Source organism: Pelodiscus sinensis, chromosome 18 (assembly GCF_052426305.1).
Source record: "Pelodiscus sinensis isolate ZL-2025 chromosome 18, ASM5242630v1, whole genome shotgun sequence".
NCBI lineage: Eukaryota > Metazoa > Chordata > Testudines > Trionychidae > Pelodiscus > Pelodiscus sinensis.
In genome coordinates, this window is record NC_143069.1 from 25,449,634 (window position 1) to 25,520,176 (window position 70,543).

Genomic DNA, 70,543 nt, shown 5'->3' on the forward strand with positions numbered 1-70,543 from the left:
TTTGCGGAAGAGATGTGCTTTTGCACAAGAGCATCCATGGCAGTAAGGACGCTCTCTTGCACAAGAAAGCTCTGATGGCCATTTTAGCCGTAGGGGTTTTTTGCGCAAGAAATTCATGTTGCCTGTCTACACTGCCGCCTTCTGGAAGAGCTCTTGTGCAAGAGGGCTTATTCCTCGTGGGGAGAGGAATAACTCTTCCGGAAGAAGTCCTGTTTGCTGATGCTGTACTGTAATACTTGTGCAAAAACACGCACGCAGTGTAGACACTCTGCAAGTTTTTGCGCAAGAACAGCTGTTCTTGTGCAAAAAGCCTGCAGTGTAGACATAGCCTTAAAGGGGCAACCCCAATAGTCAGTACTAACAAGGAGTCCTGTGGCACCTTGAAGATTTATTTGGGCATCAGCTGTTGCGGAGGAAAAGCAGGTGCAAGTGTTTTTTACCCTTGGAAGCGGATGCCCAAATACACGTGTTAGTCTTTAAGGTGCCCCAGGGTGCCTCTGTTTAAACAAGTGGAAGAGAAGGGCCTGTGTGCACCTCATAGGATGCCAGGCTAGACTGAAGATCACAATGGCCCTCTCTGGCCTGGAAGTTAATGAATGGTTGCATCTGGCCAGGCTGCCTCTCTTTATGCTTGCATTAACTAACTGGGCTATTTGCAGGTGTTGTACTCAGTCCAGCTGTGTCGGAGCGCCTGCTGCTGGAGGAGAACGCAAAAGTTCTGTTACCTGGTTTGTAAGTCTGGAGCCTTCTCTACTGCATGAGGTACAAGCCACCTGGCTCTTCGCTAAAGTTGCAGAGCCGAGTCACTATCGCTGGATGTGGTCTCCGTGCCCAGAGTCCCCAGAGACCACAAACCAGATAAGATTCGAAATCGCCCAAGCAGATTTTTTGCGTAACAACATGCAATAATAGTTGCCAGCGAACAGACTCAGCGCTGCGCCGCTACACTTTATGGAAGCCGTGGCAATGTCCTAACACCCACTGAGCACCATCCAGTGCCCCCACACAGTCAGCTGGTGAACACCATTTGAGGTGAACTTTTATACATTCCTGATGTATCAGGTTGCTACCCCCTGTTACCTGGTTACCGTCCCTTACCTTGCAGAAGGGGGCTTACTTCCTAGTCTTCATACTGTCAACTTACTATCTGTTATGCTGTCAACTTTGACCTGGTCCTGAACATAGGTCGGTATGTACTTTATTTGTGGGAGGTAAATGGTACCAAGATGTTCCTTAGGACAATCCACAGAACTACAGACCGGTCAGCCTCACCTCACTCCCCGGAAAAATCATGGAGGGGATCCTCAAGGAATCCATTTTGAAGCACTTAGAATAAGGAAAGGGATCAGGAGCAGTCAGCATGGATTCACCAAGGGCAAGTCATGCTTGACGAACCTGATTGCTTTCTATGACGAAGTAACTGGCTCTGTGGACATGGGGAATTCAGTGGATGTGATATACCTGGACTTATTCTTGCCAGCAAGTTAAGGAAGTATGGATTGGATTAATGGACTGTAAGATGGATAGAAATTGGGCTAGACTGTTGGGCTCAATGGGTAGTGATCAACAGCTCGATGTCGGACTGGCGGTCAGTTTCAAGCAGAGTACCTCAAAGACCGGTTCTACGGTCGGTTTTGTTCAACATCTTTATTAATGACTGGATGAGGGGATGGATTGCACCCTCAGCAAGTTTGCCTATGTCACTAAGCTAGGGGGAAAGGTAGATACATTGGACGGTAGGGTATATGGTGCAGAGTGTCCAAGACATATTGGAGGATTGGGCCAAAAGAAATCTGATGAGGTTCAACAAGGACAAGTGCAGAGTCCTGCACTTGAATGGAAGAATCCCAAGAATTGTTATAGGCTGGGACCGACTGGCTAAGTAGCAGTTCTGCAGAAAAGGACCTGGGGGTTACAGTGGATGAGAAGCTGGATATGAGTCAACAGTGTGCCCTTGTAGCCAAGAAGGCTAATGGCATATTAGGGTGCATTAGGAGGAACATTGCCAGCAGATCTAGGGAAGTGATTATTCCCCTTTATTGGGATGTGGTGAGGCCACGTCTGGAGTATTGTGTCCAGTTCTGGGCCCCCCACTACAGGAAGGATGTGGACGCATTGGAGAGGGTCCAGTGGAGGGCAACAAAAATTATTAGGAGGCTGGAGCACATGACTTAGGAGAGGCTGAGGGAGTTGGGCTTGTTTAGTCTGCAGAAGAATGACGGGGGATTTGATAGCAGCCTTTAACTATCTGAAGGGAGGTTCCAAAGAGGATGGAGAGAGGCTGTTCACAGTGGTGACGATGGCAGAACGAGGAGTGATGGTCTCAAGGTGCAGTGGGGGAGGTGTAGGTTGGATATTAGGAAAAACTCTTTCCCTAAGAGAATGGGGAAGCACTGGAATGGGCTAACTAGGGAGATGGTGGAATCTCCATCCCTAGAGGTTTTTAAGTCCTGGTTTGACACAGACCTGGTTGGGATGATTGAGTTGGGATTGGTCCTGCTTTTGGGCAGGGGGCTGCACTCGATGACTCCTGAGGTCTCTTCCAGCCCTGGGATTCTATGATTCTAAGGCAAGGGACTTCTTTTATTTGAGAGCCCCAATTCCTTCAACAGCAGTATAGGTCTAATCCATGGAGCTCCTGAAGAGCAGCTCTGCATCCCTTTCTACGGCAGCCCAACTGTCCTTGGAACTGGTCAGACCAGTGTGACATCCCCCTGTGTAGGCATAATGAGCTAACGTGTCCTTCACTCCCATGCACCAACTTTGCCACTTATCAACTATGTTTTTAATTTGTTCGAAGGGAAAGCTGAATGAAGCCAAAATTAATGAGTGTTTTAACTTGTAACAAAATACAGGACTGTGTAGCACTTTAAAGACTAACAAGATGATTTATTAGATGATGAGCTTTCGTGGGCCAGACCCACTTCCTCAGATCCACTATTTGATCTGAGGAAGTGGGTCTGGCCCACGAAAGCTCATCATCTAATAAACCATCTTGTTAGTCTTTAAAGTGCTACATAGTCCTGGATTTCGTTTCAGCTACACCAGACTAACACGGCTACATTTCTATCACTGTTCTAACTTGTGTTTCTGTTCCCAGGAAATGTTGAAACGGTAGATTCCTAGGGACTGTCAAGTAGAAAGTTTGACCCAAATTAGTTACTTGTTTACTTTCTTTGGCTCCACTGGAATCTTACAACAGGGATTAACTAGCTCCATTCATATCTATAATTAACACAAACAAAATCTAAGTTTAGTGACAGGTAAGGTTTCCTGAGCACATGTCTAACAATCCAGACATTTAAAATCAGAAGTTAGTGGAAGGAGGCTGAAAAAGGTGAGGCTTTCGAGAGAAAAATTGCCCGAGAAAGGGTTATTTTGAACTCCAATTTACTCTGTATCAACCCATTTTTCCATTAAACCTGTAGGCAGCAGCCCTTGCCTGGGGGCTGGGTCTGAGCTTCTGGACCTGGTGCAAACTGGAACTGAGCGAGGCTGCCTGCCTGCCTGGCTCCTAACACACTGTAAATGCAGAGCCGCAGAGGGGGTAGGTCCCGCACCCAGCGCGAGCCAGGACTGAGACAGCTGGCCCCTGGGGACTATTGAAAAGTCAAGTAACCGATAAGAAATCATGAGGTTAATTGACTACTCAGTGAATATCTAACGTCCCTAATCCCTTTTCATAGTTCCCCTCTGGACTCTCTCTCCTAAAGCATGGCCCTGAGATCTGGACACAGTGCTCCAGCTGAGGCCTCCTCCGTGCCAAATAGCTAGGAGAGTGACCTCCCATGTCTGCCGTACGTCTCCTACCACGCCCCAGGGCTATGCCCTCTTACTGAAGGGCTTTGTGTCTGAGATCGCTTCTCTCCTAGGCTACGTCTACACAACGAGTTTTTTTGGCAACAAATATGCTAACGAGGGACTCTATGACACGCAATGTCATTTGCATATTTTCTGCCGATCCGTTTTTGTGCTCGGGGTTTGTGCGCAAAACCAAGCCGTGTGGATGTTTACTTTTTGTGCAAAAAACCCCCTTTTCCCACAAGATCCCTATTTCTGCAAAAAGGCCGACCGATCTTGTGCAAAAAGGGGCTTTTGCCTAAAAGGAAAACATCCACATGGCTTGTTTTTGCGTGTTCTTGCGAAAAAACTTGTGGCGCGTCTACACTCTACGTGTGTTCTTGCAGAAGTAAATTTGCAGTAAAGCATCAGAGAACAGGGCTCCTTGCACAGGAGTTATTCCTCTCCCGACGATGACTAAGCCCCCTTTGTGCAAGAGCTGTTGTGCAAGAAGGCAGCGTGGACGGGCACCAGGGGCTTCTTGAGCAAGACACTTTTATGGCTAAAATGACCATCAGAGCTTTCTTGCACAAGAGAGCGTTCACACTGCCATGGACACTCTTGTGCAAAAGCCTATGGCAGGGTGGAGGCACTCTTGCACGAGACCTTTTGCGCAAGAACTCCGGCGTGAAACAGCTCTCGTGCAAGAAGCCTGCAGTGTAGGGCAGGGAGCAGCCTATGAGGGAGGGGGAGGGACCCCTAGTAATGGCTCAAACTTCCCAGGGGGGTGGCCAGAGGCAGGACATTTGCCTGGCAGGGTGAGGGGGGGGCGGTGACCTCACAGGGGCTTTGGGCAGCCCTCAGCATATAAGGCAAAGGGCAGGTGGGGAGGTGATGACCTCACAGAGGGACCCACATCTCAGGCTGATAAAAGCGGGGGGCGGGCCCAGGGGACTTTGGAGACCCCCGGTTGCTTTAGCTCTGGTGCGTCTCCTCCTCACGGTTCGTTCGCGTTCTGTGAGTTCCACATCCCGACACCTTTGTGACGAAGGTAAGAGCCCCCAGGGGTTGGATCCCGCCCGGGGCCGGCTGGGTTCCAGGCAGGCCCAGCCCTCGGTCAAGGGCCAGAAGGTGATTCCTCACCTGGGCTGCGTCCTTAGCGCCACTGGGGCTTTCTCCTGGTTGGTTTCCCTTTTCCTCCATCCCCCCACATTTCTGCTCTGTTCTTGCCTCCTCTGTGACCTTCCCTTGCTGCCTCCCCCAGCTTGGGACCCAACAGACTAGCTGAAGGACGGGGGGTGGTTTGCAGAAGCCGTGGGGTGGGGGATGCAGCCCCCATTGTGGGGACTGGGGAGGTGGGGCTGGAACAAGTCTATGCCGGTGTCTTTGGGGAGAACGCTCCACCCCCCACACCTTAGATTCTCCCCTGATTGGCCAAGAAGGGGCTGTTGATGGGCAGGAGACTCGTGGAATGAGGAGTAACGTTAGATTGAACTAGGAAGCCTAGTTCGAACTACCTAGTTCGTGCCCCGTGTAGCCGCGCTGCACGGGGTTCGAACGAGCGGGGTTTTAAAAATGGCGGCTCCCCGCTTATGCAAATGAAGCCCGGGAAATTCAAATCCCGGGCTTCATTTGCAAGTGCGGTATGCCTACATTACCCTCCTAGTTCGAACTAGCGGGGTAGTGTAGACATACCCTCAGGTCCTTGCAGTGCCTGTGCAAGACCGAACCGATAAGCAAGGGGCCATTTGGGGGCTGGGGGCAGTCGCTCTGGGGAGCTGGAACCCCTGGATTTCGTTCATCAGGCTGCGCCCCAAGCTCCCCTTTGCTCCCCTCATTTCCAGCATGGCCAAACGTTTTCGGCTGTGGTTCAAGAAAGCCCTGAAGATGGCCCCAGGGCCGGTGGGGAGCAGCTTCTCCGTCCCCGCGGGCGGGGAAGCTGGATCCCACCAGCTCGGGGCGACTCGCCCACCGGCCAGGCCCCCCCGGACCTGGCTCCAGAGGCGGCTGGGCAGGCGGGACCCAGCCCAGCGGGGGAGCCGGGTAGGGTGGCTCCGGGGCCTCCTCTGTGGAGAGAAACACCTGCCCCGGGAGCCCAGCCCCCATTACCACCAGGGGGCATCGCCCTGCCCGGCCCCCGGGGACCTGCCAGTCTCCGGGAGCCCCCAGCCGGTCGCTCCCCGCACCAGCCCCTGCAGCTGTGGGTCCAGGTCCGTCAGCAGCAGCGCCTGGGCCTCCAGCTGCAGCCGGGCCACCTCCTGCAGCCGCTCAGACCCAGGTGAGGGGCCGTGAACACGCTGGGCCCAGGGGCTCACCCAGTACCCGGGGGGGGGGGCAGCCCCAGTGTCTGCCCCGCAGCCAGGGCAATGGATGGGGGGGGGCTGCTTGGCTCTCTTGTTCCTGGTGGGGGCTCTGCTGAGGGCGTTGGCAGATGTGAGGGTGGAAGGGGGATGGGTCCCTGCGAGGGGCGTGTGGGGCCCAACCTGCCCTGGGTCCCTGACATGGGGGCGCGTGACCCCTGCTGGCCGCTGGAGTCACCCTGGTCCCTTCCCTCCCGCACAGAGCCCCCCTGCGCCTCGGCGGAGCTCTGCCAGGAGCGGATGGACTCCCGGGTGGAGGAAGGGGCCATCTACGACATCGAAGAGCAGCTCCACACCCGGGACACGGTAGGAACCTTCTCCACACGGGGGGGACCCGAGATTGTCCGGCCCCTTCCCAGCACGTCCCCCCCTCCGGGAGGGGCTTGTCCCTGGGGATCCCCCTGGGGCCCCTTCTCCTGCATGACCTGGGCCCCCCAAGCTGGGGGCTCTTGTCATGCACCAGCTGGGACCCCACAAGCCTGGGGCAGCAGTTGGGGGGGGAGTGTGGGTGCTTGGACAACCGGCAGCTCCCACCTCCACTCCTGGGAGGCCTGAGCCCTGCAGCTGTCCGTGGGGGGCAGGCAGGCCCCAGGCTCACAGACTCTCTCTGGGGTGCAGAGCCCAGCCGCCCTGCAGCGGTTCCTCTTGGCCATCCCCCTCGCCTGCCTCGCCGCCCTCCAAAGGGGCGAGGACACCCTGGCGCCGCGCTGCTGCAAGGACACCATGATGGCCAGGATCGTTGTAAGCGAGTCGCGGCAGCCGGGAGGAGGGGAGGGGATACGTGGGGTGGACAGGGGTCTGCCTGGGCCATGGCGGCGGGTGGGGGTGCTGGAAACGGGATGGGTGGAGCCAGGAGGGCTGGAGGTGGACATGGGGAGGGTGGGTGGGGATGCTGGAGGAGGGAGGGACACAGAAATGGGGCAGGTCTGGGGTGCCGGACAGGAAGGGGGATTCGGGACAGGGAGGGGTCTCCCCGGGCCATGGGGGGCTGGAAGGGAGCCGAGCGGGCTGCTGGGGATGCGCCTGGGGAGCAGGGATGAGGAGGTTCAGAGGCTGGTCACCAGGGCAGTGAGGGGCAGGAGACGGCCTGGGGACAAGGATTGAGCTGGTCCCGGTTTGGGAGGGGGGTGCTGGGAGGGGCCCTGTGTCGGGCAGGGGGGCTACAGGGCAGCGGGAGGCAGTGGGGTTGGATCCTGCTGGGTGGGGGCGCTGGCCGCGTGAGCGTCTCTTGGGGGCCCAGCCTCACACGCCCCTTTGTCTCCTTGGGTCTCCCAGGAGATCATGGAGGACTCGCCCCCCCCGCTGGTCTTGGCCGACTGCCTCAACGCCGCCTGCAGCCTCAGGTACCGACCACCCCCCCCCGCCGACTCCCCCCAGAGCAGATCCCCTGGCCAGGGAGTGGGAAAGTCTCTGTCTCCTGCTGCTGAATTAACAGTCTCTGCCCCTCTCTCCTGCCAGCACCTTGCAGCCTCCCCTGCGGGCCCAGCTCCTGAGCCCCCTGCTGACAGCGGCCGTGGGACAGACAGTGTCTGGGGACTGGCAGCAGGAGCCCATCCATACACAGGTACGTCCCTCCGGGCCCTGCTCCCGGGTTGGGCTGGAGCTCCAGAGAGGAGTGGGGGGGGGGGGGGCAGAGGGAGGGAAGAAGCTGCAGGTTTGGATCCTTCCCTCCAGGGTTCCCGTTGCTCTCCCGGGGGGCCCGTCCCTTCCACGCCCAGCCTGGGCTCCTCCCTGCTCTGCGAGGCGGCTCAGACCCTGCTCTAGGCTGGACCCCGGAGCCAGCGGGTGGCCTGGATCCCCCAAACCCCCTCTGACCCAGGGCTCCCCCTTGTCTTGCAGCAGTTCATCCGGGCCCTTCCCTACGACCTCCAGGCCCTACTGGCGAGCCTCCTCGCCGAGTCCCCAGACACCGCCCGGCTGCAGCTCATAATGGAGGTGAGCCCCATGGGGGGGACGGGGCCATTGTCCCTGCTTCCTCGGGGGGGGGCCGAGAGAGGAGCAGTGTCAGTGGCTGGGGGGGGGCACAGTCCGAGAGGAGCCCCAGGCTCTGCCCAGAACCGGCACCTCCCTACGGGTCCTGACCTGCCTCTTTCCCCCCCAGCACCTGAGCCCGTGGCTGGAGTCCCGCCTGCCCCAGGAGCGAGCCAGGGCCCTTGGCAGCACCACGGCCCTGCTGGGAGTCGCCACCACCCTCCCGGGGTTTGACGTAAGTGACCTCGGAGCCGGGGGGTCTGGGGCTGCAGGGCGCGGGGCTGGGAGCGTCCCCGGGAGGCAGAGGCAGGGCCGGGAATGGGCCGGGAATGGGCCGCGTTCTCCTTTCCCCGGGGAGGGGCGACCCTGGGCCCTTCAGGGGGGCTCTTGAGGGACTGGGCCTGGGGACTGGGGAGTGGCCGTCAGTGGATCCCCTTGTTCCACCCCCGGAGTGACCCTTCAGTCGGGGCCATTGCTCTGGGTTGTCTCCTCGCAAGGCCGGCCCCGCCCCGCCCCGCCCCGGGAGGTGTCTCTGTCCGTCCCCCGAGCTCAGACCCGCCTCGGCGGCCGTTTGCATGGGACGTGCAGCCCCAGGATGCTGAGGGACCCCCCCTCTTCTCTCCCCTCAGAACTCCGCCGACTGGCCGAGGATGGGTCACCACGTGGCCCAGCTGGGCCTTTTTATTTCGGACCCATCCGAAGACGTCAGCCGGCTGGCCCGGGAGGGGGTGCACAGCCTGTATCAACTCCTCCTGCACCACAGGGGTAAGGAACCCAGCCGGGACCTGGGCCCCAGGGACACCCTGAGGGTGCCGGCGGCGGGGGGAGGGGACCCAGCCCTTTTCCCCCAGACTGGCCCAAGGGGGGATGCGTCCCTCTGTGTTCCCCTTCTGCCCCCTGTGCCCCTCCATTTGCCCAGGGATGCCTGCAGGGACCCGTGGGAGGGGAAGGGCTCAGACCCGCCAGCAGAATGACCCTGTTGTGTCTCTTGCAGGCCTCAACATCCACCAGGCAGAGGACCTGTGGTGCAGACACTACTACAAAGAAAGATGGGTCCTGGCTCACAGCAACAGCGTGAGGGTGGGAGAGGTAAGGACGCGCTGCCAGGGCAGGGCAGGGCAGGGCTCGGGGGTGGGGCTGGCTGGGGCCCTCGTGGGGGTAGGAGGGTCTTGGGGGCAGGAGGAAGCTGTGACCTGGGGCAGGGGTTGGGGTGCCGGGTGAGGAGAGCGTCTGGGTGCAGGGTCTGGAAGGGAGTTTGGGGAGGAGGAAGCTGTTTTAGCCCCAGGAGTTGGGGCCGGGCTCTGGGCCGTCAGCTGAAACCTCCTGTGCTCTTGATTTCAGGTCTTTGGGCAGCTCTTTACACCAGAGCAGGAGAATTGCTTTTTGGACAAGGCTCTGCTCGCTGCCCGCTCCCCACTGCGGCGCCCCAGCCAGGCCGGGCTGGTCCTGGCCCACGCCCTGCATGGGCAGGCCCATCAGCTCCTGGAATACATGGTGAGCAGCCGGAGCAGATCAGGAGAGTGGGGCAGGGCCAGGGTCTCCTTCCCATCCCCTCAGGGAGTCCCCCGCCCCTTTCCTCAGGCTGCCCCCACCCCACGTCCCTGCTGGCAGAATCCCTCCTGCCCCTGCGAGCGTCCCTGGGGGTGGGGAGGCTCTGAACACAGAAACTGTCCTAGGAGGCGGGAGGGGGCCGAGGTGTCAGGAGCTCTGGTGGGGGGGGGGGGGTCAGGAGCTCACCCTGCGGGCCTGACGGGGGGTGACCAGAGAGCAGGGGGGAGGAGGGTGGAAATGCTGGGGGGCCAGTTCCCCTGAGTCCCCAGGGATGAATGTGACGGATTCTGCTTCCCTTGCAGCAGGAAGACACCCAGTGAGAGCAGCAAGAGCTGAGGAGCCAGCAGCTGCGTCCCCCTCCCCCCAACCCTCCCAATTGTATTGAATTGTATTTACATTCTCATTAAACAATGTTTCAAAAAACATTTGGATCAGGCTTGGTCAATAATTTGTAATGGGGGGGCCATTTTGGCAACTGATCAAGGGCCACATTTCTACCGAGGGCTTTGGGGTCTGGGACGGGGTGGTTGGGTGCAGAAGGGAGCTTAGGGATGGAGCCTGGGTGCAGGGGGGGGGGTATGATCTGGGGCGGTGGATAGGGGTGCAGGGTCCAGGAGGGGGTATGAGCGCAGGAGAGGACTCTGGCCTGGGGGAGGGGCTCTAGAGGGGTGCAGGGTCAGGGAGGGAGCTGTGACCTGGGTGAAGGGGGAGCAGAAGGTTTGGGGGAGGGGGTGCGGGTGCCAGAGAGGAGTCTGGCCTGGAGGAGAGGTGTCGGGGGGTGCAGGGTCAGGGAGGGAGCTGTGACCTGGGTGAAGGGGGAGCAGAGGGCTTGGGGGAGGGGGTGCGGGTGCCAGAGAGGAGTCTGGCCTGGGGGAGGGGTGTCGGGGGGTGCAGGGTCAGGGAGGGAGCTGTGACCTGGGTGAAGGGGGAGCAGAAGGTTTGGGGGAGGGGGTGCGGGTGCCAGAGAGGAGTCTGGCCTGGGGGAGGGGTGTCGGGGGTGCAGGGTCAGGGAGGGAGCTGTGATCTGAGGGAATGGGGGACGCAGGTTCAGGTGGTCGCCTGGGACAGGCAGTCGGGGAGGGGACGTGGGCGCCAGGGGCAGGCTCTGGCTGCGGAGGTGCCTACCTAGGCAGCTGCGTATGGGGGAGCCCGACTGTCACCTGAGGGGATGGGGGAGCTCAATTTTCAACTGTGGGGAATGGAGGAAATACTGTGGAGTGGAGGGAGCGAGATGGGGGGGACTGAATTGTTCCAGGAGGGGAGATCTCCCTGGCTTGGGGGGGGGGGGCGTTTCCAGCAAAGCCCTCACATAAGAGGGGGACAGACGGGGGGAGGGAGAGGACGGGGATGGGCAGGGCAGGTGGAAATGGGGAGGGGCAGGAGAAGGGAAGTGGGAGGAGAAGGAGGAGAGCAGGGGATAGGAGTGGGGGCGGGGATGAGGAGCAGGACAGAGGCAGGGCAGTGGTGGTGATGGCTGAGCGATGAGAACAGCTCGCAGGGAGCTTAAAGCCAGCAGATGCTTTTCGGCAGAGTTGCCATTTGCCCTGGCGGCTTTGCCAGAATAGCTGTGCCAGCGGGGGAGGCGGGGGGGGGCTTTTGCCACACACCCAAGCCAAGCCAGCTGTGGCGGCAAAGCCTTGTGATGTAACCTAAGCCCTTGGCAAGGTCGGGATCAACCTGCTCTGACAATTTCTCGGAGCGGCGGGATGAGAAACAAGGATCGTGCAGGGAGATGGGGATGACTAGGAAGCGAATCCAGGTGTGGGGGGAATATCCTGGGTTGGAGGGTCAGTCGATACCCCCGCCTGCCACTGTCTGCCGGGGCTCTGCCCGCAAGATGGAACCAACAGCTGAGTTTGCTTTTCTGCCCCGTCGTGGGCACAAAAGGCCCAGAGCAGCCTCCTGCTATCTTGGAGGAAAGGGGCCAAAGTTCAGGAAGCAGGTGCCAGGCTGGGCTGGAATCCGCGAGCGCCGCTTTTGCTTTGCCCTTCCTGGAAGCTGGGCTGCAGGTGAGTGGCGGTTTCATCTCCGCTCTTGGGGTGTTTCTTGTGGGTTCCGAGTGTGGATCTGAGAGGGGCTGCGCAGGGGCAGTGTCATGAACGTGCTGTAAGCGTTATAGCCCCTTCTGCGCAGGCTGGCTCCAGCCTCCCGTCTGTCTCCAAGCCCTGGGGGAGAGGCGGGAGGCCAGCAGCATGGCCTAGTGGAGGGGGCAGGGGGTTGGGCGTAAGAACTCCCGGGTTCTAATCTAATGCCACCTAGTGACTAAGGCACAGAGTTGTGTGCTAGACCCCTTGCTCCTCAATTCTGCGCTCACTCTCGCGCTGGTGACCTTGGAGAGGCCTTTCAGGTCTACCTTTCCCTGTCCATCAAAGGCAGGCAAGTGCGATGTAATGCCCTGGAGCAAGTGCTTTGGGACGTGTCGCACAAGTGTGCCTGGCTCACAAGCGTGTCAGCACAGGTGTGTAAAAGCGTGACGAAGGCTTTGAGATCGATGCCGAAGGCGTGTGAGGCTGTGGCTGGCCAAGTGACAGGGAAATGAAAGGTCAGAGTTTGGTCAGTTAGATTTTATGGTAATACACTGAGACGAAGCACTTTGGGCGTATAAACGATAATGTCTTTCCAAGTGCGTTAGTTCAAGGCGTGTCCTAGGAGCCAAGAGGCGAGACAAACATGCTTGGTCCTGTCTCGGTGCAGGGGTGGACTAGATCAGTGCTTCTCGACCAGTGGTACGAGTCCCCTTAAAGGTACTCAAGAGATGTCTGGGGGACACGTCAACACAACTGAAATTTGGAGAAAACTGAATTTTAGTTTTCAGTTTGACAGCGCTTTATTCTTTTTGTACCTTTTACACCCAAAAATGCCATCGCCCGCCCGGCTACGATGCAGTTGTTTAAACAAATGTGTTGCAACGGTAGAAAAAAATTGTGTGTGTCTGAAAACTGTAGGTACTGGGGGTACTTACACATTTTTTTTTAAAGGGGGTACATTATAAAAAAAGTTTGCTAGGAGTTATAGCGCAACTGAGAAAAGAACAGATTAAAACACAGACAATTGCATCCCTGGGATTCAGTTTAAAGTTATAGTGGGGAGAGGAGGGGATATGGATTTAGCACAGAGGAGTTTAACCAAACAACAAAACAAAAAAATAACCTGATCGCATCTAAATAAACATTCTCTATCTACTCAAGTATCCACACTTCCAAGGTCCAGTCCAATTCTAGGCCCAGGTATTCTTTTTTTTAGGCATGATGTCCCTGCCCAGTTCAATTCATCCCCCCCCTCATCCCCTTCTGCAGCTCCAGGATTAAACTCACAAAGAAAAACAGCAGACAGATTCCCTTTTAATGCAGATCTTAACTCCCTGCCAACACTTTCTAGCTAGCTAGGTTTAACCCTTTAGTCACTGAATACTGGGATGTTCAGAAAAGAACAGTGGGCCTCCCATCCATCACAGAAGCGAGACAGCCTCTTTACTCCTGCTCAAGCGTTTCCTGTTTATACATCCCAGAATTACAATAGCTTTTTAAGCCCCAACGCCACAATGGGAGCTCATGTTCTGCTGATTACCCACCATGACCTCTACATCTCTTTTCCCCGCCCTGCAAGTCTGGCCCACAGAACCATGGGAAGTGGCATAGGCTAGCCTGGGCCAGGGCAAAGGAACACGTGGGCCTTTCTCTTCTCCATCTCTCCCTCTGCATTGCACAGCAGGGCGCAGGAGTGCCAGGGGGCTCTGTGGACGCTGTTTGGCTTAATGCCAGCGAAAGCAGGGTCTACAGGAGTACTTACGGGCTCCTAGTGTTAAGAGCTGTGATGTGGTTGCCTCAGCAGCGTGGCTCAGTGCTTCTGTTCTTGGAGCTCTGGTGTTATCAGTGGTCAGTGCAGGTAACGCAGCCTGCTCCTGCTGCAGATCTCGCTGTTATGCACAAAGACCAACCACAGACACCGTCTGGTGACAGAGGCACTTGGCCAGGTTTATAGCCGTGTAGTCACAGATCTAGTGCCCTGGATTTGCGGTTACGCGTGCACCAACTCATGAGTGCCCCAGGACGAGGAGCAATTCAGTCAGTAAGTCTCTGTTGTCCCTTCGGCCATGCAAAGGGGGTAAGGCCAGGCACCCCAATATTTATAGCCTAAAATAAACTTGTCTGGTTTCGGACATTTGTTTGCTCCCTCCCCTTGTACCTAGTACCTTGAACCGAAAAATATTAGCGGAGACACTGTTGAGCATCCACTGCGGATGCGCTCGGTGAGGCTAATCTTCGTGTTTTACCTCATCCCCGTTGCAGGGTTCCAGACCAAGGAGGATATCTACTGCCTCGCTTTAGCAAAGGCCCTGTACACTGTGCCCACGCCAGTGACTGCTGGGTTTTATGCACCATGGGGACATTGCAAAAACCTGCTCTTACACAAAATCAAGGGTGAGTACTGCCCCGGGGAACGTAAGACGGGGAAGGAACCTTGTGGGGATGGGGATTAGTGGATGACAACCATCTCCAAAGAGCCAGAGCCACCCGTACTCATTTGCCGATTATGCAATCGCATAGGGGACCTGAAAATTTGGAGCAGCACTGGGTTTTCATGTCCACTCCACCCACCTGCCTCTTCCTATCCATGGTCTGTGGCTCTGCTTCCTCCAGCAGCAGAAGTTCTAGAAGATCTAGTTAATTTACAAGTGACAAAGTCTGCTCGAGCTACTAGCAGAACATCGACGACATGGTAATGAAGCCATTTAACAGGCATTTGCCAACCTCTGCTAAATGTTTGCTGAATTTACTGTGAGAATCGACAGGACCTTAGTTTAAAATGTGTTTGTTTATTAGTGTGTGGATGAGGATTATAAAATCACATCGCTAAAAATTAAACATCCATCTGGGCTGCTGTTGGGCAGATGGGTACCAGTTTAATAGTACGGCGTAGGATCCCATCAATCCTAAGGATGGCTTTGCCAAGAGCTACCCATTCTTGATTGCTTCCCAGAAGGGAGGGATTGTGAAGCTGGAAGACCCTTCAGGAGGAGAGATTTAAGGCACTGCCAGGTACCTAACATATCTTCCTCTTTTATCTCAGAGAACATGGAAAACGAATCGAAGAAGAAAGACCAGGAGGAATTTCAGCGGACGCAGAAGATGCAGCGTGACAACACTGGCCGGGATCTACTCAAGCTCCTGTTACTCATGATCTTCTACCGGCCGATCCTGACGGAGCAGCAGAAGTGGAGAAGGAACGTGAAACACGTCTTCATCCATTTCAGCGCCTGGGAGTACACGGGCTGCGACCAGCTCTGGGCAGGCCTCATTACCACACTGTGCGACGGCATCGAAAGCCACTTTGGTCTCCTACCCATGAGCATTTACAGGACCATAGACAGGAAATGTAGCATCATCGAAAGACCAGGGGATCAGGAATGGGTTAGCAAGAAGTTCCTCTTCCTCCCGCTGTGGGTGGCTGTGATCCTTTTGATCATGGTAGCTATTGGGGTGGGTGGTCTCCTCCTAGTGTTTGGGATCCCCATCGGGGATGCCTCGGGAGACGCCATAGCTGTCGTGGAAGGCATTGGGGTGACGGCTGTCAGCGTCTCTGCAGCAGCTGCCATACGGCTCACTATCACAGTGGTACGAAACATTATCGTCACCCAGAAGAGCCAGCTGGAGAGACAGATGAACCAGACGGCTCTCAGCGCACAGCTGGGCTTCATGAGCTGCATGAAAAGCGAAGTCAGGACAATCACTGGGTTCCTGCAGTACATGGAGATCTTCCAGCGGCGGAAGCTGCGGGTGGTGCTGGAGATCACCCACTTGGATACATGCAGCCCTGACAAGGTGGTGGGCGTCCTTGATGCCATGAACATTCTCCTCTCAGACGATGACGCCCCTTTCATCTCCATCCTGGCTGTTGACTCCAGCATCATTGTCGACTGCGTGGAAAGCTCCAAGTATATGAGAGGTATGGCCAACAACGGCTACGAGTTCTTAAACCGCATCGTCACCCTGCCCTTCTCTGTCCCTCGGATGGACTGCGACACCAAGCGGAGGCTGATCAGGAATATCATCGCGCGCAAGGAGCAGCTAGAGGCAGAGGTCGGCTTCCGGCAGGATGGCAAGATGGAAGCCAGCTCTGACTTCCTCAACATCTCTCGCTACCATTCGGCCAACCACGATGCCCAGAATCCAGTTGCAGAGGACAGCCAGATACCTCTCATGGTTGGAACCCCAGCGCTGGGAACCGGCAGCTGCGGGAAAGGTATCCGAGCCAAAGACCTCATTCAAGATGCTTTCGACTACCTCCTGGATGATGCCTTGAAGGAATTCATGACAGACAACGTGGTGCAGATGCGGCGCATCGTGAACACCGTCACCATCACCATCAGGCTGCTGGCGAGTAACATCCCCAAGGATGAAGTGTGTCCGAAGAAGGTGGTGGAATGGGTGCTCCTTGCCAACCAGTGGCCGTGCCGTCTGAGCTGGCTCTTGCAGTGCATCGAGGATGAGGAGCAGAGGAGTCGAATGGGCAGCTGCCATGGAAGCCCGCTCCGCCCCGACATGTCTCTGTGGGAGGTCTACGAGAAGTACATGGAAGAGCTGGACATGCTGAAAGGCCAGATGGAAAAGCTGCTGGAACTGGACCAGGATCCCGAGCTGTTCCACACTTTCCTGTGCGGCAGGTTTCGGGTGGAGGAGGCCCTCTTCTACCTCCCCTTCACGGTCAATTTGGACCCATCCCTGAAAAGACAGATGGAGCTGCAACGTGGCAGCCACAGACTGAAACGGACAAAGAAATTCGACAAGCTCAGCGCCTGCACTCTGCTGGAGGATGTCTGCCGAGAGGTGGGTCACCCTTGGGTTTCCTTCCTTCGAGCAGGGCCAGCTGTCGATAGAATGTCCATGCCTCTTCATCGCAAGAAGCATGTCATTCATGTGACAGCAGCTGCCCACAGATGACGGCTACAGGCAGAGCCATCTTTGCAAATCGTGGGGCCCTGAATAATTGAGGGCCCTTCTGCAGGATTGCCTGGGCCTTTTCCCCTCATGCAGCTTCTGCTGGAGGTCTGGTCGTTCCTACTACCTCCCTACCCCAAGCAGGGCTCAGGAACTAGAGCAGAGTTGCAGATCCTCTCTGCTTGCTAGCTTGCTGCTGCTGCTGATTTGAACCCCATAGCAGATTTGAACCTAGGCCCTCTAGGAGTGTGTCTAAACTACATGGCTCTGTCGATGGAGCCATGTAGATGAGGCAGAGGGAAATGAAGCCGCGATTTAAATAATCGTGGCTTCATTTAAATTTAAATGGCTGCCGCGCTCTGCCGACCAGCTGATGATCAGCTGTTTGTCGGCAGATCGGGGCAGTCTGGGCGCTTCCCCGTCGACGTGAAAGCCCTTTGTCGACCTCCCCGGTAAACCTCATCCCACGAGGCATCAGGGGGAGGTCGACAAAGGGCTTTCATGTCGACGGGAGCGTCCACACTGCCCCGATCTGCCGACAAACAGCTGATCATCAGCTGGTCGGCAGAGCGCGGCAGCCATTTAAATTTAAATGAAGCCGCGATTATTTAAATCGCGGCTTCATTTCCCTCTGCCGATCAGCCTCATCTACATGGCTCCGTCGACGGAGCCATGTAGTTTAGACACACCCCTAGAGGCCTCGACAGCTGGAGCCATGAAGGCAGCTGGCTCCCAGCTTAGGATGTAGAGCTCCCTTGTTCTTATCTCTGGCTGTAAGAGGTCCAATTGCCACACGAAGGGACAGTGAACCACACACACTAGGCGTGTGGATTACACTGCCAGCTGAGAGGAGCACGTGGGGGAGGGCGAAGGGAAAAGCCCTGCAGCAGACAGGACAGAGCGTCCCCAGAGACGAACCGGCAGAGGCATATCCTCAGACATACAAGAACACATGGCTGCTGCATTGGGGAACTCAAAAATTTGGTGCCCAAATTTTCCGGTGCCCTATGCAGCTACATATTTCCCATGGGCCTAGGGACAGCCCTGACTATGGGCCCCAGAGCTGGGAGAAAACTGTCCCACATAACTGGTGCATAACTGGAGGGAGAGGAGCGAGAACTAGTGGGGGTAGGATGTTGAGGGGAACAGGCGGTGTGGGATGGGGGCTTTCGGGGAAGGCACAGTGTGGGTTTGAGGCCTCAGGAGTAGGGGGGCACATGAGGGGGAATGGGCAGAGTGAGGATGAGGGGGAAAGGGTGATGTAGGGGGCAAGGCCACAGTCCGGGTTCTGCTAGTTCCCCCACTTTCTGCTGCTCCTGACTCTTGGTTTGCAGAAAACATTTCTTCTTGGAACAACTCGGTTCCTTGGAGCTCTTTCCTCCAACCCCGAAGCCATTGGCTGGCTCTCCCCGGGTTCATCCTTTACGCTCTGAAGTGACTTGGGTCGGTTTTAAGACTGGGAGACCCGTAGCTGTCTGTTATGCACTCCAGAGAGAAGCGAGGCAAAAACATAAATACTCTTGCTGGAGGCCTGCAGCGTAATACCCCTTATCCAGAATAACACACAAGAACCCTGAGGCTATGTCTACACTGCTAGCTTTTGCCTGCAGAGAGCATGCTAATGAGTGCCAAGAAGTTGCTAACGAGTGCTTCATTAGCATACTCTCTGCCTGCAAAGGCCCGCAGTGTAGATATAGCCTTAGGTCGAGAGGCCCAACTCCACCCCCGTCAGGCTGACTGCATGCTTCCCTCCAGCCTACAAGCAGGGTCAGGAAACCTTCCCTCTTCATTTCAACACACCCCTCCAGTGGTCCCTACATTGCTAGCTTTTGCCTGCAGAGAGCATGCTATTTCCCCTGCCGTGCCAACTTGCTCAGCGGTGCCCCTAACAGAATCCAAGCACACGGCAGTGGGGTGTGCAGGGTACCATACCTGGCCCCACAGCCGGCCGGCCCGCCTTGTTTGCTAGAATCTGAGCAAGCCCAGACAGGTTCCTCTCGGGAGCTATAGCGGACCCTTCCTAAAAACGTGTTTGGCGACCTGTTCAGTAGATGCACGGCACTAACGGGTGCTCCCACTTCTCTTCCAGATGGACACAATCGGCTTGAAGGAGGAAAACGTCCCGCTGTACAAACAGAGGCTCAGGGACCATAATCTCAACGGGCGCGCGCTGGTCTACAGTGACAACACTGAAATCAAAGAGGCCCTGCACATGAGTCTTGGCGAATGGACCCTCTTTAGCATCCATTTCCTTGGAGTGTTTCCCCCGGCGAATTTGGCCTCTTCTGTGGTGTCCCCCGTCCCGTTCCACGTCAGGCCAGAGGCTCTGAAGAACATGGTTGCCTTAAGAGAGACTGTGGCGAGAGGGAGCAAGCTCTCTCTGAACAGCTCCAGGGAAGATCTTTGGGAAAAGAGGTAACTCTGAATCCTGAACACAGAGGTGAAAGTGCCCTGGTGCGCAGCTCCAGCAAGAACTGCAAAGACCTGGGCTGCAATAGGACAGTACCTGTGAGAAACTGTAAAGTTACTTTCACGGCCACCTGTACAAAACCAGAAGCAAGATCGGGGCTTTCGCCCACAGTGTACCTCCCTGCGTCTCCAGTGACATCGCACGGATGAATCATAGAATCCTAGAGTTGGAAAAGACCTCAGGAGTCATCAAGTCCAGCCCTCTGCCCAAGGCAGGACCAACCCCAACTCAATCATCCCAGCCAGGGCTTTGTCAAACCGAGACTTAAACACCTCTAGGGATGGAGACTCCACCACCTCCCTAGGGAACCCAGCCCAGGGCTTCCCCACCCTCCTAGGGAAATAGTTTTTCCTAATGTCCAACCTAGACCTCCCCCGCTGTAACCTGAGACCACTGTTCCGTGTTCTGCCATCCCTCACTACTGAGAACAGCCTCTCTCCATCCTCTTCGGAACCTCCCTTCAGGAAGTTGAAGGCTGCTATCAAATCCCCCCTCACTCTTTGCTTCTACAGGCTAAACAAACCCAAATCCCCCAGTTTCTCCTCATAGGTCATGTGCTCCATACCCCGAATCATTTTGGTCAAGCTCCCCTGGACCCCCTCCAATGCGTCCCCATCCTTCCTGTAGTTGGGGGCCCAGAACTGGACGCAATACTCCAGATGTGGCCTCACCAGAGCCGAATAAAGGGGAATAATCACTTCTCTGGATCTGCAGGCAATGCTCCTCCTAATGCCCCCTAATATGCCATTAGCCTTCTTGGCTACAAGGCCACCCTGTTGACTCATCTCCGGCTTCTCATCCACTGTAATCCCCAGGTCCTTTTCTGCTGAACTGCTGCTTAGCCAGTCGGTCCCCAGCCTGTAACAATGCTTGAAGCAATCAGATGACAAGAGAAGAATTAAGGATCCGGGGGGGGGGGAGGAGGGGGGGACTGTACTGGGTCTGAGGGATTTGGGGCACATTCATGTCAACGGGGCTGGTGACAGACGTTGTCGGGCCCTGGGTAATGTATGGGAGGGGGTCGGCTCTAGACCCCCTCAAAGGGGCAAGGCTCTAGACCCCCTCAAAGGGGCAAAGCTAAAGGTAGGAGGGGCAAGGCGAGGGCCAATCAGGCCTTAGCGCCACCCACCTTGCACCAGACAGAGCTCTAGGATTGATTTCATTTGCCCGGGTCTCTGGCAGTGGCGGCTGCCATAATAGTCGATACAGTGACCCAGAGGCCTGGACCCTTTTAAATCATCAGCTCCCGGGACAACTGCCCCCTTTGCCTCTCCCCCTCCCCATCCGTGGCCCCTGTCTGTGGGGCTTCAGACCCTGGTGGTCAAAGTATTTTGGTCTGGTTAGTACAGCAGGGGACAGGGAGTTGGGACATACGGGTCCTATTCCTAGCGCTGCCACTGGCTTGCTGTGTTTTTGAACAAGCTGCTCCTCCTTTTTGGGACTCAGTTGCCTCTGTAGTAAGTTGCGGGTTGGTAACATAAAATCAGCAGGCCCGAATAAAGGCCGGTAACATAAAAACAGCAACAGGCCTGAAATCTAGGAAGCAAGACTTTGGCTCAGTGGAACCGCAGGCAGGAAAGAGAAATAGTATAAGCCAGATCAAGCATAAAGGTCCAGGCACAGGTACCAAGCACATTTATAGAATCCTAGGGCTGGAAGAGACCTCAGGAGTCAACAAAAAATCCTCATTAAAAAAAAATTGTTTGGTGTTCCTCGGTCTTAAAAAGTTTAAGAAACACTCGTCTAGACAGTACTGGGTCCTGCCATGAGGGCAGGGGACTGGACTCGACCTCTCGAGGTCCCTTCCTGCCGGCTACATGTGGCAATGAAACGGTAACTCGAACTAAGTCCTTAGTTCGAATTAACTGTTACTTCTCATTCTATAGCCGCGCGGCAGTTACTTCGGGCTAGTGGAATTTCAAAATGGCGACCGGACGGGAACATGCAAATAAAGCCTGGGCTATTTAAATCCCGGGCTTCATTTACAACTCCGGTTGCCGGCTTTGCCTACCTAGCTCAAATTAACGAGCTAATGTAGACATACCCTTATTGACTAATTCAGTAGTCGATGGAAATTCCACCAACTACTGGATTAGCTGATTAAGCGCAATTTAACATCCCTCGGTTGAGCTACCACATATGTTTTAGAAAGACATCCAATCTTTATGGCTTGTGTGTAGTTCAACGCATTAAATTCCAAGCAGGTTGCTGAAGTTTCTTTTTTTCATCATGATTGGCAATTTGACCAGCCTTATACAGTAATGGATCTTTACCATTCCTCTGATTTCTTTTGTTCCCGATATATTTAAACATTTCCTAATTATCCTTTATCATAGAATCATAGAATCATAGAATAATAGGACTGGAAGGGACCTCGAGAGGTCATCGAGTCCAGCCCCCCGCCCTCAAGGCAGGATCAAGCTCCGTCTACACCATCCCTGACAGATGTCTATCTAACCTGTTCTTAAATATCTCCAGAGAGGGAGATTCCACCACCTCCCTTGGCAATTTATTCCAATATTTGACCACCCTGACAGTTAGGAATTTTTTCCTAATGTCCAATCTAAACCTCCCCTGCTGCACTTTAAGCCCAAAGTTACTGGTTTATGTTACTGGTTATAGATTTTTTCCCCCAATTTTAGCTTCTCCTATCAACTGTTTGCTTTTTCATAACTCGCATCCTCCCTTTTTTCCCATTTGCTTTATATTTTTTTCTTGTGGTGTTTATGACAAAAACTAAAACATAGGACATAAACTTTGAGTCCTATTTATAGTACTTTAGGTTGGTTTAATGGAAAAATGGGTTGATACAGAGTAAATTGGAGTTCAAAATAACCCTTTCTCGGGCAATTTTTCTCTCGAAAGCCTCACCTTTTTCAGCCTCCTTCCACTAACTTCTGATTTTAAATGTCTGGATTGTTAGACATGTGCTCAGGAAACCTTACCTGTCACTAAACATAGATTTTGTTTGTGTTAATTATAGATATGAATGGAGCTAGTTAATCCCTGTTGTAAGATTCCAGTGGAGCCAAAGAAAGTAAACAAGTAACTAATTTGGGTCAATCTTTCTACTTGACAGTCCCTAGAAATCTACCGTTTCAACATTTCCTGGGAACAGAAACACAAGTTAGAACAGTGATAGAAATGTAGCCGTGTTAGTCTGGTGTAGCTGAAACGAAATACAGGACTATGTAGCACTTTAAAGACTAACAAGATGGTTTATTAGATGATGAGCTTTCGTGGGCCAGACCCACTTCCTCAGATCAAATAGTGGATCTGAGGAAGTGGGTCTGGCCCACGAAAGCTCATCATCTAATAAATCATCTTGTTAGTCTTTAAAGTGCTACACAGTCCTGTATTTTGTTACAAGTTAAAACACTCATTAATTTTGGCTTCATTCAGCTTTCCCTTCGAACAAATTAAAAACATAGTTGATAAGTGGCAAAGTTGGTGCATGGGAGTGAAGGACACGTTAGCTCATTATGCCTACACAGGGGGATGTCACACTGGTCTGACCAGTTCCAAGGACAGTTGGGCTGCCGTAGAAAGGGATGCAGAGCTGCTCTTCAGGAGCTCCATGGATTAGACCTATACTGCTGTTGAAGGAATTGGGGCTCTCAAATAAAAGAAGTCCCTTGCCTTAGAATCATAGAATCCCAGGGCTGGAAGAGACCTCAGGAGTCATCGAGTGCAGCCCCCTGCCCAAAAGCAGGACCAATCCCAACTCAATCATCCCAACCAGGTCTGTGTCAAACCAGGACTTAAAAACCTCTAGGGATGGAGATTCCACCATCTCCCTAGTTAGCCCATTCCAGTGCTTCCCCATTCTCTTAGGGAAAGAGTTTTTCCTAATATCCAACCTACACCTCCCCCACTGCACCTTGAGATCATCACTCCTCGTTCTGCCATCGTCACCACTGTGAACAGCCTCTGTCCATCCTCTTTGGAACCTTCCTTCAGATAGTTAAAGGCTGCTCTCAAATCCCCCGTCATTCTTCTGCAGACTAAACAAGCCCAACTCCCTCAGCCTCTCCTAAGTCATGTGCTCCAGCCTCCTAATAATTTTTGTTGCCCTCCACTGGACCCTCTCCAATGCGTCCACATCCTTCCTGTAGTGGGGGGCCCAGAACTGGACACAATACTCCAGACGTGGCCTCACCACATCCCAATAAAGGGGAATAATCACTTCCCTAGTTCTGCTGGCAATGTTCCTCCTAATGCATCCTAATATGCCATTAGCCTTCTTGGCTACAAGGGCACACTGTTGACTCATATCCAGCTTCTCATCCACTGTAACCCCCAGGTCCTTTTCTGCAGAACTGCTACTTAGCCAGTCGGTCCCAGCCTATAACAATTCTTGGGATTCTTCCATTCAAGTGCAGGACTCTGCACCTGTCCTTGTTGAACCTCATCAGATTTCTTTTGGCCCAATCCTCCAATATGTCTTGGACACTCTGCACCATATACCCTACCGTCCAATGAATCTACCTTTCCCCCTAGCTTAGTGACATAGGCAAACTTGCTGAGGGTGCAATCCATCCCCTCATCCAGTCATTAATAAAGATGTTGAACAAAACCGACCGTAGAACCGGTCTTTGAGGTACTCTGCTTGAAACTGACCGCCAGTCCGACATCGAGCTGTTGATCACTACCCATTGAGCCCAACAGTCTAGCCCGATTTCTATCCATCTTACAGTCCATTAATCCAATCCATACTTCCTTAACTTGCTGGCAAGAATAAGTCCAGGTATATCACATCCACTGAATTCCCCATGTCCACAGAGCCAGTTACCTCGTCATAGAAAGCAATCAGGTTGGTCAAGCATGACTTGCCCTTGGTGAATCCATGCTGACTGCTCCTGATCCCTTTCCTTATTCTAAGTGCTTCAAAATGGATTCCTTGAGGATCCCCTCCATGATTTTTCCGGGGAGTGAGGTGAGGCTGACCGGTCTGTAGTTCTGTGGATTGTCCTAAGGAACATCTTGGTACCATTTACCTCCCACAAATAAAGTACATACCGACCTATGTTCAGGACCAGGTCAAAGTTGACAGCATAACAGATAGTAAGTTGACAGTATGAAGACTAGGAAGTAAGCCCCCTTCTGCAAGGTAAGGGACGGTAACCAGGTAACAGGGGGTAGCAACCTGATACATCAGGAATGTATAAAAGTTCACCTCAAATGGTGTTCACCAGCTGACTGTGTGGGGGCACTGGATGGTGCTCAGTGGGTGTTAGGACATTGCCACGGCTTCCATAAAGTGTAGCGGCGCAGCGCTGAGTCTGTTCGCTGGCAACTATTATTGCATGTTGTTACGCAAAAAATCTGCTTGGGCGATTTCGAATCTTATCTGGTTTGTGGTCTCTGGGGACTCTGGGCACGGAGACCACATCCAGCGATAGTGACTCGGCTCTGCAACTTTAGCGAAGAGCCAGGTGGCTTGTACCTCATGCAGTAGAGAAGGCTCCAGACTTACAAACCAGGTAACAGAACTTTTGCGTTCTCCTCCAGCAGCAGGCGCTCCGACACAGCTGGACTGAGTACAACACCTGCAAATAACCCAGTTAGTTAATGCAAGCATAAAGAGAGGCAGCCTGGCCAGATGCAACCATTCATTAACTTCCAGGCCAGAGAGGGCTACGGTAGTACACCTCATAGTAAACAATGTGCAGCGCCTCGCACACCTGCTCCACAACCGGCGTTCCTAGGCGCCACCCCAAGATAGGCTCATGCTTGCTCCAACCCCAGGGCTCCCGCTGGCAATACTGAGGCGTAACAGACAAACCCTAGTCTCGTATGGACCGCTCCATCTAAACCAGCGAAAGCCTGATGCAAACCTACACAATTGGCTGCCTCGTTCGCCCTGAGATGGGGACACCGTGCAAACGAGACTCTTGCATCTACAGCAGGGCCTTGTCGTGGTGAGAACGCCAATGAGCACTTCAGTGGCGGTTACCTTCCTACCTCCCATTGACGTTCCATGGGAACTGAGCACCTTACTTTGTACCTTTCACCATCACGCCTCCCGTCCTTTGGCCAAGATCCATAAAGCTACATAAAACCCACCTGCAAGCAGCTTTATGGATCTAGGCCGAAAGACAGCGCTCATGTAACCCACACGCCTACTGGGTGGGTGTACTGTCCCAGCCAGTGGCACGGAGACCACGTCCAGAGACAGTGACTCGGCTCTGCAACTTTAGCGGAGAGCCAGGTGGCTTGTACCTCATGCAATAGAGGAGGCTCTAGACTTACAACCCAGGTAACAGAACTTTTGCCTTCTCCTCCAGCAGCAGATGCTCCTACACAGCTGGACTGGGTACAACACCTGCAAATAACCCATTTAGTTAATGCAAGCATAAAGAGAGGCAGCCTGGCCAGATGCAACCATTCATTAACTTCCAGGCCAGAGAGGGCCATTGTGATCTTCAGTCTAGTCTGGCATCCTATGAAGTGCACACAGGCCCTTCTCTTCCACTTGTTTAAACAGAGGCACCCTGGGGCACCTTAAAGACTAACACATGTATTTGGGCATCCACTTCCAGGGGTAAAAAACACTTGCACCTGCTTTTCCTCCGCAACAGCTGATGCCCAAATAAATCTTCAAGGTGCCACAGGACTCCTTGTTAGTAATGACTATTGGGGTTGCCCCTCTAAGGCTATGTCTACACTGCAGGCTTTTTGCACAAGAACAGCTGTTCTTGCGCAAAAACTTGCAGAGTGTCTACACTGCGTGCGTGTTTTTGCACAAGTATTACAGTACAGCATCAGCAAACAGGGCTTCTTCCGGAAGAGTTATTCCTCTCCCCACGAGGAATAAGCCCTCTTGCACAAGAGCTCTTCCAGAAGGCGGCAGTATAGACAGGCAACATGAATTTCTTGCGCAAAAAACCCCTACGGCTAAAATGGCCATCAGAGCTTTCTTGTGCAAGAAAGCGTCCTTACTGCCATGGATGCTCTTGTGCAAAAGCACATCTCTTCTGCAAAAGCACATGGCAGTGTGGACGCGCTCGTCTGGAAGACCTTTTGCACAAGAACTCTTCTGCAAAACAGTTCTTGTGCAAGAAGCCCACGTGTTTCAGAGGGGTAGCTGAGTGAGTCTGTAACAGGAAAAACTTAAAACACAACATATAGTCACCTTAAAGATTAACAAACCGTGTCGATGGGATCATGAGTTTTCCTGGGCATAGCCCACTTCTTCAGACGACTGGAGTGTTGTATGTCCAGAACCAAAATGAATAGGGGAGGAAAAAATGGGAGGGGGGAAAAGGAGGCAGTGGGTATGTAAATATCAAAGGGAAAACCCAGCTGGTATGTAACAGGCACCACTGATAAGAGTTGTTGGGAATTTCCCAGGAACCGATCGGGGTTTCTTAGGAACAAGTTTAAAAAGGGGTGAGAATCGGGGTGAACTGGGTGGATGCCTGGGTGAGGGTTGGGTCGAACAACGCAGGGAGGGAAAAGCAGGAGCGTGGGGCGTGAGGGCAGGTGAGCGCTGCGGTGAAAGCCACGTGCGCAGGCCGGGCCGGGCCCCTCTCTCCTCCAGCTGACTAGCAACTTCCACTGCTGGCCCACGTGGCCCTCGAAGGGCGGAGCTTCCCCTTTCCTGCGCCCGCCCCTGGGGCCCTCCAGCCAATGGGAAGCGAGGGCTAATGTTGCTGGTGTTTCAACATTCGGAGCCGGCTGGCACAGCTGCTGCCGCGGGCCCGGGAGCTGCGAGCAGGCAGGAGGCGGAGGTGAGGGGCGGGGGGCGGTGACTCCTGGCCCCCCAGCGCAGGGGGGTCCAGGTCCGGGTCCGTCCGGGGTTACCAGGCCGCGCACTCCCCTCGCTCTTGGAGGCGACGCTGGTGCCAGTGTCTGCTTCAATGCGACCCTACAATAACAAGCCCCAATCGGCTGAGTCGCTGCTTGTTTCACCTCGTGTCCCCCTGCGCTGCAGAAATCCCGCCTCTGCTGGGCCAGCCCCGAGACACGGGGTTGCCCCTGGATTGTAAGCAAGCTGCCCCCTTCTCCCCCATGCTCCCCGTTCCCTGAGTATCAGCCCTGCCCCCGCAGCCTGCACAAATCTTCATCCTTTAGGACCAAATAGGAAGGGGAGGGGGCGCGGGATTATTTTCTTTATTCCCACCCCCCCTAACGGAAGGAGCTGTTCTCTGTGTCTGTGTTTACAAACCAAGGAACGTGTTTCTCCCTGGTTTGGGTTGGGGGTTTTTTTTTGCCTGTTTCTTGACAAGATTGATTGAAATGTTGGTCTGACTAGAGTAGTCCCCAAGTTTAGCGCCCTGCCCTGAAGCAGGACGAAGTCAACCAAGACCTACGGGTTTGTCTAACCCTGTCTAATTCTTTCTTCCCACCCATGCTTCCCCAGAAGGGATCAGACAGGCTGTACACAGCGGGTGTTTAAGTCTCAGCTTGACAAAGCCCTGGCCGGGTTGATTTAGTTGGGATTGGTCCTGCCTAGAGCAGGGGGCTGGATTTGATGACCTTCTGAGGTCTCTTCCAGCTCTATGATTCTATGATTCCCTCCCCTTTCCTTCACCATCATTAATATCCTTTTGCAGTGAGTTCCAGAGGTTGATTATACACTTCAAAATACGTCCGTTTTAACTAGAGCTGGAAGGAAGTTTTCTGAGGGGATGTTTTTCCATTGGAAAATGCTGATTTTAGTGACCTTTTGTTTGGAAGGGGAAAACTCCACCATTTCAGAACATTAAAATGTAGTTTTCCATTCCTGAAATGACTCTTTGTTTGGTCTCTTTAAAGTTTATCTTCCGTAATCCACCGTACTACATTTAAAAAAAGTCAAAATCTAAACAAAACGTGAATTTATTTGCAGAACTGTGTGTGATCAGGAAAAAAAAGTCAAAATCCTGGAATTTCTAGTCCCAATTCAACCCTACTTTTAGCCACCTTGGTGCCAGGGATGTAAAATCTCATTTAATTAGCTAACCAGTTAAACAATATGTTGAACCAGTTAACCGATTAAATGGGACACGTAGGACGTGTTAAAGATGGACTTGGAGCAGCCCACACACCTACCCCCTTGGCACACTGCTGTGACTGCTGAGCAACCCTACCCGTGGCGTGCCAGAGTGCCCTCTGCCTATGGCTGGTGGAGGGCTGCTCCAGCCCCCTCTGGTTAACCATAACCGGCTTACTGGTTAACCATTCACTTCCGAACTTGGTGTCCCCACTGCTAACATTAGGACAGTGGTCCCCAACACGGTGCCCGCATTTGTATGCGCCCGCCAAGTGCTCAGGGCTGGCCTGGCCCCGGGCACGTGGCGCATGTGCGGTGCCAGAGCTGGCCCCGGGCGCATGGTGCACGGTGAGCGCCGGCCCCGGGGGCACCGCAGATTGGCTGCCCGCGCTATGGCCACGTGGCGCATGGGGGGAACGCAGGCTCCGGGCGTGCGGCACTTGCAGGGTGCGCCAGCCCTGGGCGCACAGCGCTTGGAGAGCGCCGGCCCCGGGCGCGCGGTGCTTGGGGGGGGGAGAGTGCCAGCGCTAGTGCCGGCCCCGGGCGCGTGGCGCTTGCAGGGTGCGCCGGCCCCGGGCACGCGGTGCTTGGGGGGAGAGCGCCGGTCCCGGGCACGCGGTGCTTGGTGGGAGGCCCGGCCCTGGGCATGCGGTACTTGTGGGGGGGGGGCGGCCCTGGGAATGTGTCTATGGGGGGGCCCCGCCCCCGGGTGCGCAATGGGGGCTCCGCTCCAGGGCGCCCTGCGGGCAAACAGCCACACCCCTTGGCGCCCGGCAACCTCAAATGGTTGGGGACCACTGCATTAGGAGAAGCCATTGGCTGCCTCCCCTGCCCCGCCCCATTCCTTCTTTGACATTCCCCTGCTCCCATGGGGGTCACGCTGCCCCCCTTTGAGAGCTGATGCTGAAAAGTGCTGGGAAAGCTCGGGGCGATTATCTGCCTGACCCCGGTGAATAGGAGCTGCCAAAGGCCCTGAAGTGTGACAGACCCTGGAGCTGTGACCGGCCCTTTCACCCAGCAGGATGTGCCGAATGCCCCAGAGGACCAAGGGATGGTGGGCGTGGCACTTCAAGCACACCTTGATTTTCTTCTGTCAGGGCTGGGGCATCGGACCGTCCAGGCTGGGTTCCTGTGATTTCCCGCGTGTGCTGGGCGGATGGTTTCCTGTCCAGTGCAGATTGCTGCTGGTGCGGGACCTCTGCATATAAATGCTGGGTAAGTCCTGGTGGGTTTTTAATGGGCAGTGTCATGTGGTTTGGTAACTCAGGGTGCCCCTGTATAAAACTATGGTACGCCCACATCTTGAATACTGTGTACAGCTGTGGTCTCCTCACCTCAAAACAGATATTTTGGCCTTGGAAAGGGTTCAGAAAAGGGCAACTAACATGATTAGGGGTTTGAAACGGGTCCCATATGAAGAGAGGTTAAAGCGATGGGACTTTTCAGTTTAGTAAAGAGGAGACTGAGGGGGGATATGATAGAGGTCTATAAAAACATGAGTGGTGTGGAGAGGGTGAATAAAGAAAAGTGATTTATTAGTTCCCATAATAGAAGAACTAGAGGACACCAAATGAAGTTAATGGGTAGCAGGTTTAAAACTAATAAAAGAAAGTTCTTCTTCACACAGGGTGTAGTCAACCTGTGGAACTCCTTGCCAGAGGAGACTGTGAAGGCTAGAACTATAACAGGATTTAAAGAGAAGCTAGATAATTTCACGGATGTTAGGTCCATAAAAGGCCATTAGCCAAGAGATAGAAATAGTGTCCCTGGCCTCTGTTTGTGGAAGGCTGGAGAAGGATGGCAGGAGACAAATCGCTTGATCATTGTCTTTGGTCAACCCTCTTTGGGGCACCTGGTGCTGGCCACTGTCAGCAGACAGGCTACCCAGTACTGCCGTTCTTATGTTAGGGTTCTTGGTTGGGGCACAGGGCAGAGCCCATCGGTTCAGAGCTGCTAAGAGCAGAGTTATTTGCACTTACGTCCCAGCCAGACTCCCTCGTATCCCCTAACACAGGGCTGGGGGGATCCTTTTTTGGGTCGGGGGCCACAGAGAAATCCGTCGGGCCTTGTAGGAGTTGGGCGGCAGGAGTGGAGCTTAGTGCCTACGGGGCCAAGGGAAACAGAGAGGGCACCATGTCCACAGGGCCGGGGTGCCATTTTCCCTAGGGCCTCCGGGGGGGTGGGGGAGGGAGTGTGTCTATGGTCTAGGAGCCAGGGCCCACCAAAGATGAATCCGACCCAGGCTCTGGTACATCTCTGCAGCGCTGCCGGCCGGTTCCCCCACCTCTTGGTCCTCAACCCAACTAGACCCGCTTCCCGACGGCTGGTTGCCCCCCGGTGTAGCCAGACATAAAGCCCCATTTTAACATCCATCTTTGTCTGCTTAAAACCATGCAGGGCACATAAGAGCTGGAAAACAGCATATTCTTTGAAAACCTTGGAGCAGGAGGTTTAGATATGCTGGCTCAGTGACCGTGACCAACTGTAAGCAGAGATAAGAGGGTGGTCGAACTAATTGTTGACCAAGAGGCTGTACATCGTGCCCTTGACTGAAACCCATATTGATACGAACACATACCCGTCCACGGGAGAAGGAATCTCCCGCCCAACAAGAACATCCGGCAGTCCTAATTTAGTTATCTTCCTCTCTTACAAGTGTAAATTAACTTGTAACCTGCTTGTAAGAACTGGCACCACAAAATGGACCAGTAAAATTTGGCCTCTGAAGATAAGAAAGAGAATACGGGCCCCCAGGGGTATAAAAGATGAGCCCAGCAGCACATTTGCTTTGTGTGTCAATCTACCATCTATCTGCTAGTCGGGTTTGGTGTTTGACCTCCCGAGGTTCCAGAGGGGACGCCCACCTCGTATTCGTCTTTCCGAGGAATTGAGAGACCGGCCCTGGCCTGACACGCTGGAGTCGAGAGGCACAGAAGGGGGTAAAATTTGTACCTGGATGTGGTCCTTTGTTTAAGTATATATACATAGTGTTAGAGCTCTTTAAAGATTAAGCTGTCACTTGGTACCATTATTTTCTATTTTCTATCTTTACCTTTTTCCTGTAACCATTTTAAGATCTATATTTTGTTAATAATTAAGAAATAGAGCAATAGCCATTGTAACCATATGATTTATAAGTTCCTTTAATAAACCTGTAACTGTTTAAGTTTTTAACCTGACTCCTTCAGTTGCTGTAATAGAACCAAGCACAATTTAAAAGAACTTCAGCCAGTCATAAAAGGACAGACATAGGGAGAGCTTAGGCGTTTGGATCTGTGTCACTCCCAGGTGACAAGATCCGTTGGGGCACCTTTCCAGCCTTTCCCAGGCTGCCCGCTGCGAAGGAACTTTTGTGTTCTAGCAGTTAAAATCTAAAGTGTAATAAGCTCTTCCTACACACTAGGGCGTCTGTTAGCCTGTTTGGCTACCCTCTGCGACAGGACCTTGGTCCTAGCAGTAAAGTCACGGACGTTAAACACTCGAGGCTCCTTTCAGCCTTCTGGGCTGCCCGCTGCGACGAGACTTCGTGTCTTAGCAGTTAAAGACTTAGGAGACATACCCACACACACTGCCCTGACCGTCGGCTGACACCCGGTCAGCCCCGCTCCCTCCAGCCCCCTCCCAGCCAGCCCTGCTTCCCGGCGGCCGGTTCCCCCCCACCCCCTCTCTTCCAGCCAGTCCCGCCCCCCCCCCCCCCTTGGCCCCTGCTGTTCGGTATTTTTTTTAAACCATCTGGTAACCCTAGCAGGTGGGGGTGAAAAGTGCATGGAAATGCCTGCACAGGCGCGTCTGGGAATGAGATGCTGCTCTAACATCTCCGCCTCTGTTCACTTCCAGCCCCTGCCTCATGGCGCTGGCCCCCCGTGGCCTGGGCAGGCCCCCCAGGCGCACCATGGCCCGGCATAGCAAGCTGCAGAAGCACGTCCTGAGCCTATACAGGCAGTTCCTGCGCACCGGCCGGGAGAAGCCGGGATTCCTGCCTCGCATCCAGGCTGAGTTCCGGAAGAAAGCCAGCATCCCCCGGGCCGACGTGATGCACATCGAGTATCTGCTCCGCCGTGGCCAGAGGCAGCTGGCGCAGCTCCGAGACGCAAACACCAAACAGATGGGCACCTTTGTCCAAGCCAAACCGGAGGAGCAGTGACCCCTGCTGGTTGGCGCAAGCGTCTGTCTTGTACTGGGACGGTTGGGGGTGAATTCACAGATCAGCCTTCCTGGTTCTCACATCCCTGTGCACCCCTCGTGTCCAAACACAGGTGCCTGGCTTGGCATTTGCTGAGCTAAGGTGTCTTTATTGGCAGCCAAGCTTTTAAACAGTTCAGGTGTGGATGGGTGATCTGGAGGAGATGCTCTTGTTTCCAGGACCTGGTACACAATTCATTCTACCCCTGCTGGCTCCTCTCTTCGGGTATGTCTACACTACAGCGCTAGTTCGAACTAAGCTAATTCGAACTAACGCGTCTAGAACTAAAAACTAGTTTTGCTAATTCGAACTAGCAAGTCCACATTGAGTGGACTCTGAACAGGGCTTAAGGATGGCCGGAAGCAGTGCCAGCAGGGCATCAGAGGAGGACTTAGAGCGTGGAGATGCAGTCTCAGGCTAGCCGAGGGCTGCGCTTAAAGGGTCCCGACCCCCACCCCGGACAGACAGTTCTAAGGGGTGCCCCGCTTGAAAACCAGTCCCGGCTTGGAGTGCCCGGAGTACCCACACTGGGCACATCACACCACTCAGCCATCAGTCCGGCTGCACTTGCCGCAGGCTGCCATCTGGGGAGAGGGGGTAATCGGGGGGCTGCAGGAGAGCTTCCACCCCCAGAAGCCTGCAGAGCCAGCCCAGTCCTCCCCATCGGGGGCTCGTACCCCATTCCTCCCTCACCTCCTTCCACTTACCCTTCCCTAGCCCCCCTTCTTATTGATGTACAAAATAAAGATAACGTTTCTTCCAACATTGACTCTGTCTTTATTGAACAAAACTGGGGGAGACTGGGAAAAGGAGGTGGGAGAGGGGAAGATTAAGGCTGGGAGAGGGGAGGGCAACTAACATGATAAGGGGTTGGGAACAGGTCCCAGATGAAGAGAGGCTACAGAGACTGGGACTGTTCAGCTTAGAAAAGAGGAGACGGAGGGGGGACAGGATAGAGGTCTCTAAAAGCAGGGGTTGGGTGGAGAGGGTGCATTCAGAAAAGTTCTTCATGAGTTCCCATAAAGAAGGACTAGAGGACACCAAAGGAAAGGACTGGGTAGCAGGCTTGAAACTAGTAAGAGAAAGTTGTTCTTGACAAAGCAAATAGTTAACCGGTGGAACTCCTTGCTGCAGGAGGCTGTGAAGGCTACAACTAGAACAGAGTTGAAAGGGAAGTGAGATCAAGTCATAGAGGTTGGGTCCATGGAGTAGTCTTAGCCAGGGGGTAGGAGTGGTGTCCCTGCCCAAAGTTTGTGCAAGGCTGGAGAGGGATGGCACGAGACAAATGGCTTGGTCACTGTCTTTGGTCCATCCCCTCCACGGTCCCTAGGGTTGGCCGCTGTCGGCAGACAGGCTACTGGGCTAGATGGACCTTTGGTCTGACCCAGGACGGCCATTGTAAGCTCAGGGCTCAGGGTCGGGGGTCTCAGTGGACCCCCTTGATTTTCATGCAAACCTGCTCCTGGGTGGCCAGGCTGGCAGCTCTCCTGCCCTAGATGGCCACTTTCCTGTGCCTAGTGTGGAGATCGTGGACGAGGTCCACGATGTCCGCACTAGCCCAGGAATGTACCCGCCTCTTGCGGTCCCGGGCAAGCTTCCGGGAGCCGCCAGCCTGGTCCCGGGAAGAGGGGGTGGGCTGGGGGACATCGGGTGGGTGGCTCTGTGCCGTGCCAGGTGCAGGGTCTGCTGGCTGGGTGCTAGCAGGCTTGCACCTGGCACGGGCACCGTAGCCAGCCCGTGCCCCTTTAAGGGATCCGGGGCCGGGAGGGGGGCATAGAGTTTCCCTGGTGTTGGCCAGAGTGGCCACCAGGGAAACCTGGGGAGGGCTAGCCTCCCACTCGTTCGAATTAAGGGGCTACACAGCCCTTAATTCGAACTAGTAAGTTCGAACTAGGCTTAAGCCTCGTAAAATGAGGTTTTCCTAGTTCGAACTAAGCGCTCCGCTAGTTCGATTCAAATTCGAACTAGCGGAGCGCTAGTGTAGCGGCTATGAATGTTAGTTCGAACTAACGTCCGTTAGTTCGAACTAACATTGTAGTGTAGACATACCCTTCCATCCTTAGCCAAAGAGGAACAAGCCAGTTAGCCCAGGGAAATAAAAGAAAGGGAGAGCGGTGACGGAAAACCCTGTGTCTGTCATTTTTTCAAATGATCTCTCTTGCCTAAAAGCCTGTCAGGGATTGGGCTCTGTTGCAGGAGGTGCTGGCGAAACACTCCGTGGATTTGGGTGCTACAATTCCTGAGTGTCGTCCGCCTTCCTGCCCCCTCCCCCCACCGAAGCGCTTTGGAAGGCTCACAAAGGACAGAGACCTGCCTTTTGAAAATCCGACTCCCCACCGGTGTCTCAAGACAGGCGGCTCTCTCTCGCCAAAAACGGAGGCAGCAGCGTGGGATGACAGGTAGCCAGGTCGCAAGGGGAGGTGCTTTTTAGACCAGTTCCCTCCTGGCACTCCGTACTGCTGCCTCTGTATCAGAGGCAGCAGCACAAGCTGGCAGCAGCCCTTGCCTGGGGGCTGGGTCTGAGCTTCTGGACCTGGTGCAAACTGGAACTGAGCGAGGCTGCCTGCCTGCCTGGCTCCTAACACACTGTAAATGCAGAGCCGCAGAGGGGGTAGGTCCCGCACCCAGCGCGAGCCAGGACTGAGACAGCTGGCCCCTGGGGACTATCGAAAAGTCAAGTAACCGATAAGAAATCATGAGGTTAATTGACTACTCAGTGAATATCTAACGTCCCTAATCCCTTTTCATAGTTCCCCTCTGGACTCTCTCTCCTAAAGCATGGCCCTGAGATCTGGACACAGTGCTCCAGCTGAGGCCTCCTCCGTGCCAAATAGCTAGGAGAGTGACCTCCCATGTCTGCCGTACGTCTCCTACCACGCCCCAGGGCTATGCCCTCTTACTGAAGGGCTTTGTGTCTGAGATCGCTTCTCTCCTAGGCTACGTCTACACAACGAGTTTTTTTGGCAACAAATATGCTAACGAGGGACTCTATGACACGCAATGTCATTTGCATATTTTCTGCCGATCTGTTTTTGTGCTCGGGGTTTGTGCGCAAAACCAAGCCATGTGGATGTTTACTTTTTGTGCAAAAAACCCCCTTTTCCCACAAGATCCCTATTTCTGCAAAAAGGCCGACCGATCTTGTGCAAAAAGGGGCTTTTGCCTAAAAAGAAAACATCCACAGGGCTTGTTTTTGCGTGTTCTTGCGAAAAAACTTGTGGCGCGTCTACACTCTACGTGTGTTCTTGCAGAAGTAAATTTGCAGTAAAGCATCAGAGAACAGGGCTCCTTGCACAGGAGTTATTCCTCTCCCGACGATGACTAAGCCCCCTTTGTGCAAGAGCTGTTGTGCAAGAAGGTAGCATGGACGGGCACCAGGGGCTTCTTGAGCAAGACACTTTTATGGCTAAAATGACCATCAGAGCTTTCTTGCACAAGAGAGCGTTCACACTGCCATGGACGCTCTTGTGCAAAAGCCTATGGCAGGGTGGAGGCACTCTTGCACGAGACCTTTTGCGCAAGAACTCCGGCGTGAAACAGCTCTCGTGCAAGAAGCCTGCAGTGTAGGGCAGGGAGCAGCCTATGAGGGAGGGGGAGGGACCCCTAGTAATGGCTCAAACTTCCCAGGGGGGTGGCCAGAGGCAGGACATTTGCCTGGCAGGGTGAGGGGGGGGCGGTGACCTCACAGGGGCTTTGGGCAGCCCTCAGCATATAAGGCAAAGGGCAGGTGGGGAGGTGATGACCTCACAGAGGGACCCACATCTCAGGCTGATAAAAGCGGGGGGCGGGCCCAGGGGACTTTGGAGACCCCCGGTTGCTTTAGCTCTGGTGCGTCTCCTCCTCACGGTTCCTTCGCGTTCTGTGAGTTCCACATCCCGACACCTTTGTGACGAAGGTAAGAGCCCCCAGGGGTTGGATCCCGCCCGGGGCCGGCTGGGTTCCAGGCAGGCCCAGCCCTCGGTCAAGGGCCAGAAGGTGATTCCTCACCTGGGCTGCATCCTTAGCGCCACTGGGGCTTTCTCCTGGTTGGTTTCCCTTTTCCTCCATCCCCCCACATTTCTGCTCTGTTCTTGCCTCCTCTGTGACCTTCCCTTGCTGCCTCCCCCAGCTTGGGACCCAACAGACTAGCTGAAGGACGGGGGGTGGTTTGCAGGAGCCGTGGGGTGGGGGATGTAGCCCCCATTGTGGGGACTGGGGAGGTGGGGCTGGAACAAGTCTATGCCGGTGTCTTTGGGGAGAACGCTCCACCCCCCACACCTTAGATTCTCCCCTGATTGGCCAAGAAGGGGCTGTTGATGGGCAGGAGACTCGTGGAATGAGGAGTAACGGTAGTTTGAACTAGGAAGCCTAGTTCGAACTACCTAGTTCGTGCCCCGTGTAGCCGCGCTGCACGGGGTTCGAACGAGCGGGGTTTTAAAAATGGCGGCTCCCCGCTTATGCAAATGAAGCCCGGGAAATTCAAATCCCGGGCTTCATTTGCAAGTGCGGTATGCCTACATTACCCTCCTAGTTCGAACTAGCGGGGTAGTGTAGACATACCCTCAGGTCCTTGCAGTGCCTGTGCAAGACCGAACCGAGAAGCAAGGGGCCATTTGGGGGCTGGGGGCAGTCGCTCTGGGGAGCTGGAACCCCTGGATTTCGCTCTGCAGGCTGCGCCCCAAGCTCCCCTTTGCTCCCCTCATTTGCAGCATGGCCAAACGTTTTCGGCTGTGGTTCAAGAAAGCCCTGAAGATGGCCCCAGGGCCGGTGGGGAGCAGCTTCTCCGTCCCCGCGGGCGGGGAAGCTGGATCCCACCAGCTCGGGGCGACTCGCCCACCGGCCAGGCCCCCCCGGACCTGGCTCCAGAGGCGGCTGGGCAGGCGGGACCCAGCCCAGCGGGGGAGCCGGGTAGGGTGGCTCCGGGGCCTCCTCTGTGGAGAGAAACACCTGCCCCGGGAGCCCAGCCCCCATTACCACCAGGGGGCATCGCCCTGCCCGGCCCCCGGGGACCTGCCAGTCTCCGGGAGCCCCCAGCCCGTCGCTCCCCGCACCAGCCCCTGCAGCTGTGGGTCCAGGTCCGTCAGCAGCAGCGCCTGGGCCTCCAGCTGCAGCCGGGCCACCTCCTGCAGCCGCTCAGACCCAGGTGAGGGGCCGTGAACACGCTGGGCCCAGGGGCTCACCCAGTATCCCGGGGGGGCAGCCCCAGTGTCTGCCCCGCAGCCAGGGCAATGGATGGGGGCGGGGGCTGCTTGGCTCTCTTGTTCCTGGTGGGGGCTCTGCTGAGGGCGTTGGCAGATGTGAGGGTGGAAGGGGGATGGGTCCCTGCGAGGGGCGTGTGGGGCCCAACCTGCCCTGGGTCCCTGACATGGGGGCGCGTGACCCCTGCTGGCCGCTGGAGTCACCCTGGTCCCTTCCCGCCCGCACAGAGCCCCCCTGCGCCTCGGCGGAGCTCTGCCAGGAGCGGATGGACTCCCGGGTGGAGGAAGGGGCCATCTACGACATCGAAGAGCAGCTCCACACCCGGGACACGGTAGGAACCTTCTCCACACGGGGGGGACCCGAGATTGTCCGGCCCCTTCCCAGCACGTCCCCCCCCCTCCAGGAGGGGCTTGTCCCTGGGGATCCCCTTGGGGCCCCTTCTCCTGCATGACCTGGGCCCCCCAACCTGGGGGCTCTTGTCATGCACCAGCTGGGCCCCCACAAACCTGAGGCAGCAGTTGGGGGGGGAGTGTGGGTGCTTGGACAACCGGCAGCTCCCACCTCCACTCCTGGGAGGCCTGAGCCCTGCAGCTGTCCGTGGGGGGCAGGCAGGCCCCAGGCTCACAGACTCTCTCTGGGGTGCAGAGCCCAGCCTCCCTGCAGCGGTTCCTCTTGGCCATCCCCCTCGCCTGCCTCGCCGCCCTCCAAAGGGGCGAGGACACCCTGGCGCCGCGCTGCTGCAAGGACACCATGATGGCCAGGATCGTTGTAAGCGAGTCGCGGCAGCCGGGAGGAGGGAAGGGGATACGTGGGGTGGACAGGGGTCTGCCTGGGCCATGGCGGCGGGTGGGGGTGCTGGAAACGGGATGGGTGGAGCCAGGAGGGCTGGAGGTGGACATGGGGAGGGTGGGTGGGGATGCTGGAGGAGGGAGGGACACAGAAATGGGGCAGGTGTGGGGTGCCGGACAGGAAGGGGGATTCGGGACAGGGAGGGGTCTCCCCGGGTCATGGGGGGCTGGAAGGGAGACGAGCGGGCTGCTGGGGATGCGCCTGGGGAGCAGGGATGAGGAGGTTCAGAGGCTGGTCACCAGGGCAGGGAGGGGCAGGAGACGGCCTGGGGACAAGGACTGAGCTGGTCCCGATTTGGGAGGGGGGTGCTGGGAGGGGCCCTGTGCCGGGCAGGGGGGCTACAGGGCAGCGGGAGGCAGTGGGGTTGGATCCGGCTGGGTGGGGGCGCTGGCCGTGTGAGCGTCTCTTGGGGGCCCCAGCCTCACACGCCCCTTTTTCCCCTTGGGTCTCCCAGGAGATCATGGAGGACTCGCCCCCCCGCTGGTCTTGGCCGACTGCCTCAACGCCGCCTGCAGCCTCAGGTACCGACCCCCCCCCCCCGCCGACTCCCCCAGAGCAGATCCCCTGGCCAGGGAGTGGGAAAGTCTCTGTCTCCTGCTGCTGAATTAACAGCCTCTGCCCCTCTCTCCTGCCAGCACCTTGCAGCCTCCCCTGCGGGCCCAGCTCCTGAGCCCCCTGCTGACGGCGGCCGTGGGACAGACAGTGTCTGGGGACTGGCAGCAGGAGCCCATCCACACGCAGGTACGTCCCTCCGGGCCCTGCTCCCGGGCTGGGCTGGAGCTCCAGAGAGGAGGGGGGGGGGCAGAGGGAGGGAAGAAGCTGCAGGATTGGATCTTTCCCTCCAGGGTTCCCGTTGCTCTCCCGGGGGGCCCGTCCCTTCCATGCCCAGCCTGGGCTCCTCCCTGCTCTGCGAGGCGGCTCAGACCCTGCTCAAGGCTGCACCCCGGAGCCAGCGGGTGGCCTGGATCCCCCAACCCCCCTCTGACCCAGGGCTCCCCCTTGTCTTGCAGCAGTTCATCCGGGCCCTTCCCTACGACCTCCAGGCCCTACTGGCGAGCCTCCTCGCCGAGTCCCCAGACACCGCCCGGCTGCAGCTCATAATGGAGGTGAGCCCCGTGGGGGGGACGGGGCCATTGTCCCTGCTTCCTCGGGGCGGGGGCCGAGAGAGGAGCAGTGTCAGTGGCTGGGGGGGGCACAGTCCGAGAGGAGCCCCAGGCTCTGCCCAGAACCGGCACCTCCCTACGGGTCCTGACCTGCCTCTTTCCCCCCCAGCACCTGAGCCCGTGGCTGGAGTCCCGCCTGCCCCAGGAGCGAGCCAGGGCCCTTGGCAGCACCACGGCCCTGCTGGGAGTCGCCACCACCCTCCCGGGGTTTGACGTAAGTGACCTCGGAGCCGGGGGGTCTGGGGCTGCAGGGCGCGGGGCTGGGAGCGTCCCCGGGAGGCAGAGGCAGGGCCGGGAATGGGCCGGGAATGGGCCGCGTTCTCCTTTCCCCGGGGAGGGGCGACCCTGGGCCCTTCAGGGGGGCTCTTGAGGGACTGGGCCTGGGGACTGGGGAGTGGCCGTCAGTGGATCCCCTTGTTCCACCCCCGGAGTGACCCTTCAGTCGGGGCCATTGCTCAGGGTTGTCTCCTCGCAAGGCCGGCCCCGCCCCCGCCCCGGGAGGTGTCTCTGTCCGTCCCCCGAGCTCAGACCCGCCTCGGCGGCCGTTTGCATGGGACGTGCAGCCCCAGGATGCTGAGGGACCCCCCCTCTTCTCTCCCCTCAGAACTCCGCCGACTGGCCGAGGATGGGTCACCACGTGGCCCAGCTGGGCCTTTTTATTTCGGACCCATCCGAAGACGTCAGCCGGCTGGCCCGGGAGGGGGTGCACAGCCTGTATCAACTCCTCCTGCACCACAGGGGTAAGGAACCCAGCCGGGACCTGGGCCCCAGGGACACCCTGAGGGTGCCGGCGGCGGGGGGAGGGGACCCAGCCCTTTTCCCCCAGACTGGCCCGAGGGGGGATGCGTCCCTCTGTGTTCCCCTTCTGCCCCCTGTGCCCCTCCATTTGCCCAGGGATGCCTGCAGGGACCCGTGGGAGGGGAAGGGCTCAGACCTGCCAGCAGAATGACCCTGTTGTGTCTCTTGCAGGCCTCAACATCCACCAGGCAGAGGACCTGTGGTGCAGACACTACTACAAAGAAAGATGGGTCCTGGCTCACAGCAACAGCGTGAGGGTGGGAGAGGTAAGGACGCGCTGCCAGAGCAGGGCAGGGCTCGGGGGTGGGGCTGGCTGGGGCCCTCGTGGGGGTAGGAGGGTCTTGGGGGCAGGAGGAAGCTGTGACCTGGGGCAGGGGTTGGGGTGCCGGGTGAGGAGAGCGTCTGGGTGCAGGGTCTGGAAGGGAGTTTGGGGGAGGAGGAAGCTGTTTTAGCCCCAGGAGTTGGGGCCAGGCTCTGGGCCGTCAGCTGAAACCTCCTGTGCTCTTGATTCCAGGTCTTTGGGCAGCTCTTCACAGCAGAGCAGGAGAATTGCTTTTTGGACAAGGCTCTGCTCGCTGCCCGCTCCCCCCTGCGGCGCCCCAGCCAGGCCGGGCTGGTCCTGGCCCACGCCCTGCATGGGCAGGCCCATCAGCTCCTGGAATACATGGTGAGCAGCCGGAGCAGATCAGGAGAGTGGGGCAGGGCCAGGGTCTCCTTCCCATCCCCTCAGGGAGTCCCCCGCCCCTTTCCTCAGGCTGCCCCCTCCCCACGTCCCTGCTGGCAGAATCCCTCCTGCCCCTGCGAGCGTCCCTGGGGGTGGGGGAGGCTCTGAACACAGAAACTGTCCTAGGAGGCGGGAGGGGGCCGAGGTGTCAGGAGCTCTGGGGGGGGGGGTCAGGAGCTCACCCTGCGGGCCTGACGGGGGGTGACCAGAGAGCAAGGGGGAGGAGGGTGGAAATGCTGGGGGGCCAGTTCCCCTGAGTCCCCAGGGATGAATGTGACGGATTCTGCTTCCCTTGCAGCAGGAAGACACCCAGTGAGAGCAGCAAGAGCTGAGGAGCCAGCAGCTGCGTCCCCCTCCCCCCAACCCTCCCAATTGTATAGAATTGTATTTACATTCTCATTAAACAATGTTTCAAAAAACATTTGGATCAGGCTTGGTCAATAATTTGTAATGGGGGGGCCATTTTGGCAACTGATCAAGGGCCACATTTCTACCGAGGGGTTTGGGGTCTGGGACGGGGCGGTTGGGTGCAGAAGGGAGCTCAGGGGTGGAGCCTGGGTGCAGGGGGGGGGGTATGATCTGGGGCGGTGGATAGGGGTGCAGGGTCCAGGAGGGGGTATGGGCGCAGGAGAGGACTCTGGCCTGGGGGAGGGGCTCTAGAGGGGTGCAGGGTCAGGGAGGGAGCTGTGACCTGGGTGAAGGGGGAGCAGAAGGTTTGGGGGAGGGGGTGCGGGTGCCAGAGAGGAGTCTGGCCTGGGGGAGGGGTGTCGGGGGGGTGCAGGGTCAGGGAGGGAGCTGTGACCTGGGTGAAGGGGGAGCAGAGGGTTTGGGGGAGGGGGTGCGGGTGCCAGAGAGGAGTCTGGCCTGGGGGAGGGGTGTCGGGGGGTGCAGGGTCAGGGAGGGAGCTGTGATCTGAGGGAATGGGGGACGCAGGTTCAGGTGGTCTCCTGGGACAGGCAGTCGGGGAGGGGACGTGGGCGCCAGGGGCAGGCTCTGGCTGCGGAGGTGCCTACCTAGGCAGCTGCGTATGGGGGAGCCCGACTGTCACCTGAGGGGATGGGGGAGCTCAATTTTCAACTGTGGGGAATGGAGGAAATACTGTGGAGTGGAGGGAGTGAGATGGGGGGGGCTGAATTGTTCCCGGAGGGGAGATCTCCCTGGCTTGGGGGGGGGGGCGTTTCCAGCAAAGCCCTCACATAAGAGGGGGACAGACGGGGGGAGGGAAAGGACGGGGATGGGCAAGGCAGGGCAGGTGGAAATGGGGAGGGGAAGGAGAAGGGAAGGGGGAGGAGATGGAGGAGAGCAGGGGATAGGAGTGGGGGCGGGGATGAGGAGCAGGACAGAGGCAGGGCAGTGGTGGTGATGGCTGAGCGATGAGAACAGCTCGCAGGGAGCTTAAAGCCAGCAGATGCTTTTCGGCAGAGTTGCCATTTGCCCTGGCGGGTTGAGAAACAAGGATCGTGCAGGGAGATGGGGATGACTAGGAAGCGAATCCAGGTGTGGGGGGAATATCCTGGGTTGGAGGGTCAGTCGATACCCCCGCCTGCCACTGTCTGCCGGGGCTCTGCCCGCAAGATGGAACCATCAGCTGAGTTTGCTTTTCTGCCCCGTCGTGGGCACAAAAGGCCCAGAGCAGCCTCCTGCTATCTTGGAGGAAAGGGGCCAAAGTTCAGGAAGGATCTAAACACAAAGTGGCCAGATCACAGTGTTAGGTGGGTTGCATCTTACCCAGCCCTGTTCTCTGAGCTGGTTTCGAAACCTCCGTGTCCTCCTTATGGTCTGACAGCTGCAGATTTACTGCCTGTCTCTCCTCTCATGGCCCAGCCTAGCTGCAGCTAATGGACTAACTCAGGTTAGCATCACCTGCCCTGTCTTGGTGACTCTTCACAGCTGAATGGCCTATAAGGCATCGTGCTGGTCTTCTGATCTCTTGGTGACTCCTCTGCGTTCTGTTTATTTCTTTCTCCCTAGCTGGCCGATCAAGTCAAGCCCTGTCAGTGCGTGAAGGCCCCAGGAATTACGAGTGCGATGGTCTCCCATGCCCAAGGTAATCGGCTGGCTAGTAATGGATGGGCTGCTTGGTTATCAGGTTAGGCTGCACAAGCCAGGTCTATGGGACCCCATGGCCAGCTGGCACCTGGTTCACAGGGAGGCAGCTGTACTAATCTGAAAATGGCTGGAGGACACCACCATCATTAGGCTCCAGAGTTACAGCACTCGCTCCTCGTCCGAGGCAGGCAGCACAGCTTAGCAGCTCATTGGGATGTCTCCTTTTTAGTTGTGAGATCTGGGCACTTTAGAATGGCTGTAGCTATTTAGCAAAGGTGCACAGCTATAGGCATGGGGGTTTCCAGCTTTATTCACCTAGGTGGCTGATTCCAGGAAGCAAGGGTGTGTGTGTGTGTGGGGGGTCCTGTACAGAGGGTTCCCTGGCCCCTCTGCTTCCATGGCTGTGCAACTGCCACCAGGTGGATTAGAACCTGGGACTTTTGGAGCTTAGGGCAGGAGCTGCTACAGCTTGAGTTATAAGTCAGTTGCCTCTCAGCATAGGCTGAAGAGCTCCCTTGTAATAATTGCTTGCTGGAAGTGGTCTCAGTGCCACTCCATAGGATAGTGACCCACATCAGGTGTGTGGGTTACAGCTGCAGGCCTGCTCCCAGCATGCGGATCTGCTCTCTGGGCGGCGTCTATAACTCTGTGGCTGCAGCCCTGCTCCCAGGACTGGATCTGCTCTCTGCCCATAGGCGTGCGCAGCACATTTCATTAGGGTGTGCACCCAAAGAATGTTTTTAAATGTACTCTTTGACCCCCATTAGCCACACCCCCTGACTCCCATTAGCCATGCCCCCTGACCCCCATTAGCCACGCCCCCTGACTCCCATTAGCCACGCCTCTGGAGGTAACACTTTCAGGGCAATATGGACACATGACCAGAAATAAAAGGTGTCATGTGACCTCCCCCCCCCGCAAGGACTTTTCCCACCATCCACTTACCAATAGGGATTAGTTTGGCCCTCACCAACCCCCCCCGTGCAACGATCCTGCAATTGCATTAACCCAATGTGTGAGACATTAACTCGGGGGGTGGGGAGGCTGGGGGAAGTGTTCCCTCTAAGAGTTTCCTCCCATGAGCACAATACATTTTGTGTTGTGCACCAGTACTGAGTGTGGCTTGTTTGGATGTGTCAGTGTGGCACCCAAGTTATTCATAAATATCTTATGAACCACTTACCTGTCCCCTCTGCTGCCCTGTCTCCTTCCCTTCCTCCATCAGCTCCCCTGGTGCCTGCTGCCCCCCAATCCCTCACCCACCTCTGCTGCCCTGACTCCTGCCCTTCTCACTGCCCTCGGCCTTCCCGAGACCTGCCCCCTCCAGCAGCCTTTCTCTCTCCCCCTGTGCCCACTCCTCCAGTAGCCCCACTCTGACCATGTGAGCTACCCCTCCTCCTCCCCTTTCCTAACACCCCCCTCTACACACCTGTCCTGCCTCTCTCCTCTGGTGCTGGTCCCTCCCCTGCAGGTGTCTGCCCTTCTGCTTCACCCCCGGACTCCCTGGCACCTGCACCTTCCCTTACCCTTGCACCCTCTTGGTGCCTCCCCCTTCCCTCACTGCCCCTTCCCACTTTGCCCACTCCCTCACCACCCTCTGCCCCCGTTCCCCTCATGCCCCTGTGCCTTTACACGTGCCTTGCTCCATCTCCGCCTTCCTCATGCCCACCCCTTCTTTCAAGCCTTCTCCCAGCACCTCCCCTTCTCCCCTCTAGCCCCCAAAGCCCTTCCCCTCTCCTCTCCTAGCATCATCCTGTCCCCTCCCTCACTGACACCTCCCCTCCTGCCCTTTTCCTCATTGTCTCCACTTGGCCCCTGGGCATTTGTCTCTCTCCTACACCCTGTCCCTTGGTGCCTTCCCCTTTCATCTCCTGACCTGCCACAAACCCCCACCCCGCAGACTCAGGTTCCCAAAGTTCTGGCAGTCCCCATCACTTGGTGCCTGCGCCGGGTCTGACTCGTAGGGTTGCCAGGTAGACCCTCCCCCAAAAAAACGGACACACTTGATCCTGGGCAGGGGGGAGGGAGGAAGAGGGACTGGCTGCGGGTGGGGGCAGGAACTGGCTGGAAGGAAGAGGGGATGGGAAGCAGCTCTGGGGGGGAGGGGCCAGATCCTGACCCTGGCCCCCCCTTCTCCCTCCCCGAGGCCAGTCATGCTGCCTCTGACCCCCTTCCTCCCTGAGGCCAGTCGCACTGCCCCCGATCCTGACCCCGGCCTCCCCTTCTCCCTCCCCGAGGCCAGCCCTGCTCCCCAGCTCAGTGCGGGCCCCTGCTCTCTCCTTATCTCAGTCCCACTCTGCCGACCCTGGCTCCCTCCTGGCTCCCTGCTCTGCCAGTCAGGCTGAACTGGGACTTTAGCCTCTCCCCGTTGTTCCTGGGGACTGTCAGTCTCAGGATTTTGATCTCTCATTTCCCCTGCCTTTCACTGAGTTTCAGTAAGGAGCTAGCAGCAATAATGCCTCTACTTTTTCCCCCACTCCTGTGCGGAATACATTTTGTTATGTGCACCAAGGCATGCACGGATGTGCACTGTTACGTCACGTGGAGTTTCACAGCATGGGAAGAAATCAGTGGAAATACAGAGAGCTTGAGTAGTTGCAAGTGTCCATTTTATTGCATAGCACGGAGCTAGCTAGAAAAAACCCAAACCAGCTGGGCTGACCCCCAGTGACCTAACGCAGTTACTATAACAACAAGATCTATGTCTACACCCAGTACACCACATGCACCACCACTAGAAACACATGCTACCGGCTAGCAAACTGGGCAGCATTTGAATGTCTCCTGGCTGGCCGCCCAAGAGCTCAGCTTGCAGGGAACACTGGCTAACCGTCCCCTTCCACCTGGAGAAGGGAGAGACAGGAAAGCAGCAACAGAGCATCTGCCTGGGGGAAGCCCGAATCCCATGCAGGAGTGGAGCCCTGTTCCTTGTTCCAGGCCCTTGCTAGAGTCCCCTCCCGTAGCTGCAGCTATGGCCGGCAGTTTTAAAAGCGGACTTACGCTGGCCCTGCAACCCGAGCGACTCTGTCAGTGGGTGCTTATCACTCCATCACCTCGAGCTGTTTAAGCAGCTTGTTTAACCAAGGAGGGAGGGAAAGGGAAACCTTTGGCCATTTGAGGGTTGCGTGCTAATGGAGGGAAAGGGGATGGATAAAAAGGGGCTGAGCACACGGTACTGCCTCTTTTTAAACCCAGGCCCAAAGATGTCCTGGAATTCTGGGCCACTGGCCTGAAGGAGATGGTCAAACTGCCAGGCAGCTGGACTTTTGGAGTCTTGTTATTCCTGGGCTCCTGGTAGCGATGGCTCCCATTCCAGGGGATTCCTGCCAGGTAGTTTACCTCAGACAGCAGCTTTTATTCCCCCGTGTCACTTCTCCCAGTATCTGAGACTTTGGTCATGGGGATCAAGCATTTAACATGATTCCAAGAGGAACCGGATGGTTCATCTAGCGAGCCAGGCTCACCGATATTTGAGTAGTTAATAAAAATCCCTAGTTGCTGTGTGTAGGTCTAAAAAGTGAAGGTTAGTATCATTAGTCTTATTTTACAGACAGGGAATAACCTCTCCAACCTGTGGGAGAGGCAGGAATAAAACCCAGGTTTCCTGATACCACAGTCAGGGCTTTGTTACCAGGCTACATCCTGTACTAGAAAGGATGGGCCTGAAGCATGGGCCTGGTGTAAGGCCTGAGGCCTGAACCAAAGTAAGCAAGAGTTAGCTGAAGAGAAACAGGCAGGTCATGTCAAAAGCAGACGGTTGCCTGAAAGTCTTGGGACTTAACCCTAACTGTCTTGCCTGGAAAGGTTGAAACCATAGACAAAAGGTCCTAGAAAGTCTCCAGGAATGCTAGAGAAGCAGGAAGCGAGTTGACAGGAGGCCAGGAAAGAAAATGGAAACAGAATTTGAGGTTTTGAATTGGAAGCAGTGATGTGCCTGTTGTGTGATCATGCCTGGAAGATGTGAATTAAGCCAGGAACCTGGGCAAGCAGAATCCAGCGACTTTCTTGGCTAGGGAAAGACTAAATCTTGGAACAAGAGAGATGTGAGTAGAACAGGGAATTTTTAGTCAGACGCTACTAGGTTATTTTCTTTATTTTTTTAGTTTGTTGGACTTCTTTTTGCTAAGCACATGTAACTATCCCCCTTTACCCTGGAACTCTTCAAACTGAATCCCAGGGAAGCGATTTTCTGTGTTTTAATCTTTCTTTTTTCAGTTTCTTTGTAACACCTAGCAACCAAGTAGATACGCTGGAGGGCAGTAGATATGCTGGAGGGCAGGGATAGGGTCCAGAGTGACCTAGACAGATTAGAGGATTGGGCCAAAAGAAATCTGATGAGGTTCAACAAGGACAAGTGCAGAGTCCTGCACTTGGGATGGAAGAATCCTGAGCATAGTTCAGGCTGGGGACCGACTGGCTAAGTAGCAGTTCAGCAGAAAAGGACCTGGGGGTTACAGTGGATGAGAAGCTGGATATGAGTCAACAGTGTGACCTTGTAGCCAAGAAACCTAATGGCATATTAGGGTGCATTAGGAGGAGCATTGCCAGCAGATCCAGAGAAGTGATTATTCCCCTTCATTCGGCTCTGGTGAGGCCACATCTGGCGTATTGTGTCCAGTTCTGGGGCCCCCACTATTGAAAGGATGTGGACGCATTGGAGAGGGTCCAGCGGAGGGCGACCAAAATGATTAGGGGGCTGGAGCGCATGACCTATGAGGAGAGGCTGAGGGATTTGGGTTTGTTTAGTCTGCAGAAGAGAAGAGCGAGGGGGGTTTGATAGCAGCCTTCAACTTCCTGAAGGGAGGTTCCAAAGAGGATGGAGAGAGGCTGTTCACAGTAGTGACGGATGGCAGAACAAGGAGAAATGGTCTCAAGTTACAATGGGGAAGGTCTAGGTTGGATATTAGGAAAAACTATTTCACTAGGAGGGTAGGGAAACACTGAGATGGGTTCCCTAGGGAGGTGGTGGAATCTGCATCCCTAGAGGTTTTTAAGTCTTGGCTTGACAAAGCCCTGGATGGGTTGATTTAGTTGGGATAGGTCCTGCCTTGGGCAGGGGCTGGACTTGATGACTCCTGAGGTCTCTTCCAGCTCTATGGTTCTATGATTCTAAGTAATGTTTCACCAAGTGTATTTGTTTTGTTAATAGACGTCACATTTTTAAAACCATGATCTGATTCCTGCATCCTAGAGGGCGGAAGGTTCTGTATGCACGTGCCTAAGACAGCAAGCCATACTTCTAGGAGAAATTACAGGTTTTCAAGCTCTCTCTGGAGGGAGTGTCATGGACAAGGAAGGTACCCCACAGGAGGGAATTCTGAAATGCGCCTGTCTGGTTCTCAAAGGGGTTTGTGCATTTGGATGATGGCAGCAACACCAACGCAAGCCTCCAGTGGCAGGGTATTTTAAAGTCTCTTGTGGGCCCCCACCTTCTGCACTTGGAGTGCCAGAGTGGGAAACAGCCTTGACATGACCCCTCTCCAATTTATCAACATCCATCTGGAATTCTGGTCACCAGAGCTGGGCACAGAACTCCAGCAGCAGAAGTTCAAGTGCCGAATAAAGAGGCTAAGTCGGTTCCCCACTCTGGCACTTGGAGTGCAGAAGGTGTGGGCCCAAAAGAGACCTTAAAATACCGTGTCTCTATGGGCTTCTGCTTCAAAACTCCCCAAGGTCACAGATTCCCTGAGCTTAGGAGGGTTGCTGCCTCTACCCAAGTGGAAAAAAACTTTTTCTTCTTGAACGCAGGAAGAAGTCACTTGGGAACGTATTCCAGAAGGGTACCCCAAACTCTTTTACACAAGAGCCAAAAGAAATCTGATGAGGTTCAACAAGGACAAGTGCGGAGTCCTGCACTTGGGACAGAAGAATCCCAAGCATTGTTACAGGCCTGGGACCAACCAGCTAAGTAGTAGTTCTGCAGAAAAGGACCTGGGGGTTACAGTGGATGAGAAGCTGGAGATGAGTCAACAGTGTGCCCTTGTAGCCAAGAAGGCTAATGGCATATTAGGTTGCATTAGGAGGAGCATTGCCAGCAGATCCAGAGATGTCATTATTCCCTTTTATTTAGCACTTGGAAAGAAAAAAAGAAAAATGAAAACAAACTGTAATTTCTGATAGCTGTCCTCTTAGTCTTAGGCAGGTATACACAGACCTCCTATTACTTTCCAGGATACAAAATCAGATCATAGCCTTAAAATAGGTGATTATATTAAGAAAACAAAAAGGTATTCATTTGTAAAGCTGACTTGGCTGCTAGGAGTTATAGCGCAACTGAGAAAAGAACAGATTAAAACACAGACAATTGCATCCCTGGGATTCAGTTTAAAGTTATAGTGGGGAGAGGAGGGGATATGGATTTAGCACAGAGGAGTTTAACCAAACAACAAAACAAAAAAATAACCTGATCGCATCTAAATAAACATTCTCTATCTACTCAAGTATCCACACTTCCAAGGTCCAGTCCAATTCTAGGCCCAGGTATTCTTTTTTTTAGGCATGATGTCCCTGCCCAGTTCAATTCATCCCCCCCCTCATCCCCTTCCACAGCTCCAGGATTAAACTCACAAAGAAAAACAGCAGACAGATTCCCTTTTAATGCAGATCTGAACTCTTTCTTCTCACTGGTGCTCCTGGCTCCCTGCCAACACTTTCTAGCTAGCTAGGTTTAACCCTTTAGTCACTGAATACTGGGATGTTCAGAAAAGAACAGTGGGCCTCCCATCCATCACAGAAGCGAGACAGCCTCTTTACTCCTGCTCAAGCGTTTCCTGTTTATACATCCCAGAATTACAATAGCTTTTTAAGCCCCAACGCCACAATGGGAGCTCATGTTCTGCTGATTACCCACCATGACCTCTACATCTCTTTTTCCCGCCCTGCAAGTCTGGCCCACAGAACCATGGGAAGTGGCATAGGCTAGCCTGGGCCAGGGCAAAGGAACACGTGGGCCTTTCTCTTCTCCATCTCTCCCTCTGCATTGCACAGCAGGGCGCAGGAGTGCCAGGGGGCTCTGTGGACGCTGTTTGGCTTAATGCCAGCGAAAGCAGGGTCTACAGGAGTACTTACGGGCTCCTAGTGTTAAGAGCTGTGATGTGGTTGCCTCAGCAGCGTGGCTCAGTGCTTCTGTTCTTGGAGCTCTGGTGTTATCAGTGGTCAGTGCAGGTAACGCAGCCTGCTCCTGCTGCAGATCTCGCTGTTATGCACAAAGACCGACCACAGGCACCGTCTGGTGACAGAGGCACTTGGCCAGGTTTATAGCCGTGTAGTCACAGATCTAGTGCCCTGGATTTGCGGTTACGCGTGCACCAACTCAAGTGCCCCAGGACGAGGAGCAATTCAGTCAGTAAGTCTCTGTTGTCCCTTCAGCCATGCAAAGGGGGTAAGGCCAGGCACCCCAATATTTATAGCCTAAAATAAACTTGTCTGGTTTCGGACATTTGTTTGATCCCTCCCCTTGTACCTAGTACCTTGAACCGAAAAATATTAGCGGAGACACTGTTGAGCATCCACTGAGGATGCGCTCGGTGAGGCTAATCTTCGTGTTTTACCTCATCCCCGTTGCAGGGTTCCAGACCAAGGAGGATATCTACTGCCTCGCTTTAGCGAAGGCCCTGTATACTGTGCCCACGCCAGTGACTGCTGGGTTTTATGCACCATGGGGACATTGCAAAAACCTGCTCTTACACAAAATCAAGGGTGAGTACTGCCCCGGGGAACGTAAGACGGGGAAGGAACCTTGTGGGGATGGGGATTAGTGGATGACAACCATCTCCAAAGAGCCAGAGCCACCCGTACTCATTTGCCGATTATGCAATCGCATAGGGGACCTGAAAATTTGGAGCAGCACTGGGTTTTCATGTCCACTCCACCCACCTGCCTCTTCCTATCCATGGTCTGTGGCTCTGCTTCCTCCAGCAGCAGAAGTTCTAGAAGATCTAGTTAATTTACAAGTGACAAAGTCTGCTCGAGCTACTGGCAGAACATCGACGACATAGTAATGAAGCCATTTAACAGGCATTTGCCAACCTCTGCTAAATGTTTGCTGAATTTACTGTGAGAGTCGACAGGACCTTAGTTTAAAATGTGTTTGTTTATTAGTGTGTGGATGAGGATTATAAAATCACATCGCTAAAAATTCAACATCCATCTGGGCTGCTGTTGGGCAGATGGGCACCAGTTTAATAGTACGGCGTAGGATCCCATCAATCCTAAGGATGGCTTTGCCAAGAGCTACCCATTCTTGATTGCTTCCCAGAAGGGAGGGATTGTGAAGCTGGAAGACCCTTCAGGAGGAGAGATTTAAGGCACTGCCAGGTACCTAACATATCTTCCTCTTTTATCTCAGAGAACATGGAAAACGAATCGAAGAAGAAAGACCAGGAGGAATTTCAGCGGACGCAGAAGATGCAGCGTGACAACACTGGCCGGGATCTACTCAAGCTCCTGTTACTCATGATCTTCTACTGGCCGGTCCTGACGGAGCAGCAGAAGTGGAGAAGGAACGTGAAACACGTCTTCATCCATTTCAGCGCCTGGGAGTACGCGGGCTGCGACCAGCTCTGGGCAGGCCTCATTACCACACTGTGCGACGGCATCGAAAGCCACTTTGGTCTCCTACCCATGAGCATTTACAGGACCATAGACAGGAAATGTAGCATCATCGAAAGACCAGGGGATCAGGAATGGGTTAGCAAGAAGTTCCTCTTCCTCCCGCTGTGGGTGGCTGTGATCCTTTTGATCATGGTAGCTATTGGGGTGGGTGGTCTCCTCCTAGTGTTTGGGATCCCCATCGGGGATGCCTCAGGAGATGCCATAGCTGTCGTGGAAGGCATTGGGGTGACGGCTGTCAGCGTCTCTGCAGCAGCTGCCATACGGCTCACTATCACAGTGGTACGAAACATTATCGTCACCCAGAAGAGCCAGCTGGAGAGACAGATGAACCAGACTGCTCTCAGCGCACAGCTGGGCTTCATGAGCTGCGTGAAAAGCGAAGTCAGGACAATCACTGGGTTCCTGCAGTACATGGAGATCTTCCAGCGGCGGAAGCTGCGGGTGGTGCTGGAGATCACCCACTTGGATACATGCAGCCCTGACAAGGTGGTGGGCGTCCTTGATGCCATGAACATCCTCCTCTCAGACGATGACGCCCCTTTCATCTCCATCCTGGCTGTTGACTCCAGCATCATTGTCGACTGCGTGGAAAGCTCCAAGTATATGAGAGGTATGGCCAACAACGGCTACGAGTTCTTAAACCGCATTGTCACCCTGCCCTTCTCTGTCCCTCGGATGGACTGCGACACCAAGCGGAGGCTGATCAGGAATATCATCGCGCGCAAGGAGCAGCTAGAGGCAGAGGTCGGCTTCCGGCAGGATGGCAAGATGGAAGCCAGCTCTGACTTCCTCAACATCTCTCGCTACCATTCGGCCAACCACAATGCCCAGAATCCAGTTGCAGAGGACAGCCAGATACCTCTCATGGTTGGAACCCCAGCGCTGGGAACCGGCAGCTGCGGGAAAGGTATCCGAGCCAAAGACCTCATTCAAGATGCTTTCGACTACCTCCTGGATGACGCCTTGAAGGAATTCATGACAGACAACGTGGTGCAGATGCGGCGCATCGTGAACACCGTCACCATCACCATCAGGCTGCTGGCGAGTAACATCCCCAAGGATGAAGTGTGTCCGAAGAAGGTGGTGGAATGGGTGCTCCTTGCCAACCAGTGGCCGTGCCGTCTGAGCTGGCTCTTGCAGTGCATCGAGGATGAGGAGCAGAGGAGTCGAATGGGCAGCTGCCATGGAAGCCCGCTCCGCCCCGACATGTCTCTGTGGGAGGTCTACGAGAAGTACATGGAAGAGCTGGACATGCTGAAAGGCTAGATGGAAAAGCTGCTGGAACTGGACCAGGATCCCGAGCTGTTCCACACTTTCCTGTGCGGCAGGTTTCGGGTGGAGGAGGCCCTCTTCTACCTCCCCTTCACGGTCAATTTGGACCCATCCCTGAAAAGACAGATGGAGCTGCAACGTGGCAGCCACAGACTGAAACGGACAAAGAAATTCGACAAGCTCAGCGCCTGCACTCTGCTGGGTATGACGGTGGAGGATGTCTGCCGAGAGGTGGGTCACCCTTGGGTTTCCTTCCTTCGAGCAGGGCCAGCTGTCGATAGAATGTCCATGCCTCTTCATCGCAAGAAGCATGTCATTCATGTGACAGCAGCTGCCCACAGATGATGGCTACAGGCAGAGCCATCTTTGCAAATCGTGGGGCCCTGAATAATTGAGGGCCCTTCTGCAGGATTGCCTGGGCCTTTTCCCCTCATGCAGCTTCTGTTGGAGGTCTGGTCGTTCCTACTACCTCCCTACCCCAAGCAGGGCTCAGGAACTAGAGCAGAGTTGCAGATCCTCTCTGCTTGCTAGCTTGCTGCTGCTGCTGATTTGAACCCCGTAGCAGATTTGAACCTAGGCCCTCTAGGAGTGTGTCTAAACTACATGGCTCCGTCGACGGAGCCATGTAGATGAGGCTGATTGGCAGAGGGAAATGAAGCCGCGATTTAAATAATCGTGGCTTCATTTAAATTTAAATGGCTGCCGCGCTCTGCCGACCAGCTGATGATCAGCTGTTTGTCGGCAGATCGGGGCAGTCTGGACGCTTCCCCGTCGACGTGAAAGCCCTTTGTCGACCTCCCCGGTAAACCTCATCCCACGAGGCATCAGGGGGAGGTCGACAAATGGCTTTCATGTCCATGGGAGCGTCCACACTGCCCCGATCTGCCGACAAACAGCTGATCATCAGCTGGTCGGCAGAGCGCGGCAGCCATTTAAATTTAAATGAAGCCGCGATTATTTAAATCGCGGCTTCATTTCCCTCTGCCGATCAGCCTCATCTACATGGCTCCATCGATGGAGCCATGTAGTTTAGACACACCCCTAGAGGCCTCGACAGCTGGAGCCATGAAGGCAGATGGCTCCCAGCTTAGGATGTAGAGCTCCCTTGTTCTTATCTCTGGCTGTAAGAGGTCCAATTGCCACACGAAGGGACAGTGAACCACACACACTAGGTGTGTGGGGGTACGTCTACACTACAGCGCTAGTTCGAACTAACTTAGTTCGAATTAGTTAATTCGAACTAAGCTAGTTCGAACTAACGCATCTAGAACAAAAAACTAGTTCGAATTAGCGTTTTGCTAATTCGAACTAGCAAGTCCACATTGAGTGGACTCTGAACAGGGCTTAAGGATGGCCGGAAGCAGTGCTGGCAGGGCATCAGAGGAGGACTTAGAGCGTGGAGATGCTGTCTCAGGCTAGCCGAGGGCTGCGCTTAAAGGGTCCCGACCCCCACCCCGGACAGACAGTTCTCAGGGGTGCCCCGCTTACAAACCAGTCCTGGCTTGGAGTGCCCGAAGTACCCACACTGGGCACATCACACCACTCGGCCATCAGACCGGCTGCACTTGCCGCATGCTGCCATCTGGGGAGAGGGGACAATCGGGGGGCTGCAGGAGAGCTTCCACCCCCAGAAGCCCGCAGAGCCAGCCCAGTCCTCCCCATCGGGGGCTCGTGCCCCATTCCTCCCTCACCTCCTTCCACTTACCCTTCCCTAGCCCCCCTTCTTATTGATGTACAAAATAAAGGACACATGTGTTCAAAAATAGAAACTCTGTTTATTTAACAAAACTCGGGGAAACTGGGAAAAGGAGGTGGGAGAGGGGAAGAGAGAGGCTGGGAGAGGGGAGGGGGAAAACTGGGAGGAGGGAGCTGAAAGGGGGAAGCAAGGGAAAGGAGGGGGTGGGGAAACTGAAGGATCAGGGGTGGGGGTCTCGCCGGGCCGACCGCCTCCCAGTACAGCGAGGGAGGGGGCCTCGGCGTCCCCGGGGCGATGGGGTGGAGGGTGCGGAGGTTGAGGTGGGGGGTGTGGACATTGAGGAAGAGGTTGTGGGGGTTGAGGAGGGAGAGGTGGGAGGGGGAGCAGGAGTGGGAGGAGGGACAGCAGTTGGGGGGACAGCTGGTGCAGGATCAGCACGGGGCACCATGCTCTGCAGCAGGAGCTGCAGGTTGGTGCTCAGCCCTCGGACCTCAGACAGCAGCTCGTGGCGGACCTGCAGGTCTTCCTGCATCCATGACCGTAGTGTGCGGTGCACGGCTTGCAGGGCCCCAAGGTGCTGGTCCCAGTATTCCTGCTCCGTGCTGGCAGTCCGGAGCAGGCCGCGGGTGCGGGAGCATGTCCCAGGCGGGGTGGTGCGCCCTGCACGAGCAGCTGGTGCAGCTGTAGAGAAAGAAGAGAAGGGGTCAGTTCTCCCTGGGGACGCAGAGGATGATGCCCAGCCCCCTCCCCAACTCCGCAACGTGAGGGTGACCATGTCCTGCACCGTCACAGCCGCTGTGCTTGTACAGAGGCCATGGTCAGGATGTCTGGCTCTCCCCGGGACTGGAAGCTGCCCCAAGACCGCACCCATGTCCCTGTGCCATGTATAGTGTGGCCGGGGCGGTGGGGGGAAAGGGGAGATGTCCCCTGCCTCCGTGTAGAGGGGACATGTGAAGGGAAATCATCCTGCTGGGTCCTGCCCCGGGGTCGGGAGCATGTCACGTCTCTTTGCACAAGCATGTGCCTATTGGGCAATGGCCCCTGGGTGTCACGCAGCTGGAGCCACCTGCCCAAGGGTGGCATGGCACGTGCTCGCACGTGCACAGGTGTCTGCGTGATCCGTGGAAGGCATGGCCCACGCGCGCGGTCCCTGGTCTCCCTGCCACCTCCCCCCCCGAACTACTTAATTCAAACTACTTACCTGGTACAGTCTCCCTGGACGACGCTGCTGGCGGTGACCCTTCCGGTGTGCCCAGGTCAGGGCCCTCTGGTCCCGGCTCAATGTCCCCCGGGCTGGCACGGACCGCCCTGCCCCCCAAGACTTGGTGGAGGGCAGTGAAGTAGGGGCAGGTGGCAGCCCCTGCAGTGGCGCCGCCTCTTGTGGCCCTGGCGTACGCCTGGCGCAGCTTTTTAATTTTAATGCGCACCTGCTCCTGGGTGCGCCTGTGTCCCCTGGTGGCCATGGCGGCTGCTATGCGCCCATAGACGGCCGCATTCCTCCTCCTAGTGCGGAGATCATGGACGTTGGGGGCCTGCCCCCAAACCTCAATGAGGTCCATGACCTCCGCACTAGTCCAGGAGGCCGCGCGCCGTCTACGGCCCCTGGCTGGCCCCTGGGTGCTGGGGGACTGGGCAGGGGACATGTCACTCCCACTGGCTGCCTGGCTCATGGTGGGGCCACTGGTTCGGGGCAGAGACTCCTGGCAGGGCTGGCTGACTCCAGTGCCGTCTGGCCAGAGTCTACCCCTTTAAGGGCCCGGGGCTGGGGGAGAGGAGAAGAGTTTTCCTGGTTGTGCCCAGAGAGGCCACCAGGGGGAACCTGGGAAGGGCTAGCCTCCCACTAGTTCGAACTAAAGGGCTACACAGCCCTTAGTTCGAACTAGCTAGTTCGAACTAGGCGTTAGTCCTCGTAAAATGAGGTTTACCTAGTTCGAACTAAGCGCTCCACTAGTTCGATTCAAATTCGAACTAGCGGAGCGCTAGTGTAGCACCTATTAAAGTTAGTTCGAACTAACGTCCGTTAGTTCGAACTAACTTTGTAGTGTAGACATACCCTGGATTACACTGCCAGCTGAGAGGAGCACGTGGGGGAGGGCGAAGGGAAAAGCCCTGCAGCAGACAGGACAGAGCGTCCCCAGAGACGAACCGGCAGAGGCATATCCTCAGACATACAAGAACACATGGCTGCTGCATTGGGGAACTCAAAAATTTGGTGCCCAAATTTTCCGGTGCCCTATGCAGCTACATATTTCCCATGGGCCTAGGGACAGCCCTGACTACGGGCCCCAGAGCTGAGAGAAAACTGTCCCACATAACTGGTGCATAACTGGAGGGAGAGGAGCGAGAACTAGTGGGGGTAGGATGTTGAGGGGAACAGGCGGTGTGGGATGGGGGTTTTCGGGGAAGGCACAGTGTGGGTTTGAGGCCTCAGGAGTAGGGGGGGCACATGAGGGGGAATGGGCAGAGTGAGGATGAGGGGGAAAGGGTGATGTAGGGGGCAAGGCCACAGTCCGGGTTCTGCTAGTTCCCCCACTTTCTGCTGCTCCTGACTCTTGGTTTGCAGAAAACATTTCTTCTTGGAACAACTCGGTTCCTTGCAGCTCTTTCCTCCAACCCCGAAGCCATTGGCTGGCTCTCCCCGGGTTCATCCTTTACGCTCTGAAGTGACTTGGGTCGGTTTTAAGACTGGGAGACCCGTAGCTGTCTGTTATGCACTCCAGAGAGAAGAGAGGCAAAAACATAAATACTCTTGCTGGAGGCCTTCAGCGTAATACCCCTTATCCAGAATAACACACAAGAACCCTGAGGCTATGTCTACACTGCTAGCTTTTGCCTGCAGAGAGCATGCTAATGAGTGCCAAGAAGTTGCTAACGAGTGCTTCATTAGCATACTCTCTGCCTGCAAAGGCCCGCATTGTAGATATAGCTTTAGGTCGAGAGGCCCAACTCCACCCCCGTCAGGCTGACTGCATGCTTCCCTCCAGCCTACAAGCAGGGTCAGGAAACCTTCCCTCTTCATTTCAACACACCCCTCCAGTGGTCCCTGCATTGCTAGCTTTTGCCTGCAGAGAGCATGCTATTTCTCCTGCCGTGCCAACTTGCTCAGCGGTGCCCCTAGCAGAATCCAAGCACACGGCAGTGGGGTGTGCCGGGTACCATACCTGGCCCCACAGCCGGCCGGCCCGCCTTATTTGCTAGAATCTGAGCAAGCCCAGACAGGTTCCTCTCGGGAGCTATAGCGGACCCTTCCTAAAAACGTGTTTGGCGACATGTTCAGTAGATGCACGGCACTAACGGGTGCTCCCACTTCTCTTCCAGATGGACACAATCGGCTTGAAGGAGGAAAACGTCCCGCTGTACAAACAGAGGCTGAGGGACCATAATCTCAACGGGCGCGCGCTGGTCTACAGTGACAACACTGAAATCAAAAAGGCCCTGCACATGAGTCTTGGCGAATGGACCCTCTTTAGCATCCATTTCCTTGGAGTGTTTCCCCCGGCGAATTTGGCCTCTTCTGTGGTGTCCCCCGTCCCGTTCCACGTCAGGCCAGAGGCTCTGAAGAACATGGTTGCCTTAAGAGAGACTGTGGCGAGAGGGAGCAAGCTCTCTCTGAACAGCTCCAGGGAAGATCTTTGGGAAAAGAGATAACTCTGAATCCTGAACACAGAGGTGAAAGTGCCCTGGTGCGCAGCTCCAGCAAGAACTGCAGAGACCTGGGCTGCAACAGGACAGTACCTGTGAGAAACTGTAAAGTTACTTTCACGGCCGCCTGTACAAAACCAGAAGCAAGATCGGGGCTTTCGCCCACAGTGTACCTCCCTGCGTCTCCAGTGACATCGCACGGATGAATCATAGAATCCTAGAGTTGGAAAAGACCTTAGGAGTCATCAAGTCCAGCCCCCTGCCCAAGGCAGGACCAATCCCAACTCAATCATCCCAGCCAGGGCTTTGTCAAACGGAGACTTAAACACCTCTAGGGATGGAGACTCCACCACCTCCCTAGGGAACCCAGCCCAGCGCTTCCCCACCCTCCTAGGGAAATAGTTTTTCTTAATATCCAACCTAGACCTCCCCCGCTGTAACCTGAGACCACTGTTCCGTGTTCTGCCATCCCTCACTACTGAGAACAGCCTCTCTCCATCCTCTTTGGAACCTCCCTTCAGGAAGTTGAAGGCTGCTATCAAATCCCCCCTCACTCTTTGCTTCTGCAGGCTAAACAAACCCAAATCCCCCAGTTTCTCCTCATAGGTCATGTGCTCCATACCCCGAATCATTTTGGTCAAGCTCCCCTGGACCCCCTCCAATGCGTCCCCATCCTTCCTGTAGTTGGGGGCCCAGAACTGGACACAATACTCCAGATGTGGCCTCACCAGAGCCGAATAAAGGGGAATAATCACTTCTCTGGATCTGCAGGCAATGCTCCTCCTAATGCCCCCTAATATGCCATTAGCCTTCTTGGGTACAAGGCCACCCTGTTGACTCATCTCCGGCTTCTCATCCACTGTAATCCCCAGGTCCTTTTCTGCTGAACTGCTGCTTAGCCAGTCGGTCCCCAGCCTGTAACAATGCTTGAAGCAATCAGATGACAAGAGAAGAATTAAGGATCCGGGGGGAGGAGGGGGAGGAGGGGGGGACTGTACTGGGTCTGAGGGATTTGGGGCACATTCATGTCAACGGGGCTGGTGACAGACGTTGTCAGGCCCTGGGTAATGTATGGGAGGGGGTCGGCTCAAGACCCCCTCAAAGGGGCAAGGCTCTAGACCCCCTCAAAGGGGCAAAGCTAAAGGTAGGAGGGGCAAGGCGAGGGCCAATCAGGCCTTAGCGCCACCCACCCTGCACCAGACAGAGCTCTAGGATTGATTTCATTTGCCCGGGTCTCTGGCAGTGGCGGCTGCCATAATAGTCGATACAGTGACCCAGAGGCCTGGACCCTTTTAAATCATCAGCTCCCGAGACAACTGCCCCCTTTGCCTCTCCCCCTCCCCATCCGTGGCCCCTGTCTGTGGGGCTTCAGACCCTGGTGGTCAAAGTATTTTGGTCTGGTTAGTACAGCAGGGGACAGGGAGTTGGGACATACGGGTCCTATTCCTAGCGCTGCCACTGGTTTGCTGTGTTTCTGAACAAGCTGCTCCTCCTTTTTGGGACTCAGTTGCCTCTGTAGTAAGTTGCGGGTTGGTAACATAAAATCAGCAGGCCCGAATAAAGGCCGGTAACATAAAAACAGCAACAGGCCTGAAATCTAGGAAGCAAGACTTTGGCTCAGTGGAACCGCAGGCAGGAAAGAGAAATAGTATAAGCCAGATCAAGCATAAAGGTCCAGGCACAGGTACCAAGCACATTTATAGAATCCTAGGGCTGGAAGAGACCTCAGGAGTCAACAAAAAATCCTCATTAAAAAAAAAATTGTTTGGTGTTCCTCGGTCTTAAAAAGTTTAAGAAACACTCGTCTAGACAGTACTGGGTCCTGCCATGAGGGCAGGGGACTGGACTCGACCTCTCGAGGTCCCTTCCTGCCGGCTACATGTGGCAATGAAACGGTAACTCGAACTAAGTCCTTAGTTCGAATTAACTGTTACATCTCATTCTATAGCAGTTACTTCGGGCTAGTGGAATTTCAAAATGGCGACCGGACGGGAACATGCAAATAAAGCCTGAGCTATTTAAATCCCGGGCTTCATTTACAACTCCGGTTGCCTGCTTTGCCTACCTAGCTCAAATTAACGAGCTAATGTAGACATACCCTTATTGACTAATTGAGTAGTCGATGGAAATTCCACCAACTACTGGATTAGCTGATTAAGCGCAATTTAACATCCCTCGGTTGAGCTACCACATATGTTTTAGAAAGACATCCAATCTTTATGGCTTGTGTGTAGTTCAACGCATTAAATTCCAAGCAGGTTGCTGAAGTTTCTTTTTTTCATCATGATTGGCAATTTGACCAGCCTTATACAGTAATGGATCTTTACCATTCCTCTGATTTCTTTTGTTCCCGATATATTTAAACATTTCCTAATTATCCTTTATGTTACTGGTTATAGATTTTTTCCCCCAATTTTAGCTTCTCCTATCAACTGTTTGCTTTTTCATAACTCGCATCCTCCCTTTTTTCCCATTTGCTTTATATTTTTTTCTTGTGGTGTTTATGACAAAAACTAAAACATAGGACATAAACTTTGAGTCCTATTTATAGTACTTTAGGTTGGTTTAATGGAAAAATGGGTTGATACAGAGTAAATTGGAGTTCAAAATAACCCTTTCTCGGGCAATTTTTCTCTCGAAAGCCTCACCTTTTTCAGCCTCCTTCCACTAACTTCTGATTTTAAATGTCTGGATTGTTAGACATGTGCTCAGGAAACCTTACCTGTCACTAAACATAGATTTTGTTTGTGTTAATTATAGATATGAATGGAGCTAGTTAATCCCTGTTGTAAGATTCCAGTGGAGCCAAAGAAAGTAAACAAGTAACTAATTTGGGTCAATCTTTCTACTTGACAGTCCCTAGGAATCTACCGTTTCAACATTTCCTGGGAACAGAAACACAAGTTAGAACAGTGATAGAAATGTAGCCGTGTTAGTCTGGTGTAGCTGAAACGAAATACAGGACTATGTAGCACTTTAAAGACTAACAAGATGGTTTATTAGATGATGAGCTTTCGTGGGCCAGACCCACTTCCTCAGATCAAATAGTGGATCTGAGGAAGTGGGTCTGGCCCACGAAAGCTCATCATCTAATAAATCATCTTGTTAGTCTTTAAAGTGCTACACAGTCCTGTATTTTGTTACAAGTTAAAACACTCATTAATTTTGGCTTCATTCAGCTTTCCCTTCGAACAAATTAAAAACATAGTTGATAAGTGGCAAAGTTGGTGCATGGGAGTGAAGGACACGTTAGCTCATTATGCCTACACAGGGGGATGTCACACTGGTCTGACCAGTTCCAAGGACAGTTGGGCTGCCATAGAAAGGGATGCGGAGCTGCTCTTCAGGAGCTCCATGGATTGGACCTATACTGCTGTTGAAGGAATTGGGGCTCTCAAATAAAAGAAGTCCCTTGCCTTAGAATCATAGAATCCCAGGGCTGGAAGAGACCTCAGGAGTCATCGAGTGCAGCCCCCTGCCCAAAAGCAGGACCAATCCCAACTCAATCATCCCAACAGGTCTGTGTCAAACCAGGACTTAAAAACCTCTAGGGATGGAGATTCCACCATCTCCCTAGTTAGCCCATTCCAGTGCTTCCCCATTCTCTTAGGGAAAGAGTTTTTCCTAATATCCAACCTACACCTCCCCCACTGCACCTTGAGACCATCACTCCTCGTTCTGCCATCGTCACCACTGTGAACAGCCTCTCTCCATCCTCTTTGGAACCTCCCTTCAGATAGTTAAAGGCTGCTATCAAATCCCCCGTCATTCTTCTGCAGACTAAACAAGCCCAACTCCCTCAGCCTCTCCTAAGTCATGTGCTCCAGCCTCCTAATAATTTTTGTTGCCCTCCACTGGACCCTCTCCAATGCGTCCACATCCTTCCTGTAGTGGGGGGCCCAGAACTGGACACAATACTCCAGACGTGGCCTCACCACATCCCAATAAAGGGGAATAATCACTTCCCTAGATCTGCTGGCAATGTTCCTCCTAATGCACCCTAATATGCCATTAGCCTTCTTGGCTACAAGGGCACACTGTTGACTCATATCCAGCTTCTCATCCACTGTAACCCCCAGGTCCTTTTCTGCAGAACTGCTACTTAGCCAGTCGGTCCCAGCCTATAACAATTCTTGGGATTCTTCCATTCAAGTGCAGGACTCTGCACTTGTCCTTGTTGAACCTCATCAGATTTCTTTTGGCCCAATCCTCCAATATGTCTTGGACACTCTGCACCATATACCCTACCCTCCAATGTATCTACCTTTCCCCCTAGCTTAGTGACATAGGCAAACTTGCTGAGGGTGCAATCCATCCCCTCATCCAGTCATTAATAAAGATGTTGAACAAAACCGACCGTAGAACCGGTCTTTGAGGTACTCTGCTTGAAACTGACCGCCAGTCCGACATCGAGCTGTTGATCACTACCCATTGAGCCCAACAGTCTAGCCCGATTTCTATCCATCTTACAGTCCATTAATCCAATCCATACTTCCTTAACTTGCTGGCAAGAATAAGTCCAGGTATATCACATCCACTGAATTCCCCATGTCCACAGAGCCAGTTACCTCGTCATAGAAAGCAATCAGGTTCGTCAAGCATGACTTGCCCTTGGTGAATCCATGCTGACTGCTCCTGATCCCTTTCCTTATTCTAAGTGCTTCAAAATGGATTCCTTGAGGATCCCCTCCATGATTTTTCCGGGGAGTGAGGTAAGGCTGACCGGTCTGTAGTTCTGTGGATTGTCCTAAGGAACATCTTGGTACCATTTACCTCCCACAAATAAAGTACATACCGACCTATGTTCAGGACCAGGTCAAAGTTGACAGCATAACAGATAGTAAGTTGACAGTATGAAGACTAGGAAGTAAGCCCCCTTCTGCAAGGTAAGGGACGGTAACCAGGTAACAGGGGGTAGCAACCTGATACATCAGGAATGTATAAAAGTTCACCTCAAATGGTGTTCACCAGCTGACTGTGTGGGGGCACTGGATGGTGCTCAGTGGGTGTTAGGACATTGCCACGGCTTCCATAAAGTGTAGCGGCGCAGCGCTGAGTCTGTTCGCTGGCAACTATTATTGCATGTTGTTACGCAAAAAATCTGCTTGGGCGATTTCGAATCTTATCTGGTTTGTGGTCTCTGGGGACTCTGGGCACGGAGACCACATCCAGCGATAGTGACTCGGCTCTGCAACTTTAGCGAAGAGCCAGGTGGCTTGTACCTCATGCAGTAGAGAAGGCTCCAGACTTACAAACCAGGTAACAGAACTTTTGCGTTCTCCTCCAGCAGCAGGCGCTCCGACACAGCTGGACTGAGTACAACACCTGCAAATAACCCAGTTAGTTAATGCAAGCATAAAGAGAGGCAGCCTGGCCAGATGTAACCATTCATTAACTTCCAGGCCAGAGAGGGCCATTGTGATCTTCAGTCTAGCCTGGCATCCTATGAGGTGCACACAGGCCCTTCTCTTCCACTTGTTTAAACAGAGGCACCCTGGGGCACCTTAAAGACTAACACGTGTATTTGGGCATCCACTTCCAGGGGTAAAAAACACTTGGACCTGCTTTTCCTCCGCAACAGCTGATGCCCAAATAAATCTTCAAGGTGCCACAGGACTCCTTGTTAGTAATGACTGTTGGGGTTGCCCCTCTAAGGCTATGTCTACACTGCAGGCTTTTTGCACAAGAACAGTTGTTCTTGCGCAAAAACTTGCAGAGTGTCTACACTGCGTGCGTGTTTTTGCACAAGTATTACAGTACAGCATCAGAAAACAGGGCTTCTTCTGGAAGAGTTATTCCTCTCCCCACGAGGAATAAGCCCTCTTGCACAAGAGCTCTTCCAGAAGGCGGCAGTGTAGACAGGCAACATGAATTTCTTGCGCAAAAAACCCCTACGGCTAAAATGGCCATCAGAGCTTTCTTGTGCAAGAGAGTGTCGACACTGCCATGGATGCTCTTGTGCAAAAGCACATCTCTTCTGCAAAAGCACATGGCAGTGTGGACACGCTCGTATGGAAGACCTTTTGCACAAGAACTCTTCTGCAAAACAGTTCTTGTGCAAGAAGCCTGCAGTGTAGACAGAGCCCACGAGTTTCAGAGGGGTAGCTGAGTGAGTCTGTAACAGGAAAAACTTAAAACACAACATATAGTCACCTTAAAGATTAACAAACCGTGTCAATGGGATCATGAGCTTTCCTGGGCATAGCCCACTTCTTCAGACGACTGGAGTGTTGTATGTCCAGAACCAAAATGAACAGGGGAGGAAAAAATGGGAGGGGCGAAAAAAGGAGGCAGGGGGTATGTAAATATCACAGGGAAAACCCAGCTGGTATGTAACAGGCACCACTGATAAGAGTTGTTGGGAATTTCCCAGGAACCGATCGGGGTTTCTTAGGAACAAGTTTAAAAAGGGGTGAGAATCGGGGTGAACTGGGTGGATGCCTGGGTGAGGGTTGGGTCGAACAACGCAGGGAGGGAAAAGCAGGAGCGTGGGGCGTGAGGGCAGGTGAGCGCTGCGGTGAAAGCCACGTGCGCAGGCCGGGCCGGGCCCCACTCTCCTCCAGCTGACTTGCAACTTCCACTGCCGGCCCACGTGGCCCTCGAAGGGCGGAGCTTCCCCTTCCCTGCGCCCGCCCCTGGGGCCCTCCAGCCAATGGGAAGCGAGGGCTAATGTTGCTGGTGTTTCAACATTCGGAGCCGGCTGGCACAGCTGCTGCCGCGGGCCCGGGAGCTGCGAGCAGGCAGGAGGCGGAGGTGAGGGGCGGGGGGCGGTGACTCCTGGCCCCCCAGCGCAGGGGGGTCCAGGTCCGGGTCCGTCCGGGGTTACCAGGCCGCGCACTCCCCTCGCTCTTGGAGGCGACGCTGGTGCCAGTGTCTGCTTCAATGCGACCCTACAATAACAAGCCCCAATCGGCCGAGTCGCTGCTTGTTTCACCTCGTGTCCCCCTGCGCTGCAGAAATCCTGCCTGTGCTGGGCCAGCCCCGAGACACGGGGTTGCCCCTGGATTGTAAGCAAGCTGCCCCCTTCTCCCCCATGCTCCCCGTTCCCTGAGTATCAGTCCTGCCCCCGCAGCCTGCACAAATCTTCATCCTTTAGGACCAAATAGGAAGGGGAGGGGGCGAGGGATTATTTTCTTTATTCCCACCCCCCCTAACGGAAGGAGCTGTTCTCTGTGTCTGTGTTTACAAACCAAGGAACGTGTTTCTCCCTGCTTTGGGTTGGGGGTTTTTTTTTGCCTGTTTCTTGACAAGATTGATTGAAATGTTGGTCTGACTAGAGTAGTCCCCAAGTTTAGCGCCCTGCCCTGAAGCAGGACGAAGTCAACCAAGACCTACGGGTTTGTCTAACCCTGTCTAATTCTTTCTTCCCACCCATGCTTCCCCAGAAGGGATCAGACAGGCTGTACACAGCGGGTGTTTAAGTCTCAGCTTGACAAAGCCCTGGCCGGGTTGATTTAGTTGGGATTGGTCCTGCCTAGAGCAGGGGGCTGGATTTGATGACCTTCTGAGGTCTCTTACAGCTCTATGATTCTATGATTCCCTCCCCTTTCCTTCGCCATCATTAATATCCTTTTGCAGTGAGTTCCAGAGGTTGATTATACACTTCAAAATACGGCCGTTTTAACTAGAGCTGGAAGGAAGTTTTCAGAGGGGGTGTTTTTCCATTGGAAAACACTGATTTTAGTGACCTTTTGTTTGGAAGGGGAAAACTCCACCATTTCAGAACATTAAAATGTAGTTTTCCATTCCTGAAATGACTCTTTGTTCTCTTTAAAGTTTATCTTCCGTAATCCACCGTAATACATTTAAAAATAGTTAAAATCTAAACAAAATGTGAATTTATTTGCAGAACTGTGTGAGATCAGAAAAAAAAGTCAACATCCTGGAATTTCTAGTCCCAGTTCAACCCTACTTTTAGCCACCTTGGTGCCAGGGATGTAAAATCTCATTTAATTAGCTAAAACCAGTTAAACAATACGTTGAACCAGTTAACCGACTAAATGGGACACGTAGAACGTGTTAAAGATGGACTTGGAGCAGCCCCAACACCTACCCCCATGGCACACTGCTGTGACTGCTGAGCAACCCTACCCGTGGTGTGCCAGAGTGCCCTGTGCCTATGGCTGTTGGAGGGCTGCTCCAGCCCCCACTGGTTAACAATAACCGGCTTACTGGTTAACCATTCACTTCCGAACTTGGTGTCCCCACTGCTAACATTAGGACAGTGGTCCCCAACACGGTGCCCGCATTTGTATGCGCCCGCCAATTGCTCAGGGCTGGCCTGGCCCCAGGCACGTGGCGCATGTGCGGTGCCGGAGCTGGCCCCGGGCGCATGGTGCACAGTGAGCGCCGGCCCCGGGGGCGCCGCAGATTGGCTGCCGCGCTTTGGCCACGTAGTGCATGGGGGGAGCGCAGGCCCCGGGCGCGCGGCACTTGCAGGGTGCGCCGGCCCCGGGCACGCGGTGCTTGGCGGGGGGCCCGGCCCTGGGCGTGCTGTGCTTGTGGGGGGGGGGCGGCCCTGGGAATGTGGCTATGGGGGGGCCCCGCCCGGCAATGTGGCTATGGGGGGGTCCCCGCCCCCAGGTGCACAATGGGGGTCCCCGCGCCAGGGCGCCCTGCGGGCAAACGGCCACGCCCCTTGGCGCCGGGAAACCTCAAATGGTTGGGGACCACTGCATTAGGAGAAGCCATTGGCTGCCTCCCCTGCCCCGCCCCATTCCTTCTTTGACATTCCCCTGCTCCCATGGGGGTCACGCTGCCCCCCTTTGAGAGCTGAGGCTGAAAAGTGCTGGGAAAGCTCGGGGCGATTATCTGCCTGACCCCGGTGAATAGGAGCTGGCAAAGGCCCTGAAGTGTGACAGACCCTGGAGCTGTGACCGGCCCTTTCACCCAGCAGGATGTGCCGAATGCCCCAGAGGACCAAGGGATGGTGGGCGTGGCACTTCAAGCACACCTTGATTTTCTTCTGTCAGGGCTGGGGCATCGGACCGTCCAGGCTGGGTTCCTGTGATTTCCCGCGCGTGCTGGGCGGATGGTTTCCTGTCCAGTGCAGACCGCTGCTGGTGCGGGACCTCTGCATATAAACGCTGGGTAAGTCCTGGTGGGTTTTTAATGGGCACTGCCATGTGGTTTGGTAACTCAGGGTGCCCCTGTATAAAACTATGGGACACCAACATCTTGAATACTGTGTACAGATGTGGTCTCCTCACCTCAAAACAGATATTTTGGCCTTGGAAAGGGTTCAGAAAAGGGCAACTAACATGATTAGGGGTTTGAAACGGGTCCCATATGAAGAGAGGTTAAAGCGATGGGACTTTTCAGTTTAGAAAAGAGGAGATTGAGGGGGGATATGATAGAGGTCTATAAAATCATGAGTGGTGTGGAGAGGGTGAATCAAGAAAAGTGATTTATTAGTTCCCATAATAGAAGAACTAGAGGACACCAAATGAAGTTAATGGGTAGCAGGTTTAAAACTAATAAAATAAAGTTCTTCTTCACACAGCGTGTAGTCAACCTGTGGAACTCCTTGCCAGAGGAGACTGTGAAGGCTAGGACTATAACAGGATTTAAAGAGAAGCTAGATAATTTCACGGAGGTTAGGTCCATAAAAGGCCATTAGCCAGGAGATAGAAATAGTGTCCCTGGCCTCTGTTTGTGGAAGGCTGGAGAAGGATGGCAGGAGACAAATCGCTTGATCATTGTCTTTGGTCAACCCTCTTTGGGGCACCTGGTGCTGGCCAGTGTCAGCAGACAGGCTACCCAGTACTGCCGTTCTTATGTTAGGGTTCTTGGTTGGGGCACAGGGCAGAGCCCATCGGTTCAGAGCTGCTAAGAGCAGAGTTATTTGCACTTACGTCCCAGCCAGACTCCCTCGTATCCCCTAACACAGGGCTGGGGGGATCCTTTTTTGGGTCGGGGGCCACAGAGAAATCCGTCGGGCCTTGTAGGAGTTGGGCGGCAGGAGTGGAGCTTAGTGCCTACGGGGCCAAGGGAAACAGAGAGGGCACCATGTCCACAGGGCCGGGGTGCCATTTTCCCTAGGGCCTCCGGGAGGGCGGGGGGGACGAGTGTGTCTATGGTCTAGGAGCCAGGGCCCACCAAAGATGAATCCGACCCAGGTTCTGGTACATCTCTGCAGCGCTGCCGGCCGGATCCCCCACCTCTTGGTCCTCAACCCAACTAGACCCGCTTCCCGGCGGCTGGTTGCCCCCCGGCCAGCCCCGCTCCCTCCAGCCCCCTCCCAGCCAGCCCTGCTTCCCGGCGGCCGGTTCCCCCCCACCCCCTCTCTTCCAGCCAGTCCCGCCCCCCCCCCCCCCGGCCCCTGCTGTTCGGTATTTTTTTTAAACCATCTGGTAACCCTAGCAGGTGGGGGTGAAAAGTGCATGGAAATGCCTGCACAGGCGCGTCTGGGAATGAGTTGCTGCTCTAACATCTCCGCCTCTGTTCACTTCCAGCCCCTGCCTCGTGGCGCTGACCCCCCCGTGGCCTGGGAGGGCTCCCCAGGCGCACCATGGCCCGGCATAGCAAGCTGCAGAAGCACGTCCTGAGCCTATACAGGCAGTTCCTGCGCGCCGGCCGGGAGAAGCCGGGATTCCTGCCTCGCATCCAGGCCGAGTTCCGGAAGAACGCCAGCATCCCCCGGGCCGACGTGATGCACATCGAGTATCTGCTCCGCCGTGGCCAGAGGCAGCTGGCGCAGCTCCGAGACGCGAACACCAAACAGATGGGCACCTTTGTCCAAGCCAAACCGGAGGAGCAGTGACCCCTGCTGGTTGGCGCAAGCGTCTGTCTTGTACTGGGACGGTTGGGGGTGAATTCACAGATCAGCCTTCCTGGTTCTCACATCCCTGTGCACCCCTCGTGTCCAAACACAGGTGCCTGGCTTGGCATTTGCTGAGCTAAGGTGTCTTTATTGGCAGCCAAGCTTTTAAACAGTTCAGGTGTGGATGGGTGATCTGGAGGAGATGCTCTTGTTTCCAGGACCTGGTACACAATTCATTCTACCCCTGCTGGCTCCTCTCTTCGGGTATGTCTACACTACAGCGCTAGTTCGAACTAAGCTAATTCGAACTAACGCGTCTAGAACTAAAAACTAGTTTTGCTAATTCGAACTAGCAAGTCCACATTGAGTGGACTCTGAACAGGGCTTAAGGATGGCCGGAAGCAGTGCCAGCAGGGCATCAGAGGAGGACTTAGAGCGTGGAGATGCAGTCTCAGGCTAGCCGAGGGCTGCGCTTAAAGGGTCCCGACCCCCACCCCGGACAGACAGTTCTAAGGGGTGCCCCGCTTGAAAACCAGTCCTGGCTTGGAGTGCCCGGAGTACCCACACTGGGCACATCACACCACTCAGCCATCAGCCCGGCTGCACTTGCCACAGGCTGCCATCTGGGGAGAGGGGGTAATCGGGGGGCTGCAGGAGAGCTTCCACCCCCAGAAGCCTGCAGAGACAGCCCAGTCCTCCCCATCGGGGGCTCGTACCCCATTCCTCCCTCACCTCCTTCCACTTACCCTTCCCTAGCCCCCCTTCTTAGTGATGTACAAAATAAAGATAACGTTTCTTCCAACATTGACTCTGTCTTTATTGAACAAAACTGGGGGAGACTGGGAAAAGGAGGTGGGAGAGGGGAAGATTAAGGCTGGGAGAGGGGAGGGCAACTAACATGATAAGGGGTTGGGAACAGGTCCCAGATGAAGAGAGGCTACAGAGACTGGGACTGTTCAGCTTAGAAAAGAGGAGACGGAGGGGGGACAGGATAGAGGTCTCTAAAAGCAGGGGTTGGGTGGAGAGGGTGCATTGAGAAAAGTTCTTCCTGAGTTCCCATCAAGAAGGACTAGAGGACACCAAAGGAAAGGACTGGGTAGCAGGCTTGAAACTAGTAAGAGAAAGTTGTTCTTCTTGACAAAGCAAATAGTTAACCGGTGGAACTCCTTGCTGCAGGAGGCTGTGAAGGCTACAACTAGAACAGAGTTTAAAGGGAAGTGAGATCAAGTCATGGAGGTTGGGTCCATGGAGTAGTCTTAGCCAGGGGGTAGGAGTAGTGTCCCTGCCCAAAGTTTGTGCAAGGCTGGAGAGGGATGGCACGAGACAAATGGCTTGGTCACTGTCTTTGGTCCATCCCCTCCACGGTCCCTAGGGTTGGCCGCTGTCGGCAGACAGGCTACTGGGCTAGATGGACCTTTGGTCTGACCCAGGACGGCCATTGTAAGCTCAGGGCTCAGGGTCGGGGGTCTCAGTGGACCCCCTTGATTTTCATGCAAACCTGCTCCTGGGTGGCCAGGCTGGCAGCTCTCCTGCCCTAGATGGCCACTTTCCTGTGCCTAGTGCGGAG

At 54.9% G+C, this 70,543-nt stretch overlaps 1 long non-coding RNA gene across 1 annotated transcript; it reads left to right on the forward strand.

Moving 5' to 3' along the window:
- The first annotated feature begins 6,763 nt into the window (after positions 1–6,763).
- Positions 6,764–38,992, forward strand: LOC149523310 (uncharacterized). The gene is made up of 3 exons (XR_016347087.1): positions 6,764–6,881; positions 7,416–7,483; positions 38,893–38,992. It is a non-coding gene; the product is annotated as an uncharacterized LOC149523310 (long non-coding RNA).
- Positions 38,993–70,543: the final 31,551 nt, after the last annotated feature.